Genomic DNA, 72,089 nt, shown 5'->3' on the forward strand with positions numbered 1-72,089 from the left:
AGGTATATGTGACAGAATCAATGCAATATAACACAATTCTTACATTTTTTTTTCATGGTTGTCAAAGAAGATAACATAAAGAAAACTGATGTAGTTATGCAGAAGCAAAAGCTGACAAAAGAGCATCTATGTTTTAAATCAAGGACAAGACAATTTATCTTTAAATTTAAATTCAAATTGGGATTATGTTTTGTACTAGGGGTGAAGCTCAGGGGCCCTCTACCACGGAGCCACTTCCTGGGTCCTTTTTATCTGTTATTTTGAAACAGGGTCTTGCTAAATTGCCCAGGCAGGTCTTGAAGCTGGAGATCAGCCTCCTGGGTAGATGGGATTATTGGTGCACACCACTATGCCCTGCTCAAATTAGGTCTAATCAACAAAAATATACAGGAATAAAGATATTTTCTTTAATGTCAGTCTGCTATTTTCTTTTTGATACATCTTGTAGATTGAAACAAAAATGTGAAACTAGCAGAATTAAACATCTTTATCTAACAAAAACACAGTTTTGGATATAGAGTAAGTTCATAAGTCTAAATTATATCAACAACCATTTAGTAGGATATGATAACATTTATGTAGTCTATAGCAATCATGAATTTTTGGTAGAGGACTTTTATATGTAAACTATATTCTTTGTTATTTCTCATCATTTTTTTAGTTAAAAGTGAAAAGAAATTCAATGGGATTTTTCTCTTTTGACTCAAAATAGTTCTAAAAAGGCACAAATATCTTGCTTTTGGTTGAATTTCAAAATAAAAATAGAGTCACCAACTACATTTAGCTGCATATATGTGTGCGTGTATATACACACAGACATTTTTGCAAAGAATAAAAATATATATGTACACATACATCTATACACATATCTGCAAAGAACAAATATGTAACAAATATAAATATATTCACATATTTATATAATTTATTTTATAAGTAATTACATACTTTCTAAAAATAAAATATCATTACCCATATTTATATCATCCGTTTCGGAAATTTTATAGTATGTGAACTGTGTTATTTGAAATAGAAGTCTGCAACTTCTGTCATAAGAAATAATAGCACTTTGAAAAATGGTTATTGTAATTGCAAGGTTGAATGTAAGGTATTTATTTCAACATTGCAAAATACATTTGTAAAAGGAAAAACTGTGCTCATGTTTACAAAGCTAACAGATAATGTCTCGGGTACCTTTGTACAACTCTACTTGGTTTGATTTCTCATTTTCACTTGAAATTTTACAGTTCATAGAGGTCACACTCATTCAATAACCATGTAGGGATATACAGAGATGCCATAAATTCATTTCATTTTGGTACCATTGTTCTTGTAAAAATTTCTCTATTACATGAATAATACAAAGAAAATAAATAGAAACAAAAGCCACAGTGATTACCACTATGGAAAGATGATCAATGTCAACACTTGGCAAAAGATTATTCATATGTGTACATGATTTTTGCTTCTTAAAGCAGAGAGTAAAATGTACATGACCTCTTCTAATTCTTCTTATATTCCTTTTTGGGAAAAACAGTCCTTTATTTTAGCATTTTCTTACCTGCTATGAGTCATGACCACAGGGCTCAAAGGCGTTCAGAGAAAATATATTAATATAAAAGTAACAGAGGTATTTGTGGATAGATTACATTTACTAAAGAGGAAGGATAAACTCTTCTCTATATTGTCAAGTCCTTCACCACATTGAAGTCTTCTCCTGTAATTACCTAACAAAATTAACACTGTATATAATAAATAAAGTTCTCACCAAGAAATAAAAATTGAGACCATTTTTGAGATTTCTAAAAATGATGTCTCATAGGAAACAAATTACAGAGTTCAAGCACATGGCATTTTAAGGCCAATAATCTGAATGGTACATGCATATCTCACAAGTTAATCTTAGGATTTGGAAAGAAAATATAACATCTCTTTTTAATTACTTAATTGTACACTTTTAAATTCTCTATTTTGATTTATATATTAGGTGATCCATGTCTTAAGTGAAAATGTTTCTACAATCTTGGTTGTTCATTCAAATTGTATAAATATGTTGCCACATATATGATAATACACATAATGGTGTTTCATGATATGAAATTCAAACTAAATCAAAATTAGAGATCACCAATGTTTTTACTTCATAGCTGCTTCTAACATGAAAAAATGCTAGGTAGGAACTCTGAACATACTTATCACATTGAAAAACTTCAACATGGTCTTTGTGTCTAAACATGTCTGCATCATGATGATATTAATCAGAGATTTCATAAATAATAGAGCTCTGGAAACACATATATGATAGACATATATGATAGACTAGTGTCATAGAAAGCAGATCAATATAAAGTGCTCAAACTAAAGCACCAAATAAAAGAATGATAAAAAAAGGGAGAGGGTATGAGTCAAAAGTAATAGTCATATGTATAATTGAAATTTCATGAAGAGAGAATAAGCCCAAAGGAATATTTGAATGGATGTGTCTGATAATTTTACAAAAAATATAACATGAGACATGATCTTATTGGTTCAAATATTGAGGTGAAATCTAAATTGGATAAATACAGAGAAAATCACTTCTAGGTATATTACACTTGTGCAGTAGAAACTCTCTATATAAAGAAAATATTTAAACAGAAGTTATCAACAACTTGAGAATAAAACATTGCCTTGAAAAGAGCAATAATGCGCTTGATCAATAAAGCCAGGAGAAAAGGTAATGGTATCTCCAAAGCCCCCAAACATTATACAAAATAAAAACAAAAATGAAAGCTGTTATCCTAAAAGTCTAAACCCAGTGATAAAATCCTTCATAAATGAAGGTGAAGTGAATTTTCAAAGAACAAATTGGGCATATTACAGATATAACTGTGTTAGAAAATATTAAAAGAAGATTTTTCTGACAAAAGGAAAATGATCCCAGGTGAAAACACAGAAATATGAGAAAAAATGAAAAGCATACCAAAGTTAAAGTAGAAGAAATTTATAAAAAGGTATAACCTGCAAACCTTAACCATGGAAATATTGATGCAGCTCTCCAAATATCAGGCAGTATTGCCTTTCAGACAGGGGACATTAGTAAAGAGCTGAATAACCTAAGGATAAAGGAGTTAAAATATTGGAATGATATCACATTTCCAATTCTGAATGCACCCAATAAGCTCATTTCAAAATACAACACAACTTTTTTCTCAGTGAAAAAGAGAAATTAAAAAAAAATCTTTGAATAGTTGTGTAGAATCATCCCATGTGTCTAAATAGATGATAAAATCAACAGAATCATTTTCTATAAGGGCTGATCAGCAAAATTTAAAAAATTTAACTGCATCTCACCATGACACAATTTATATTCTTTCATGTACATGTTACACATCCAAAGTGATCAAAAAGTCTTCATAACTTTATAATTAAAACTATTTCAAGAGTGTGTTCTCATAAGATATCTCACTTATTTAGTGGATCTCATGGAAGTAGAGAATAGAGCTGAGGTCACAAGGCTGTCTTGCATAAGCAGTAACGGATTAGGAGAGGAGTTCTGTGAAGCACAGATATCAGAGATAGTGACTCATGAAGGTGCCTATGCTCATTGCATGACCTAATTTCATACTTTCACAGCTGCTCAGGTGTGGTGTTGTGATGGCAGTCCAAGCATTGGGACGAAATTTGCAACAGTGATGACCCAGCAACCACTAGTCAGATTTTTGCAAAACCCCTTCCTCACCTGGTTGACATGGCTCAATTAATCATAAATGATTTATGAATAAGGGTATGTAGGGAACAAAAGAAAAGGGACATGGCTGATTTCCACTGACAAAGTAGACTGTTTTACTCATGGATTTCTCTCACCATCTGCATTTTCTAGGTCTTTCTTCTACAAGATTAACTGGGGTTCCCAGACCCTGGACATTCCTGCAGCAACTGAGAGATTTAATATTGTGAACCTTGTCACGCTGATCCATTTCTGACAGCATTTTCCCTTTTAGACCTTCTTTTTGGCTTCTGGCCTTGGTGAGGTTTGAATGTCCTGACAGATAAATGAAGCAATTTCAGCATTTTTGAGTCTGAGCTTTTGATCTGTTCACAAAAGGAGATAAAATGTCTTTCTGGCAAAATATCATGATGAAAGTCATGTTAGACAAAATCTTAAGAAAAGGCACATAGGATGCAGAAAGAGGACACCAACCCCAAACAAGCATTTTACCAAAGAATGACCAGGCCTTTATGCTAGTGGTAATGATATAAATCTAAATGCTGGTATCTAAAAGTGGATTTGACCTTGAGTAGGAGCATGTGTACTGTGCCACCCAGATGAGTGGATCTGTAGTCAGGCAGAGGAAGAGAGGAGAATTAAACCCAATAGAAAAATTAAATATTTTAGTGATGGAAATACAATAGTTATTATGATATAAAACCTCTACAGTAGTATTTTAATGTATATGCACATATACATACTTTAGTTATTACAACTACAGAATAAAAATATAAACTTGTCAATAAGATACTTTAACCAAATCTACTTTTTTGATAAAAAGTAAATCAAACTTCTTAATAATAGATGCTTCTTTTTAAATTCAGTATTCATCGATGTCTAAAATCATAAAAGCAGTTGAATAGTTTCACAGATATTTCCTTAAGATGAAGATGCTTTTAAATACACTGTGATATTCCAAAAGGATATCTGAAATTGATGTTGTTACTTGATTCTTCATTATAAAATTATGAAACTTTTTATACCTTGAAATATTTTAAAATAATTTTCCATTAGAATTTTATTTTTCAAACTTAGAAGCATAAAATTTTGTGAAATATTTTTCATTATAATGATTATATTTTAGTGTCATTATTCAGGGATAAAATATTGAGTGTTACAATTAAATATTTCCTCAGCAATAATTATATTTGAAAGAGTTAGGGGTCAAAAATTGACTCTCCATATCATATGCTCTGTTTGATGGAAAGTAGGTTTTATGGTGATTTTCAAAACTTTAGACATAATGAATTTGACTTTTTTTCTATCTCTCTGTACACTATTGCCAACGCAACAAGTGAACAGATACAAGAGGAACTTCCAGAATGCAAACAAGAGTGGAAAGATGATAGACATGGATATCACAGCAGCCTTGCGCTGAATCTGGGGATGTGGATATGTGTTGGTGTTTACATCACACATAAATGAACTGTGCAGCATTGCACCCTTGCAGATAATGCACTTGATGAACAGCCTGAGTCTTCATTTGAAGCAGAGTAGCAAGCTTGATAGCTAACAGCTATATTGATTTGAAAATAGGGGGAATTCTTTCTCATTACAAAACAGTTGTGATTAAAAAAAATACATCACTATGTGTTTGCATTTATCTATATAAAACTTTGTTTTCCTTTTAATAGGATGTTTTGTTTCATGCTGATTTAGATGTTTAACTTTGGTTGAATAGAGACTCTACTAGCTAGCACCTTTGGATTTAGATAGTTAAAATTAAGCAGTTTAAATAGACAAATACAGTAAGATTTATCTGATTATGCCTTGGTATCCTAGAGCAGATACTAATTTCTGAAATAATCTAAAAGTTCAAAAAATTCAAAGTGCACTCCTACAATGAGTTATCAGCCATTTTGTATCACAGCAACCTTATTGTTTTTATGCCAGGCAAGGTGGTGCACACCTGTAATTCCTGGCTCAGGAGGCTGAGACAGGAGGATCATGAGTTCAAAGTCAGCCTCAGCAAAAGGGAGGTGCTAAACAAGTTAGTGAGACCCTGTCTCTAAATAAAATACAAAACAGGGCCAGGGATGCGGCTCAGTGCCCCTGAGTTCAATCCACAGTACCAAAACCAACCAACCAACCAAACAACAACAACAAAAACCCCCTGATTGTATTTATGAAGAATAATTTCATAAAGACTTTAATACTTGAAAATAATCATTTTTTTAACAATTCTTCAAACCCATATAATTGAATAGTATAAAAACTGTTTGAAAAAGAGTATCCGAGATATGGTGGTGGTGTCTATAAAGATCAACATCCTGAGCCTGGACAGAATGAGGATGGGTAAGTGCCAGATGGAAGGATGATTCCAGCAAGGAATGGAGTACACACCATGGACAATGTCATTGGTGAGTAAATCAATGTGCTATCAATGGTTTAAGAAGCTGGTCTCAGTTTAGTATAAATAGTTTAATGGAAACCAAATTGAATATATTAAGAGAAAAAATAATCTTTAAGGAAACAATCACATGTGCAAAAGTTTTAATGCCCTGTTACTATATGTGAAGATGCACATGGCCAATTTATTAACTTTGGCATTCTTTGAAATGGATGAAAAGTCACTGAGCACACACTGTTCTTGGCTGATGATGTGAAGAAAGGTTATCATTTAGTGCAGATTGTGACTCTTCTTATGGCAGTGAAAGTGCATTTTCCAGAAAGCATTCCAATATCAAGGAAAAAAAATCACAAAAGTTAATAAACACTGAAAAGCATTATGGCTTTCATTATGATTGTCTATAAGAATATGTAAATGACAATGCCTGGAAGTATTTTATTGATCTATTTATTTTCTATTTTGGCTTCTCTCCACACATATATCCAATCAAGGTGCTGAACTAGATAAAAGCCCTTTGTTGTTTGCAAGATGATTTACACAAGGGCCCAATGTGGATCTGTGTGGTTGGATCTAGAAGGTGTTTCTTCTCATGGTGTTGGCTAAAACAAAGTGTTTGGACAAGATCTTTTCAAAACCTTCAATTATGGCAATGGTCTCATACTGGTTTCCCGTGCTCACTAACTTATGATAGATGCATACAAATAATGTCATGTTGACAACATGTTTAGCATTTCCAGTGCATCCAGTTATTGTCATTATGTCTGAAACCAGAATGTGATCATAGAGCTATGTTACACATTTAATATCAATTTCCTAACTTAGTTTTAATATATATGGAGATGTTCATGATTTTTTTTTCTTGATGTACTACAGACTACAGATGCTCCTTGACTTATGATGGGGTTACATCCTAATAAACTCAATGTATTTGTTACCCCTAAGCTTAGCTTAGCAACACAGGGATCATAGCTTAGCAACACAGTACATGCTTGGCTGGCTGGGGGCTGTGGCTGCCTGGCATTATGGGAAGTATTGTAGTGCATGTCGCTACCTGGGGGAAAAAAGCAAAATTCAAAGCGGAAGCACAGTTTCTATTGACTGTACTTGGCTTTCACATGATAAATAAATTTAAAAAATCTTTAGTTTAAATCATAGTACATCAGAAGCTTCTGTGCATCCTATAGGCATTTGTTGGAAAAATCACCTTTGCCTGTGGAAATTCAAATGTCCTTTAAATTACTATTAAAAACAGCATGATCTACATATTTCTGTAAAAATGTATATGTCTCTTGGTGTTAATATGTTATCATGGACTAAAATGTGCTATACTGATGATTAGAATTTAAAAAAAAAGAACTTGATTAGTTAAGGCCCCAAACTCTGTCCTGGATCTATCTGCCCAGTGGGCACTTTGCCAGCTTTATTTATAATAACTATTTTCTTCCCTAATATTCAAATAGAACAGCTAACCAATGTTTTCATTTATGATGGTGGCTTTGAAATTAATTGTAGTATTTACTGGCATGGGTTTAACAGTTGGATTTTATTTTTAATGAATATTTTTAGAAGATGTGTCAAGGCAGTGTTAAATATGTCTTAAGCAAATAGTAAAAAAAATAGACTTTTGTAAATTAAAATAAGCAAAACTATCACAGTTTGGGCTTAAAATACGCCTATTAAGATACCATTTAATTCACAAACATTATTTAATTCTTACAGCATTTGTAAAAGCAATTATTATTTTTCCCAGAGAACAGATTATTGTATCTGATAATTTATTCTTCATTCAGTTCAATTAAGCTAAACAATTTGGTGAAATATTTTTTGAATAGGATTTGAAACAAAGCTGGGAATAAATCAACACACATGTTATTAACTGTCTGTTATGCACAAGTCACTATGCTGGTGGACACAAGAGAGACAAGTGTTAGAGACACTCCTTTGAAGAATCTTACAACCTGACGGGAACCTATAAAATCAAACCGAGTCATATTGACATTGCTTTATATAATTATAAATAAAGGATACTGATTAAAACTATAAGTAAAGTTTGGTGTATATTTATTGAAAGGAGACATCAAAATTTAATCAGTAAGTAAGAAAAGATTTGATAAAGAAGGAACAATTTGTGATGGGTCTTAACGATGGGTAGGTTTGCATGAATAGAGATAGAAATTGATGAGGAATACATAGGAGCAAAAAAAAATTAATGCAGAATATTTGGAATATTTCTGGAGAGTAATGAATGACTGAGATGAAAATGGGCCATGAGGTGACAAAAATTAAATTAATAACTCTTAACAGTAGTTAAGTAGAAATAAAAGTATATCACATTCTAGAAGAGTTAATGTCCCAAAAATATATTTTGTTATTTAAATGTCTATACAAATATATAAATATATAATCATTTTAGATTCTAAAATATCATAAGTATTATTGACTATACTTTTGCAAGTTTGATAGTTTTTGCTCATTTAGTCTGTTGTACCTTGGTAAACTAATATTAAATGCATTAAGTTAGGTCTCATATAAACAACCGAGCATTACCCATTATAAACCCACCCTGATATTTAATTGTATTAATTCACTTGTGATTTATAATAAAAATCAACAAACATTGAATGTCCAGCATTAAATGTTTGTTGATTTTTATTATAAATCACAAGTGAATCTCACAGATTAAAATAAGTTCCTGGGTGACACTGGGCAACAAGAAAAGTCCCACCACTACATGCTGATAGCAGGTTGCTGATACAGGTTGCTGACAGCAGGCACAGTACCTGAAACTCCCATTTCTTGTTTATGTACAGTATGATAACAATAAAGTGTGTCTTTCTTTATTTAGGCCAACATGCCTGAAGTTGGAAGATAATTTTCAGCATAAAACTTTCTTGTCCAAAGTAATGATCTGTTCAACTTATTGTTAATAAAAAAAAGTAATGCAGATGAAAAATGAAGTTGAAATGGGTTATTTGGAATGATTGCTGCATGCAAAGGTTAAATATTCAATAAATGGTACTTTTCACATACCACATAAAAATTCATGTGTTTTTTCATCTAGTCCTCAATTTGTAGGTTTAACTGTCATGCAGATTAAATGATATCATCTAGAGTATGCTATTTAATCACAATTGCCATGGCTCTGAGAGACTACCAGTGCAGTTATAGGTTTATTGTGAGGCTCAAAAAATACATCTGGCATATTTGAAGATCTTTGAAATTTTAAATTAAAATATACTTCCAGTCATTCCTAAAACACATTAAAATATTTTGACTGTACTAAGATTGCTGACCTAGATGTATTGTGAGTGTGGAAATTGAGGAAAAGATCAATTAGAGGGTACACAAATGAGTCAAAGGAAGAATCCTGATTATTGGAGTATATAGTAATTGTAGTAGGAAACAAGCAGAAGGAATTGACATCTCCATGAAGATGCAAAACATCTCTTTAGCAAATTAGAACTGTAGGAGACAGAATTTGCAAGTAAGCATAACAACCCAGTTACATGGGCCAACTCTGCCTATCTCAAGGCTTAAGGACCTATATCTTCCATCCTACCACTAGCCAATCTAAACTATAGCATTTCTCAGTACCTAATGTTAGACTTTGGTTAGCATGCAGGTCTCTGCTCATTTGTTAAAAATCAGAGAAAAAAATACGACTCACATTTGACTATCCCTGTTTAGTCTGTCTGAAAAGTAGACACACTTTTTTTTGTCCTATTAAAACATACTATTCAACATTTCATCCTTTCTATGTCAGTAAGCTTTTAGTAGCTGTGAAAAATAAGACAAACCACCACCACCAACAACAAAACAATACTATCTGACATTAACAAGTTAGAGGAGGAAAAGTGTATTTTAACACTCAGTCCAGTACCGGGTCTGCTGATACCATTGCTCTTGGCTGGCGGTAAGCAGGACACTATGGAAAAAGGGAATGGGAGAGAAAAACTGTTTTGCCTCATGAACTTCTTGGGGGACACTCATATCTAAATCATTACGCATCCCAGTTGAAACATTTGTTAACTACTACAACCCACATCCTCAAATGGACTTTAGTACCTTTCTTCTCTCTGCCTATCAGGACCTTGAATATTACAAACACTGTGACATTTTATAGAATTTATGAAGTTAACGTTTTCTTCTATCTCTTAGATCATACACTTGAAAAATTCAGGAATGTTGTTTTAGAAATCTCTTAAACTCTGGACCTAGGACAAAAAAAAAGAGATAATTGAATGGATATAGAGTTAATATGCCTAGGTATGAATGATTATTTTTTCCAAATAGCTTTGGTTTCAAAACTTATAAATTATTATATTTCCATCTGTCAATTTGTCCCTTGTAATCCATATTTGGTTGATAATCTATGAGTACATGAGTGCAGATGTTTTATTTAACTTCTTGAGGCTATAGGTTGTGACTTTTACTGTTCCATACATACTTCATGATAATATAAAGACTTTAGATTATAGATGAAAAGTAAATATGTATTGATTATTTGCCATAAGATGTGATGGTATTAAATGAATGAAATGTTTTTCTTTCTATTTTCATTTATAAGAAGAGATTTCAAAACTACCCCCAGTGTAGTCTTTGTTGATAACACTTGTTGATACACTTATGATACAGATGCACCTCCTTTTACTGCCCATTATTGTGCTTCAAAGATACTGCATTGTTGGGAAATTGAAGGTTTGGGGAAATCCTGTGTCAAGCAAGTCTATTTGCATCATTTTCCCAATATCAATTATTCGTTCTGTATTTTTTCTCATTACATTTTTGTGATTCTCAACATATTTTAAATACTGTCATTATTATTACATCTGTTATGGTGATCTGTGAAAAGTAATATTTGATGTTAGTTACTATTGTAATTGTTTTGGGTACCAAAAATTGTGCCTGACAGTGAGAGCAAGATTAATTAATAACTGTGCATGTTCTAATTGCTCCTCTCACTGGTCATTCCCCCATCTCTCTTCCTCTCCTTATATCTCTTTATTCTCTGAGGCACAGTGATATTGAAATTAGGCCAGTTAATTGCCCTTCAATGACCTCTAAATGTTCAATGGAAAGGAAGAGTTTTGTGTCTCTCACTTTAAGAGTTAAAAACAAGTGAGCTTAGTGAGAAAGGCATGTTGAAAGCCAACATAAGCCCAAAGCTGGGCCTCTTATGCAAAACCAATAGTGAATGTAAAGGAAACGTTATGGAAGAAAATGAAAAGTGCTGCTTCAGTGACCTCACAAATGATAAGAGAGTGAAACAGCCTTATTATTAACAGGGAGAAGGTTTGGTCCTGATAGAAGATCAAAACAGTCACAATGTTCCTTTTTAGCCAAGGCCAGAGCAAAGATGCAACTCTCTTTAAGGCTGAGAGAAGTGAAGAAGCTGCTGGGAAAATAAGTAAATAAATAAAAAGGCTAGCAGAGGTTGGTTCTTGAGGTTTGAGGGAAGAAGCCATCTCTATAACATAAAAATAGAGGGGTGTACACATTCAGAAAATCTGCCAATGGAAGATGGTGCACATTACTAAATAATGGATTTTTAATGTAGACAAAACAGAATATTGTTGGAAGAAGATACCATCTAAGACCTTCATAGCTAGAAAGGAGAAGTCAATTTCCAGTTCCCAAGCTTCAAAGGTCAGCCCAACTCTTCTTGGGAAGAGCTAATGCAGCTTACTTTAAGTCAAAGCCCGTGTTCACACACTGTTCTGAAAATCCCAGGGCTCTTCAGAGTTATACTAAATGTTTTCTGTCTGTGCTCTCCAAAAGGAGCAACACAGCCTCGAAGACAACAAATCTGTTTGCATCACAGTTTACTGAACAATTTAAAGCCCAATGTTAAAACCTACAGTCCAGGAAAAAAAATCCCTTTCAAAATATTCCTTTTAAAAAAAGATTCCTTTCAATATGCAAACCAATATTTGCATTTTGGTTTTGCTGATCATTGATAATACACCTGGTCACCCAAAAGCTCTGGTGGAGATTTACAGTGAGATACATGTCTTTCAACACGATGTCCATTCTTATAGCCCCTGGATGAAGGAGTAATTTTGACTTTCAAAACTTAATATATAAGAAATTATTTATTTCATAAGGTTATAGCTGTCATGGATAGTGATTCTGCTGATTGGTCTGGGCAAAGTAAATTAAAAACTTTCTAAATGAAAAGGTTCCATTCTAGATGTTGTTAAGGACATTCCTGATTCATAGGAGGTGGTTGAAATATCACCATTAAAAAATGCTTGAGGATGTGGGGAAAAAGGAACATGCATACATTGCTGGTGGGAATGCAAATTGGTACAACCACTATGGAAAACAGTATGGAGATTCCTCAGATTATTTGGAATGGAACCACCATTTGACCCAGCTATCTGACTCCTTGGTTTTATAACCAAAGGACTTAAAATCAACATACTACAGTGATGCAGCCACATCAATGTTTATGACAGATCAATTCACAATAGCTAAATTGTGGAATCAACCTATGTGTCCTTCAATAGATGAATGGATTAAGAAAATGTGGTATATATTTTCCATGGATTATTACTCAGCTTTAAAGAAGAATGAAATTAAAGCATTTGCCAGTAAATGGATGGAGTCGGAAAAATCATGCTAAGAGAAATAAGCCAATCCCCCCAAACCAAAGGCCAAATGTTTTCTCTAGTATGCAAATACTAATTCACAGTAAGGTGGGGGGCACTAGAGTAGAATAGAGTTACCTTAGATTAGGTAGAGAGAAGTAAAGGGAGGGAAGAAGTGGAAATATGGGGACAGGAAGGATAGAAGAATGAAACAGACATTATTGCCTTATATATATGTGTGTGTAACTGCATGACCAATATGATTCCACACATGTATAGTCAGAAAAATTAAATTATACCCCATCTATGTATGATATATCAAAGTGCATAAATGCAGTCTACTGTCATGTGTAACTAATTAAAATAAATAAAAATTTTAAAAAAGAACTTGGAAGAAGTTGATTGAAACCATCATGAATGACTTTGGTTCAAAATGTCAGCAGAAGTAACTAGCAGTTTGGTGAAAAGAGCAAGAGAACAAGAATTAGAGGTGGAGAAAGAATATGTGACTGAATTGCTGAAGCCTCATGATAAAATATGCTATCTTGAGATTGAATTTACTCCTGATAAAGATGCTGTGAATATAGCTGATGAGACAAAGTATTTAGAATGTTATGTCATTTAGCTGACACAGCAGCAGCAGGGTTTGATAGGCCTGAATCCATTGTCTCTTTTTTGTCTTTTGTGGTGCTAGAGATGGAATTTAGAGTCTTATGCATAGTAGGCAAGAACTCTAGCACTGAGCTACATGCCAGCCCTTGACTTCAACTTGGGAAGGACTTCTACCGTGGGTAATATGCTATTGAACAGCATTGTATACTATATGAAATCTTTTGTGAGATTGAGAGCTAATTGAGAAGAAGACATTATTTTTGTCTTATTTTGAGAAATGGCCATAGCATCCTAATTTTTGGTAACCACCATCCTGATTATCTTTAGGCAAGACCCTCCATAAGCAAAATGATTATGAATACTCTCTACAGGCTCAGATTGACCATTAGCATTTCTTAGCAGTAAAGCATTTTTAAATTCATATATATATATAAATAAATTCATATATATATATACATATATATTATATGTACGTAACATTCTTTCACACCAAATATACCAGAGTACAGTACAAACAGATTTTATGTTTACTGAGAAAACAACATATTTATCTGACTCATTTTATTGTTATGCTTGCTTTATTGCAGTGGTTGGAAACCACACATGCATATCTCCACATTTTGCTCATAATTTGTAGCACTGGGGTCACAATCTTTGTGAATTTATATTCTGAGACAACCACTGGGATGACAGAAATGGTGCTATTGTTTGGATACAATTCTAACATGAACTCAGCATTTCATGGGTTTGAAGCCTGGTCCTCATGGTGGCATTGCTAGTTGGTTTTGGAACGTTTAAAAGGTGGAGCTTAATGCAAAGTAGCTAAGTCATTGGGGGTGCTTTCCTTGTAAAGGTTTAACATAGTTTTCATGAGATTCTATTTTGTTCCTGCAGAAATTAGTTGTTATAAAAGAATGAGCCTAATTCCTCTGCACTCTCTGGCTTCCTGTTTCTTCATGTAATCTCTCCTCCCCAAACAATCTCCTGTCATGACATCATTCATCATGCTCTAACAGCCAGGGGAGGGACCCCATCAGAGCCAGTACCATGATGACTAAAATCCCTGTCCAAAATTGAAATAAATAAATCTCCTTTTGTTAATGTATTACCCAGTCTCAGTTATTCTATTATAGCAATGGGAAAATGAATTAATACAGATATCTTCTTCCTTTTTATAGTTAATTTTTAAATTTCTTTGCTGAATTTTCTCTTAAATTATTTGTATATGTGTATGTATGCATTTTAAAATAGTTTTTGTTTATAGCCTGATATTTTAGCACTGGTTATTAACTCACGTGGCATTATATCTTCCTGCTGGATGCAAAAATGGTTAAAAATCTCCAATGATAAATGTAACATTTTTCATATACTGAGATATTTATCAGACAGTTGCTATGAGTCCTGAAATCAAACCAGGCTTTATATGCTTCATTTATAATTCTTTTGAATATTTGCATTTATTGTTTCCTCCTTAATATGTTATTATGTAAGTTTTCTTGCATTTTTAACATTTGCCAGCAAAATTCTGCAAGAGAAGAGTGAATATTGCTTGTACTTTCATGTTTTCAGAAGAAAAAAATTCACAAATATATTCAAATATGTATTCATTCAGTAAACATCTGTGCTTCTTTTGCAATATATTGAAAATAGAAATCCAAGAAAAATTATGAGTCTTCTTTCTACGTTCTTAAACCCTATAGGTATTCATACAATTAAAAAACAAACAAACAAACAAATGGTCCAAGTGATGAGTGAGGAGTTAGTTTGCTTGAATGCTATAACAATTCCTCTCTGAATATTTCTTTATCCTCCCCCCACACACAGATGCAAGGCTACCCACATACAAAGGTAGTGAGGCAGGGAGAGACATACATATAGATACAAGGAAAAGCAAGTTGGAATTAGTTTGGTATCTGAAACAATGGAAGAACCAAGAACAATAACTGGAAGCAACTAACTAGGAAATTAAAAGTATTTAGAGGTGTTAGGGAATCTAGAATTTTAATGATTATTCAAGGAAATTATTTTATATTTACAGATCATACATAGAGGAGCTTAAAGTAGCATTTATGTGAGTTACAGGATGAGAGTCATGGAAAGAGTTAAGCCAAGTTTGTGGGTAGAATTACAATCACCAGCAACAAAGCTGGAACTCAGACGTGTCTGCACATATGTGCAGAGACAAACTATCCACACCATATGGAAATCTCAGAACAGAAAAATGACATTAAAATGATTCAAGGGCAATAAATTCTATAAGACTCCAGCAGAGCATACAAGAAGTTATCCATATGAATGTCTCCAAGACCTACATATTGGTTGGACTCAAAACATAATTTCTGCTAAGGATTAGTTCACAATCAAAATTAAATTAAAATATAAACCAATACAAAACTGTGTAGCAGTATACAAATCCCACAGTGAGATAATAAATATAATAAATCAAATTTAATGAAACTGAAATAATATGATATTGTTTAATACAGCATTTTCATAGTCCATAATGTTACAAATACAAAAAGCATGTGCCTAAGCACATTATTGGTAAACCACAAATCTTAAAGATCTATAAATAAGGTTATTTCTTTATGTATAAAATATAAAATATTTCATATATAAATATTTGCAGAAACTATTATCTAACAGAAACTATGTAGCTATTAAAAATACCAAGAATAATAAAATGTTAAAATAGAAAAACAATAAAAGCATTTTAAAATTTGTGGATTACAACTACAATGGTAACTAGAAGAAAAATATGTGGATATATATATATAAACACATGTACATATTCATGTACGTGTGTGCATATATATATGTATATTTGGAAAAACAAGTAAAATTATAAATTATTTACTGTGGATTAACTTCAAGAGTTTAGAAAACAGTTAAGATCTTTGAAATATAATATCCAAAATGAGAGAATAAATTAAATAAGGAAAGTATAGGTATAGATAAATCATTCAGAAAATGGAGGCAATTAATACAACCTAAAGCTTGCTTTAAAAAAAAAAATAAAGTAAAAGCAAAATCAAACTCCCCTTAGCAATTCTCAGCAAAATAATAGTAATAATAATAATAATAATAGTGATAACAATAACAACAAAATTTTGAGCATTATTAAATAATATTAGACACAAGTGAATAAAACCAGTAGAGAACTATATTTTATTCCTAGAGCACAATATAGATGAAAACATTTTTATAGAAAAATATGAAATCTGCAAGTTAAAGCAAGAAGAACTAGTCAAAACAAACACCCCAGACCAGTAATTAAAGCCCATTTTCTTCCCTATCTTATGCATACACACTTGTAGCAGAAATATTTGACTCAAATTTCATCAGATTACCGAGGAATTAGGAATTAGGTTATTATTATATTATTACAAAGATTAGAAAAAGATTAAATCAAAATGGGTCATTCCATTAGTTTGATATGGCTGCCATAACAAGGCTTAGTAGCTTAAAAAGATGAAATTTATTTCTCATAGTTCTGGAGGCTAGAAGTCCAAGATTAGGTGTACTCAAGATTGGCTTCTTCTGAGTACTCTGAATCTAGATTATAGATGACCACCCATCTTCTCCCTGTCTATCTTCTTTACATACAACAGTCATGTTAGATTAGGTCTAGCCTAATGACCTCCTTCTAACTTATTCAGGTATCCAAATAGAGTCACATTCTGAAGTATTGGGAATTAGAGCTTCAACATATCCTTTTGAGGATATATGGTTTTATAATAGGCATTATATATGTAATGCATGAAATACATTAGTGCAAATATCACTCAGTATCCATAGGACATTGGTTCCAGGATCCCCTGTGGATACCAAAATAAGAGGATTCTCAAGATTATATGGAATATAATCCTATTTAGATGTAACCTATGCACATCCTCCCATATACTTTAAGTCGTCTCTATATTATATATAATATCTAGCCTCAGCTTTCATATCACACTCTTTATATCACACTTTCAAATAAAAGTGAATATTTTTGGAGCTGTAGCACTTACAGAATTTAGAGATTAAGAGATTGAGTATAGCACACAATAAAACTAATACCTAAATTTATCTAAAGATTTGAGGTAGAAGGAGTAACTGTGAATTAGAATGATAGGAGATAATTGCCAGATGATAGATGATAAAGCAACCAGATGGAGGTATTATATTGTGTGGCTTATTAAAGTAACAAGTTTCCTTGTGGACCTGTGGCTTTCTTTTGGTCTCCATGAATGCTGAATATTCTGAGAAGGATACTGATGAATGAGAAAAATAGGAAATACACCTTTTATTCCTGGGTTCAGGGGTAAAACAGATTCCAGAGTCCTGAAGGTATAAAATAACCTGTTCTTCGGTAAGGTGTCTAATGATTATGAATATTAGCCTCAATATAATACGATTTATAATCTAATAATACCCATGAGGGACACCATAAATTTTAACTTGTAAATATATAGAAAATCTCATTTATGTAATAAACTAAGAGATTCCTCACCAGAGCAATTCCTGTAGCTTGTCTGCACACACACACACACACACACACACACACACACAGTAGGAGTGGGGGATGGGAGATCCTCATGACAAAATCTTGAAAAACAGTGCTCATTAAATATTAGAATGGCTTCATAAATCCTACTGGTTACTTTCTTTCTTAACACATTCCTAATGTCTGAATTCTAGCCAAATTCATGGGTATTATTTTCCCAGTGTACATTCCAATTTTTAAATAGACTGCCTTCCTTCATTTATTTCCACATTATTTATCCCTGGAAATGATTTTTGTCACATTCTCTGTTTTATAAATTTGTCCTATGGGAAGAAAATATATTTATGCTTGTTCTGAGATGTGATATTGTCTTCTCCAGTATTTACTTTTTTATTATAGTGAATTTTATAATGGTTATAGTGATGACGAAGATAATATATTTTAGAGTTAGATAAACCTTTAGGTCTGACATTTCTTATCTGTGGGATTTGTTCAACTTTTTTGACCACATTGAACTTCAGTTTCCTTATCTTTAAAATGGAGATTACAATAAATTGCACATTTTCAAGGATTAAATGTAATGACCATAAAAGGAGCCCATAACTGCACACAAAATAATGTAGTCAGTAAAAGCTTTTATATGTCATGTAGTTTTTAACATAAATTAAGATTGAAATGATTATTATTTTAATTAAATGCTATAATTTGCTCAAATATGTTTAGGTCTCCAATATTTGCTTGTTAATCATTCAAATTAAACCATCCCTTATAATATCTACATTGTCACATCTCCTTGCAGACTCAGTTGCTTACATGAATTCCAAGATTCTTAATAGGAAACATTCAATAACTTGTGTCAGAATTAATCAGCTCAATTTTTACTCCAAAGCCAGAACAGCATTTTGTAACTCATGTTGGAAAAGAGAAAACATGTGCAGTCTTAACCATTTTATTGGCTGAAGTGATTTAACATTTTAACTGTGAAAAGGCAATTGTCTGAAATATGAGCATATATTTCAGTAACAAAATTTGAAAGTGACAATTTAAAACAATGAGAAACATCCTCTATAAAAGAACTTTGGATTTGGGTTTTGTAAGTGTCCTTTGAATCTAACATCTTTCACTCCATGTCAGTGAAATTTCTCTGAGTATTGGTTTTGTACACTAAGTAGGTGCACATTGTAAACCTTGAGACTCTTAATTATAGGAAAAAAGATTTTATACCAAACTCATCTCTGAATGATGATGGTAGATTGATATTTAAAAAATAAAATAACATATATATGCTTATTATGATTATAAATAATGTAGACTATTAAAGAATGCTTACAAATCAATATATCTCCAAACCAAAATAAAATAAATTGTATGATTTTGTTTACATGTTTACAATTCATAAAGGTAATTGATAATATTTTATTCTATACATTATGTGCCTTTTTTCATTTATGAAAAATAAAATGGAATAATATGAATTTTGCATTCAATTTTTACTTTTTCCATTGCATTTTGCTATATTGATAGCTTTATTATGCCTATTTTGTTTATGATTCAGAAGGGTAAAGTTTTAAAAGTAAATATTAATCTATATTTGTTAAATTATCAAAGTTGAGATAATAGTTTGTTTTAAATAAGTTATCATAAAATAAGAAATGTATTGTATGACCATTTTTCTATCAACATAGTGTCTTCCTTTGATCCTCTAAATAAATTTTGGATTTTTATTTAGGTTAATATTAAATAAAGTAACACTATATTTCTTCTATTTAACCATAAATTTGATTTATGCATGATTAATGATTGAATAGGGGATAATTTTGATTTGGCTTCTTTTTTTTTAATTGTAGCAATTTTAACTTGCAAGACACATTGGACATATGGATATACCATAATCTAGCCACTTAAAACTTTTCACCTAACATACACTCTTCAAAAAGTTATTAAATAAAATAGTTAATGGAATAATGGGGGGGATAATAGAAAATAGAAAATAGGACAGACAGCAGAATACATCAGACACTAGAAAGGCAATATGTCAATCAATGGAAGGGTAACTGATGTGATTCAGCAATCTGTATACGGGGTAAAATTGGGAGTTCATAACCCACTTGAACCAAACCGTGTAATATGATGTATTAAGAACTATGTAATATTTTGAAAGACCAATAATAAAAAAATAAAAAATAAAAAAATGGAATAATGGATTATTTTAATCTAAGTATGTTTCTAGGTACCTTTTTTTTTAAATGAAGATTGAACCTAGAAGCACTTTTACCATTGAACTATTCTCAGTTTTTTTTTTTTTTTTTTTTTTTGAGACAAGGTCTGGCCAGAAGAAGTGCACTTCAAACTTGTAATCCTCCTTCTTCAGCCCCCCAGGTTGTGCATGCACAAGTCTCCTCTTACATTGACTTCCATTTTCAGAACCATTTTTAACCTCTGCATAAGTACACACACCATCTCCAAAGCCAAACTTCTTGTAACCCTTTGCATTTACAAAGTCTTTTTCTATAGAAACTTATTTCTTAAGTACTTTAATCTTTTCTATAAATGACAAATATTTCCAAACCGAATCTGACCAGAACCAGCGATGATTCTACCAACCACCTCATTCTGCACTCAAATCCTTACATATGCACAGGAATGGTTCCCCTTCTCTTTTCCAGGAACTTAAGTACAACTAATTTGAATGTAGAGGTGTGATGGAGAATGAGAAGAGAAATGGAGAGACAGTATTCTGCCTCAAAGAAATTTTCATGGTGTGCAGTATCTTTGACAATATTTTGTGCTATTTCTCTCTATAAAAAATATTAAGTATGCATTATAGGATTTATAAGTCAGCGTGTGTTTGGTGACTTCATGATTGGTACTTAGAATCATAGGTATATATCTTACAAATTTGCTTATTCTGCATTTAGTACATGTGAAGCAACTTTGTTGGTACTTCCTACAAAGCAAGGAACTCAACTCTTCCTGCTCAGGTGAAGGAACTCTCTCTATTCTTATTCTCTATTTGAAATGTGTTATTCCCAGTTAATTTTCTATCTTCCATTATGAGAACATGTACAAGGTAGTTATGCTGTTATATCTCATACTGTCATGGCTCTATACTGTATTGAAATGCCATAGATTTTCTTGCTCATCAGTTCCCTAATGCTACACATTTAATGTTGATTCTGTAATTACAAACAAAACTGCAACATTAATCATGCCAAAAGTGAATACTACCTTTCTCAAAGGTTGCTATTTTGCTTTGTTGATGATGATCACCAGTGCAAGTCATACCTAGTGTTTGAAGAAAAATGTGAACAACTGTTCATATTCTTCTTAAACTTACCACTCATCATTAAATATCATAAATGTATAATAACGCTTCTTTTAAGCAAGCATTTTTGGTGTTTTAAGTCGTGATGAACACATGAGTAGAATATGACTTCCTTTGATGCTGTCTGTACCCTAGGTGATGTGCACCATCAGTAGGGGAAGACAAGTAAAGGGTGTACTAGTGGAGAGAACAAGCAGTCTCATTAGATGTAATCTATCATATTTCTATTTGTCTCAAATTTTGACTGAACTGGGAGAATCTGACCTCACCATATTGACTGGATAGGAAAATGATATTGATAGGAAGGAACAATTAGCATTATGGAACAATAATCTCAAAAGCCCATGGAGCAGATGGATGTGGCCATCTCAGAGGACTGTTTGACATGTAGCTTGAAGTTGATGGAGAGAATTAATAATCAAGGTTGCCACTGTGGGAGCACAAATAGAACATCTGCCACTACCCTTGCCACCATCAGATGCTAATGAGCAGAGGTGGCACTATTATTGGAACACACACATGACTCAAGTTCAAGTCTCAGTGTTGGAGCATTTATTGTCCAGTATTTTGAATGCATCTTGTGTTCCACTTGAAGAAGTGTATCAGCACTTTTCTGGAGACCAATCTCAGATAACCTTGTAAGAATACTACCTCCTAAGAAAATTCAGGTTCAAGTTCTAGAGCTCCTTGGGGTATCTCCTCAATCTCACATATAGCTAGATGTCCAGAGAGTGCCTTAAATGACAGAACTGTAAACACTGACCTGAGGAGGCCCTAGTACGTTCCAGCATTGTAGCATAAAAGCACTGTAAAGTAGATAGAGGACAGAACTTGAGACTCAAGATCTAGAAATGGGATGTGCTTGCCCTGGATTAAAGTGATACTGTTCTACATTCTTTAAAAAAGAGCAACAGGGGGCTGCGGATGTGGCTCAAGCGCTAGCGCACTCACCTGGCATGCCTGCAGCCCGGGTTCCATCTTCAGCACCACATACAAACAAAGATGTTGTGTCCGACGAAAACTAAAAAATAAATCTTAAAAATTCTCTCTCTCTCTCTCTCTCTCTCAAAATAAATAAATAAATAAATAAATAAATAAATAAATAAATAAATAAATAAATAAATAAAAAGAGCAACAGGGATTTCTGGTTCTTGTATGGATGTGGAAGGAATTTATCTATGAATCATTGCTCTTCCTTGAAATATAATGTAGCAAAATGAGCTCAAATAATAAGCAAAACATTGAAAACTGAAAAAGTTAAAAATTCAGAGATGGAAAAATTCATAAAGTCCAAATGTTGCATAAGTGCTGCCCAAGACAGGCCCAGGCTGAAAGGTTGAATATAAAATAAGATAATTCCACTGGAAAATTTCAGGAGAGTGGAGATCTTTCTGGGCAGATCTCACAAATCTCCAGGAAAAAAAAACTCTCAAAAGGAAATAGTACCACTCAGAAAAAGAAAGAAAGAGAAAAATAAAAAGCTCCTGTGAGTGGAGCTAAGGTTGAACTAGAATCTCATGCTGGGGAAAATGGAAAGCGAATGTCATAGGAGGAATAAGGAGATGAGGGGACACAATAGCAGAACGTACTCATTTGTTTCAATAATTTCAAAAATTAATATGACATTTCTATTCAGAAAAAATTACATCAGGGAAAAACAAATCTATACACCTTAGCACTCAGAAAAAAAATAGTTTGAAAGGAAAATGGGATGAAGTGATGATAAAATGTTAATGTATGAGTGGTTTAGGATGAGGATTAATGGCCATGGTTTTGTGAATGTTACCTCCAGGATGAGCTATACAGATCCAGGAGAATGTAGGGAAAAGCTGATCTGAAACAGTAAAACCTCAACAAGGCAAATGCCTGCATTGTTTGTGTTCTAATGTAGCTCATAGCAAATTCTATGGCTCATAAAATTCTCTCTCTCTCTCTCTCTCTCTCTCTCTCTCTCTCTCTCTCTCTCCCTCACACACACACACACATACCACATATATTCCTAAAGTATGAAAATGTATACACAGCAGAAGGAAGACTAGTTCATTTGGTTTTGGTAGAGATTTTGCATATCATCAACATAAGACAGAGTCTAGAGGAAAAGGAAACCTTCTCATTCAGTTCTGTGCAACCAATATTATTCATGGACTAAGAATGGCTCCCTGTTCCCATTCTTTGTGCACATTCTAGGAATTTCTGCTGATTCAGTTTTTATTTTATTTTATTTTTTTCTGTTTTTGGTACTGGGGATTTAACCCAGTAGTGCTGTACCACTGAGTTACTTTTCCAACCCTTGATTTTTTATTTTGAGACAGGGTCTCACAAATTTGCTCAGGCCAGCTGCAAATTTGCATCTTCCTGCCTCAGCCTACCAATTCACTGGGATTGCAGGATGTGTACCACCCTGCCTACTTGCTTGCTGACTCTTATAATAGTTTTACCATCCTTATTTATGTTCATACAGGTATTTATTAGGGCAGGATAGAGGACTTGTATCGTAACCTGTGTTTCTGGTGCCATTTAACTCATGTTTGTCTTTCCAAATAAAGCATTTTCTCATTTATATATTTATCAGAATAACTGTACATTTGTAGTCATGAGTAAATGCAAAAGCACAAATAGAAACAAGGTAGACACTAAGGAAATAACATAGGAAAATATTTTATGATTCAGTCCTATGTATTCACTGGGTCAAATATTGATATTAATAGTAACATATTTTCTGTGCTTGACCATACAATTTTCATAGAAAATGATCCTGATGCAAAAAAATAGGAACCACAGATAAGTTACATAGTGATTATTCCAATTCAAACAACTATGGTTAGAAAGTTTTCTTTTTCTTTCTTCTAAGAGTGGAGATACAGACTAAAGAAAATTCTTCTCTAAGTGACTCAGTCTCTTATATGGCTGTTAATAGCTTTAGATGTTCATTTCTGTCAGAAGGGTTGTTGGGGAGTACGGTTTCTTTCATTTTTTCCTTATTTTTGTACCAAGGTTGAAAATGCAATTACATAAAAATATTGATCATTACTTTTAAGTTAGGACCCATAAAACCCATAGAAGGAGATGTTAATTTTCTCAAAGTACTTATTTCCTGAATTCTGTGTAATTGTGTTTTGAACAGTTATATAATTTTTCATCAATTTTCTAAATGAAACCACATGTATAATTTGTATTCATTTTGAAGTACACACATCCCTAATACCGAGTAAGTTTATTAAGATAGTTAGTCGAGGTTTACTCTTAAATATTTATTACACATAAATATTGACTTCATTAAATAAATAATTTGTGTTATTAAAGGTAACATAAAAATGAGAATAATTTAAAAAGTGAGAATAACTTAAAGTTCAATATAGCATGCATTTTGTCTGTATTTACACTGGTATATCCCTATATCAAGAACAGGTTCTAACACATAGTAAGCCCTCACTAAACACTATGCAAGGAAGGGAAGAAGGGTGAGTGGCATAGAGAGTAGAAAGAAGGTTTGGAGAAAATGACAGGAACTGAGTATCTGAATATTATATATATTTTTAATAAAATTTCCATGGGTCCTATGGTATATTTCTGTATGGATATGTAATTATGTTGCTTGATCCTATCTGTATGGAGCCCATGTAAGAAGGGTCACATATAGGTTTGACGAAGGGCGGTTTGGAGATAATGACTTGTGGCTGCAATAACGAGAGGTAATGTGCAATATACCCCTTGTGAAGTCTGGTGACAGGAATTAAATTAACTCATGTCACCACTGTGAAGCAAGGTTAACTTGAACTGAACTGTATCACATCCCTGCATCCACTTAATAATGGTCCTGCCACAGGATGGTTAGGAGATAAATTAACTGAATGGTGATATAAAGAAAGCTTGTAATGATGTCAAAAATTGAGACAACCCATATGATATTCATATTCTCAGAAACCCTCCTTAAATCTAAGTAGAAAATAATTGTGAATTAAACTTTATAGTCATGGTCTTACAAAATGTGTTTTAGGGATAAAAACTACTTTCTCTCCTCTCCCTCAACTCTTAATGGAAGTTACACAATTCAGGCTTCAGATTTTTTTTATGCAAACATGTTGACTGTGTCCAAATAATCAGTGTTTATATTTTTAGGAAGAATAAAGTTTAGGAACATTTGTAACTCCTGCTAGATGAATTTTGAAGTATATTGGCTAGGGTTTCTCTATAAAATACTTCATATCACTCTGTTAAATTTATTGGTGACATTTTACAAAACAATGTTTCTTTTTTAGGCATGATCAAATCAGGAGGAAACCATTTTCCAGAACATAAACAAAACACAGGAAAATGTGCCACAGTTGTTAATTTTTTTTTCCTGACACACTGTGTAGCAGTTTGATTGAATTTCTTACCCTTTTACATGATTACATTATAAAATTCAGTAGAAGAATTTGAGCCTTCTTCCCCCCACAAAGCTTGCTTAGGTAACTGGTGGCAGGGAGCTGTGGATGGGGCACCCCCCACAGACAGGGATCACCAATGAGGAATAAAAGAGAGAATCAGATCAGGTAATGATAATGCCACAGGCCACTGCCAAACATTCACTAATGATTTATTTATTCCACAGAGACTAATTTAAAGATCTTCTAGGTTCCAGGCATTATGCTTGTCTTTACAAATAAAAATATGGACAGTGCACTGTCCCACCTTTGAGGATCCCCACAGTCTGATAGGAAAGAAAACATGTCAACACACTAAAGAACTAGAGCACTACTGGAAATTGCAAATAAGAGGTAAAAATCGAGTCTCTTAAAGAACCCAGAAGAGAAGCTATTTGCTGAGAGAAGGTAGGAAAGACTTCCTTGAGGAGCAGATTCTGAGTTCAATTCAATACTGAAGAAGGAATTACTGGAAGTATAATATAGAAGAAGGTCATTCAAGGTAGAGGACAAAAAAAAGACTTTGTAAATTTTGAAAATGTGAAAGAGTGTGCAGCCTTGGAACAATGCAATCCTTGCAATTCAAATTGTCTAAGTAAGAGCTCCAGGTAGGGACAAAAAAACAAAAGAAAATAAACAAACAAAAATTCAGGACACTGGAGTGCCATGCTAGAGCTCACAATGGTTACCTAAAGAAACAACTCCACTGAAGGATTTCTAAAGTGAATCATGATGTGGGGATCATTGAGCACAAGGCTGGGAGTGACTCAAGAAGGAGAGACTGGATGTCGGCACAATGTTTGACAGGCAGATATGTTCTCTCCATAGACTCAGTTTGCTGCTATCATTTAGGATATTCCTACTAACTACGATCTTCAATGAATTGTTTGTGATGAAAAGTGTAGAAGAGTACTATTTCATAATTATTTTATTCAATCTTTATTCGAGTCTTTAAAATACACAATTTCCCAAAGAGGAAAGATGTGATATGTTTATTGTAAAAATTCCAGGGAAGTTTAATTCTATGTTAAGACTCAACACAAACTTCCTTATATATGCTTTTAGAATTATATTATGGCTTTCAGATCAAAACCTCAGATGATAGAAATTAGTGTAGAAATATGGAAAGATCTAGGTTCTACTCACTGATTTCCCTATAAAACTCAAAGTCAAATGCAGACTGGACATCTGGTAGACCTTGAATACACATGGCAAATTCCTAAGCATTCACAGACATCAATCTTTGAATAATTAGTATCCCTTTTGATTTATTATCCATTATAGGAGAAATCATCTGTTGAAAGAGATGCTCTAATAGGTGGTCTATTATGGTTATACAAAAATAAAGATTCAATAAAGCATTTTGATTTAGAAGAATAACTACCTTTGTGTTTTGATAATATGCCTTTGTTTTATGGCCTTTTCTATGTGAACACTTGTCCAAATGTACCCTAGTAAAATCTGTAAATCTTTCTCATGCAACATAGAGAATCTGCACACCTCTGGAGCATGCTGCCCCCCTGACTTTACTGTGGCTATCTGTCCCTTGGTCTGTTCCCTCTAACAGACTGTGAACTTTCAAGGGGAAATTTTTCTGTTGTTGTTGCCTTAGCACCTGGTTGAGATTTTCCCACAGAAAGTGTCACTAAATATTTGTTGGATGACTGCACAAATGGAATATATCCATTCTATTCATATATTCTGTTTACTTTCCATAATCCTTGGGCAATTAATTATCTACATTAAAATAAATCTAAAATGTTAATAATTCTCTGAATCACCAAAGAAAATGATCAGAACACCCATTTTAATTTGAAACTAAGGCCTTTTGGGCAGTGAAACAACAACAAAAAATAATCATGTGTGTGTGTGTGTGTGTGTGTGTGTGTGTGTATACACACACACATGTTGTATATTTCAAGGAAATGGACTACAATGTCATATCATGATTTGAGAAAGAGATCCATGATTGACTTGTTTTCTAAAACAATAATTGCTGCAAGTACCTTAAATTTCAAAGACTAAACTCCTCTAACTAGTCACAATTCTGTGGTACATCTTCTCCAATATGGGTCTCATTACATATTACTCAAGGTTCACAGACACATATGTACTTAAGTAACAGATTTAAGTACATCAACTAAATCAAATGCTAAAAGTTTTAAAAATTATATTTTCAAAGTTAAAATTAGTGAAAAATATAGTGACGTGAATGTCATATGATACAATTGTATAACATAATAAAGGGGACAGATTGTAATTGTATTTTAAACTTAACAAAAACAGCATAGTGAAGAATTTCTCAAAGCTCAAAAGAGGTAGTTTTTACACTAACTTGAAAAGGTTTACAAATTAGATTGAAAAAAAAAGTCTTATGGATGCAACAAAACTCCAAATGTAGTATAAGCTAACAAGTAGTATATGCTAACAGATGTTTGTGGATGATTTTGTCAGATTTTGAGAAACTGTTAAATGAAGGTAAATTCATTTAACACTGCATTTTTAACTTTTGGGTAGGAAAACTTCACCCAGTCTGCTCCCATAACATCCTCTGGTGCCACTGTATGAGATGAAACTGCATATGAAAGTCCATGGCTTTATCAATATACTATGTTTCATATATCTAGGCAGCAGTGTTCTGGAAATAATATAGCTCATAAGTTATGGTTCGTTTGAACTTTGGATGGACCAGAGGTGAACAATGATGCTCTCTGTTCAGCACTGCGCAAAGAGAATGTCAGTTTCAATTTCTGGGCTGTGTGCATCCACAAACACAATACCACCACACTCATCTTGCCATTCAAAGTAATTTTTCATCTTGTGTAGAGTAATGAAAAGCGACAGGGTAAGGTGTTCACAGGACTGACCATGCACAGCTGGTCCTCATTTCAGGGAGGGGCTCTGCTTTGATTTAATGTTGTTGGCCACAGCTATTCTCTAATGTCTGCAGAAGAAATGTTCATCACCCTTAAAGTACTGTCCCCTCATAACATCCAGTTTAAGCTAGGAAAGTATTTCTGGTCTCATAAACAATATTGAAACAGTGAAATAGAAAGGGGTAAATATTTTAGAAAAAACAAAGCCCACGTCTAATAGGCCTCCAGAATGCTACTTGCTTCCTAGGGATCATTCAGAGAAGGAGGTGTGAACACCATAAAGGAATACATATACACACACACACAAAACAAAACAAAACAAAATACACACACACATATGAAGAATAATTCCTAATTGTTTAGGGTTATAAACAATTGTTTTAATCAGCCTTTTCACTGCTGTGACTAAAAGACAAGAACAATCCTAGGGGAGGAAAAGTTTATTTAGAGGCTCACAGTTTCAGAAAGAAGTCTTAGTCCATAGAAGGCCAGCTCCATTCCTTGGGACTAGAGGTAAGGCAGAGCCACAGGGCGAAATTGTGTGGCAGAGGGAAGCAGCTGGCTTGATGATCAGGGAGCAAAGAGAGAGATTCCACTAGTCAAATACAAAATATATACCCCAAAGCCACACCCCCAGTGCCTACCTCTAGCCATACCCTAGTTTCCATTCAGTCCATGCCACCAATTAATTTGATGATTGGGTTAAGGTTCTTGTAATCCCATCCTCATTTCTCCTTTAAACCTTCTTGCATTGTCTCCCACATGAGCTTTTGGGGGCCACCTCACATCCACACTATCACAATAACAAAGTGATTTTCTTCATTGAAGGAAAAACTGTTTCTGGACTGAAAACTTCCAACCTTGAAAATCAGCCCCTATTCTAGCTCTTTGCACATTCATGGCGTGAGGCATTTAGCTGCACCTTGACAGTGGTTATTTTCTTGCATAGATTTAAGCAGAGGTTTCACATAGCAAGACCCTTAAATTGCTAAGCTATTGACTTGAATAAGGTAGTGCTGCCCTCACAAAATCTATTGTGTAAGAATGAGGCAAGTAAGAATTGTCTATTGTATTACTTCAAATACCCACATGATGGAAATATTGACCTGTGAGCCTGGGTGAATGTCACCATCCAAATAAGACTTACGTAAATAATTGTTTTTGTTTTGTTTTGTTTGCTCTCTCAAATGCTTTTTGTTTTATTTAATATAGCAACTTTATTACATCATTGTGACCATTTTATAGGTCTTTTTAAAAAAACTCACATGAAAATACTAAAGAATAAAGAGAAAACCAAGAAAACTGCTGAATTTATTTGTTTACAATTGTTTCTCTCATAATGGATTGTAAGAACTATGTTTCATGTATCTCTCAGCACATAGCTTAATTACTGGCACATACTTGGCATCAAATAAATGATTATTGAATATGTGCAAGAATATCTTGGATCTAGGATGATTTTCAAAACTATATAGAGCTTTATGAATAACAAACCTGGAAATAGAAGCAAGTGGCTAAGAGATGACAATACTTTCATTAGTTTGGTCCTTTGAAGTAATATCTGTGGTATTATAGATGCATGCAGGAATTTAAGATGTTTGTCAATTTGCAAGTGACAGTCTAGGAGGAAAATCAGAAGAGAGGCAAAGATTATTCAGTGGAAATAGAAATATACACAAAGACTACATGAAAACTAGGAAATAAATATGGTGCATTATGATTGCAGATAGGGAAAAGGGTTACTTATTCATTCTTTTATTTATCATTCTTTCAACAAGTATCCTGTGAAACATAGGGTATATTCTATGAACGATGGGAACATGAGAGGATGCTGTCATAGGGCTGAATGGGTACAAGAAAAGCCTAGTCAAAGAGCATCAAAGCTTGAGATTGATGATCATAGGAGAGGGTCCAGGGCAAAGAGAACAAGACAAATTAATACAAATGTGGCAATATCCAGAGGCAAGAGACAACATGCATTATCAAAGGACTAAAAGGATACTGACTTCCTCAATATGACTCCTACAGCACAAGAAATAAAATCAAGAATCAATAAATGGGATGGACTCCTTCTTCTCAGCAAAAGAAACAATCAGTGAGGTGAATAGAGAGCCTATAGAATGGGAGCAAAATTAATTTTACCACACTCACACAGAGCACTAATCTCTAGGAAGATATTCAGAACTCAAAAATCTTAACACACACACACACACACACAAATAAAAACCAACAAATAATCCAATCAATAAATGGGCCAAGGAACTGAACAGACCCTTCTCAGAAGATATTAATCAACAATCAATCAACAAATATATGAAAAAATGTTCAACACCTCTTAGCAATTAAAAATATGCAAATCAAAACTACTCTAAGATTTCATCTTAGGCCAGTCAGAATGGCAGCTATTAGGAATACAAACATCAATAAATATTGGCAAGTATGTGGGGGCAAAGGCATACTCATACATTGGTGTGGCTGCAAATTGGTGCAAACAATATGGAAAGCAGTATGGAGAGTCCTTGGAATACTTGGAATGGAACTACCATTTGACCCAGCTTTCCCACTCCTAAGTCAAAGGACTTAAAAACAGCATACTACAGGGTCACATCCACATCAATGTTTATAGCAGCAGAATTCATAATATCTAAATTGTGGAATACCTAGATGCCCTTGTAGATAAATAGATAAAGAAAATGTGATATATATGTGCAATGGAATATTACTCAGCATTAAAAGAGAATAAAATCATGGCATTTCAGATAAATGGATGGAATTGGAGAATATTATGCTAAGTGAAGTAAGCCAATCCCCAAAATTCAAATACCAAATTTTTTTCAATGATATGTGGATGCTGATCCATATGGAGATGGGAGGTAAAGCATGGGAGGAATGGAGGAACTTTATATAGGGCAAAGGGGAGAGAGTGGCAGGGAGGAGACATGGGGTAGGAAAGATGGTGGAATGAGATGGACATCATTACCCTACCTACATGTATGAAGACATGAATGGTGTGACTCTCCTTTGTGTAAAACCAGAGACATGAAAAATTGGGCTCTAAATGTGTACTATGAATTGAAATGCATTCTTCTGTCATTTATAACAAATTAGAATAAATAAATAAATTCTAAAAAAAAAGAATTAAAAGGAACTTAAATTCTCTTTAATAGCATGTAAAACCTTGTCCAGAAAAGAACATTTTCCAGAAATGTATGGGTACAAATCAAACTCAATAATCAATTAATTTCTCATTTTTTTAAAAAAAAAACATTTATTTATTTTTTAGTTGTAGATGGGCACAATATCTTTATTTTATTTATTTATTTTTATGTGGTACTGAGGATCGAACTCAGGGCCTCACACATGCTAGGCGAGTGCTCTACCGCTGAGCCACACCCCCAGCCCAATTAATTTCTCACTTTTAATAATTCTTGTTTCTCTTACCTTCCCTTTCTGTCCCCCTTTCTCTTTTCCATTCTACTTCTTACTCCTCTCTTTCCCTTCCCTTCCCTTTCCCTCTCTCCCTCCTTTCCTTCTTTCTTCTCTTTGCTCAAGCAATATCTGAGTTTTCTTACATCTTAGGCAATGATCACTGAGTAGAATGCTATATGGCTTTCAAGACCGGACTTATTACATACCTATTTTTTAACTTAAATGGGAAGGCATTCCTCTCATCTTGAATCCTGTCATTCATTTATATATATATGCCACATAATGTAATTGTTCTCTTAAGTATGTGGCAAAAGGGACATAAGCCATGCTCAATGTAGTAATACAAGAGGCTAATGTGACAATCATTGCCTGAGCTGCAGAGTCAGGCAGTGACAAGCTAAATTAGACTGTGTTATCACAGCTGTCAGAGGTATTAAAACTCTTCAGCCTGGTTCTATGGAGTTTGTGGTTCAAAGTCAGCATGCAGTGACCTACAATTTTTTCTGATGGTTCATCTTTAAATATGTGATGGACTGTGAGTGACTCAGTGCTATTGTAGGAACACAGGCTTTGTGTAACCCACCAATGACCTTGATTCCTTATACTTTTCTTTCAAACCTCTATTTTTATCCCATATGGTAAAAAGAGAAAAACCCAGAAACATGGGACAAACATGTGTCTTAAAATGATTTTTCTAGATCAATGTTTTTATAAATAAATATTAATTTATACTTTTGCAGATAATTTCAGGTTGGTTAAAAGAATGATTTCATTTAATAATTTATTTCAAAGGCTTTCACAAGTAAGGCATACATTCAGAGTCACTAAATGTTACACCCATTTCCTAAAGTAATTTACAAATGGATAATAGGGTCATCAAGGAAATATTTAATTTCAAAAGGATCCCAGATACCTCAACATGATATGTATGTTGTATGTCAAATGACTCAGAAAAAAATGGTATTCTCTCTCACAATTTGAATTTTGCTCCATAATGTACATTCTTTTACAAAAAATCATTTTATTTGTTCTTTTTCCATATACATGACCGTAGAGTATATTTTGACATATTTATACAACCATTCTGTTTGGGATCCCAGTCTTGTGGTTGTACATGGTGTTGAGATTCACTGTGGTATATTATGTACGTAGGAAGTGAGTGGGACAGGAATTGTAAAGACAGTGGAATAAATCTGACTTGACTTTCCCATAATGTGTATTCTAATATTCTTCTCTCTAGAAATATCCCTTAAAAGAAATGGTATAAAACATTAAGATACTAGAATCTTATTTATGATTGTGACAGGCACATTCTTCACCAAAGTTGATGGCAGTTTTCATCAGATTCCTTGAGGAACCCCTAAACCTCCAAGTGGTTAATACTATTTTTAAGTCACATTGAATCTTGAAGGTGTTTAATTTTGAACATCCATGTCATGCTTGCAGACAGACAGCAGGTGTGACATTAGAAGGCCATGTTAGGAGGAAATTGTCTCCTCTCTATGTATCATCATTATCTTCTGTGAAGCAAGTTACTAAAATGAAGAATCACAACTTGCTTCCTTCCTCTGCAGGTATCAAGATTTTGGTACCAATGACTCAACCAGATTTCCTCAGCAAAACTCCTCAGGAATAGACCACTTCTTGACTCACTCTATAAGCTTGTATTAGTTTTTCAATGCTGCTTCTGCAAGGTGGTAATGTGTCCATTTCTAGAAGGTTTGAGAGTCTGAGACAGGAACTTGAAAATGGCCCTTGGTACTTAAAGGATTCTCTGGTGGCCTGAAGATAATCAAAATATCAAACTCTTCAATTGATTAACCTATAGCTGAGGGAGCTACAACTTAAAGCCTAGGGATGGGGTTATAATTCAGAGGCAGAGCACTTAAGTGGCATGTATGAAGCCTTGGATTCAGTCCTCAGCAAGGCAAAAATGAAAAACAAAACAAGATATGCCAGGTAATTAATGAATATATGTTCTTTGTGCTTTCTTAGCTGAAATTTTGTCTTATTGGGGACAAATAAAATAACAAATATATGTTCTTAATTTATAAAACTGTTTTCCAAAAGGAATTAAATACTTATCCTTGATGAAAGTACTTTGATGTCTCTTGCTAAGGGTTAAATTATGCCCCTCATTACAGTTTAGATGTGAGGTGTCCCCCAAAAGTTCATGTGTGAGACAATGCAAGAAGGTTCAGAGTAGAAATGATGGGGTTGAGAGAGTCTTAACCCAATCAGTGAATTAATCCCCTATTGGCATTAACTGAGTGGAAACTGAAGTGGTGGGGTGTGGCTGGAGGAGGTGGGCATTGGGGTATGGTTTGGGGTATATATTTGTATCTGGAAAATGAAGACCATCTTTTTCTGCTTGATGATTGCCATGTAAGTCGCTTCCCTCTGCCAAAGTCTTCCACCATGATGTTCTGCCTCACCTCAAGCCCTGAGGAATGGAGCTGGCCTTCTATGGAAGACTTCAGAAAACGTAAGCCACCAAATAAACTTTTTCTCCTCTGCAATTGTTCTGTTCAGGTCATTTAGTCACAGCAGAGAAAGAGCTGACTAAAACCACCCCCACAAAACACATTGAAGTACTAACTCCCAAAAATGTATGAAGAAGGGTATTGAAGGTAAACCTCAGAATGCAGTTGTGTTTGCAGGTCTAATGAATTAAGATAAAGTTATAGTAGTCTAAAGTGGGCCTTTAATCTAAACTGACTGGTGGCCTTATAGGAAGAGGAAAAAAATAACACAGAATCACATGGATTTGGATGGACAAGTCCACTGGAGGATGGAGCTAGAGATTAAAGTACTGTAGCTGCTTTCTTGGGAAGCCACCAAAAGCCAGGAAGAGGATTGTCCTTTCCAAGTTTCAGAGAGAGCATGACCCTCTAACACCTCAATTTTGGACTTGTAGCTTGAAAAACTCTGAGGTAATAAAGTTTTGCTGTTTCTAAGCCAGGCAATTTGTGGGGCTTTGTTCCAGAAGCCTTAGGAAATAAATACAACTCCTAAGAACTTCCAGTTCAAATATCTCATGATTCTTTAATAATATTTGCTTATTATTGATTATTGCTGAGGGTATATTTAGGAGCTATACAAGTACAACATACATCTACCCTATTTTATTCCTAAAACTAGAACTATTAGTTAAATGACAATAGCATTAAAATTTATTAGGAGTCTTATAACTTATGAATCTAAGTTAAGAAAGTATGCATGTAGATAGTTTCATGACACTCAAAAATGATCAGGTGGGCAAAAATTCAAGCATTAAATGTCAGTTTGGGCTTGACTATGGAAATGTGAGTATGAAACTATTTGCATCATATCTTTACTAATTATGACTAAATGGTATTTAGCCTCTAATTGCAAATATTTACTCAAAATTTTACATGTAGCAGAAAACTACTATCAGAACATCTTCAGTGTAAAAAGTGCATCATAAACATCACAGAAAGTGTTCAGAAACTCTAAAAATCCAAACAGAATTTAATATAAAACTCTCTTGCTTTTCAGAGAGTTTGAATTAAGCTCACAAGTTTTCATTAACTGAAAATCTTAAGACTTGTAATTTTCGCACTGTACTTTGCTTTCAGCTATTTCAGAAAATGAGACCAAAAGAACACCACAAACTGAGCGTAGTTCTAGAGTAAGTGCTCTTTATTGTGACTGACTCTCGAGGAGAGGAAATAAATTGGTTCATAATAAATCATCCATCCAGGTTGGGCTCACCACTGAATAGGTCATGGAAACTGTAAACCTTCTTTTCTTTCTCTTTTCTTCTTTAAGCATTAAAGATCAAAGTGATTATCACTAGTAAAAACCGTTCTCCTACTACAAATATATTATCGATTCATAGTTTCCCACAAAGTTTTAAGGATAAAGAATCATTGAGACTAAGGTGCCTTTGCTGGCTTGAGTGCCTACCCTGTGACAATTATATGTGTGAAAGGGTATTGACAGGGAGCTTTGAGGCCGCTGATGAAATACAGCAGTCGGGGTGAAAAAACCATTTTTCATTTAATAAACACTTCTGAAAGGCTTGTCGCTGCACACTATATTTATAGGGCTGGCTCAGATAGTTCCATTTTCTTCTAGTTCTGCTTCTATAAAACTTCCTTAATCAGGCAGAATTGGATCTGTGACTCTAATGCCATAAATCTCATAAAGGGGTCAGTTAAATGAGCCTCATTTCAGGGACATCTATAGTATGCTTTCTAGATATTTTGGTGAGAGACATTGGAAGGCTTTCTATGTTTTCTGAACTAGGGTGCAAATACCTACCTTAGCTCAGCAAACTGAGACCAGGGGGTTACATTTTGTAAATATTTTAAAATATGAACCATGAGTTGTTTCAATTCTCCCCAGCAATGTCACTTAACATATACTGAATGCTCTTTTTCCATCCATCTCTCTTGACACTTTATTCACATGGTTTCTAATCTATATTAGTAAGTCCTGTGAAAGTCCTCCGGGGGATCAAAAACATTTTTTTTTTTAAGGAGGACTAGATATAATTTCTGTTGGCTTAGAGACTTGCTCTTCTGACTAACTTTATTCACTCTGAAATCTCATTTCTCTGGCTTTTGTTTTAATAGTGTAGCAACTCTAAGAAGGTATGGGAGAATTTTTTTTTTCTTTTACCAGAAACAAATAGTATTGTGAAATGTTGCCTCAGGACTATTTATTTGATATAATCTTTCTCTTCCGATAAATAAGGATGGTTTTTGGAATAAAATGACTCCACAGAATTTTTTTTTCCTGACTCAATTACAGAAGGCTGTCTTCTTTCAGGTTGGGTCAGCAAATACAGCAGCACTGGGCTGTGGTGTCAGAGAACAATGCTTTAACACAGTGAGGAACAAGGGCACACCATTTAGCACTTCCATCTTCTTCAACATGGGGACAGTGTCTTCTTCGTCAGAGATAGGAGATCATTTATATCTATGGTTCATAGTATGGAATGTTATATCTGGTGCAGCTAAAAACTTGTATGTAGGACTTGGTTTATAAACAATACTGCTACTGCTGCTATTATTAATTCACAGGATTATAATTACTTCGCAGTAAAAACATTGCATATGCAAGCTTCCAAGTGGTTTTAAATAAATTTTGTATTTATTACCAATAATAAGATAGAAAACAATTTATAATATTTATAATACCTAATTATTTTGTTTCTTTTGTGGTAGAAGAACTATATCTTGATCCATGTTTAAGGGTTATTTTCTTATGAAACATAAGGAAGATTCTGGAACCCTCATAGTTTACCATTGCGATAAAGCAGAAAATTCTGTGCTTTGTACAGTTCAGATAATAATTCATTATGTGTGCTTGTCTATTTTCAATACAAATGTCAAAACTTTAAAGGTATTTTTTGTGTATATATGACTCTGAATATGACTAAAATTTGGAAATGAAAGTGGATGATTCTATATCAGAAATAAATGATTTCACCAGGCACAGTGCCGCACACCTGTGATCCCATCAGCTCAGGAGCCTGAAGTAGGAGGATTGCAAGTTCAAAGCCAGCCTCAGCAACTTAGTGGGGCACTGAAGCAAATCAGGAAGACTGTGTCTCTAATTTAAATATTTTAAAAAGGCTGAGGATGTGGCTCAGCAATTAAGCCTACCTGGGTTCAGTGTCTGGTACCAAAAAAAAAAAAAAAAAAAACACACAAAAAACCAAAACCCACAAACTCTTAATTTCAGTCCTTAATTTATGGTTCTAGATTTACAAAAATATATTATTTATATAATTTTGGAAATTAAAAACATTTTACATTCAGACCCTGGTGAATTCATTGTTTATGTACCCTAATACAGAAGTTTTATAAGATTTAATATGTCATGATAGCTACAATTTTAATTTTCTCCCCCAATTTTTTTATACTTACCCTATTATTTTCTATCAAGATAATATCTTTAGAAGCCATTTTAAAACTCCTTTAGGGTTATTATTAGTCCACATGATAATTACACATATCTAAATAAATTTTAAATATTTAATTGATTTTAACAATGGTATCTTTATTACTAAGGAGTAATAGGGCACTTTCTGTGCCAACTTCTAAAAAGTTTTTCTGTGATTCATAGTAGGCAGATGACAATCATAAAACTCCTAAGGAAAAAAAAAATGTAGACATAAATATGATTTAAAAAAGGGTGGAATATGGCTTCATTAAACTGGTGATTGTTCTGTCATAAGAACCTACTCCTAGAAAATAAAATAGGCACAAAATCTTATTATACTTTTTCCTCTATTTTCATACTTGAATATGGAGAAAAAGGATTTGATTAATGATAGGCCTAGGGAGATTTCTATTACTAAATCTTTCACCATTAATTTTGTAAGGGAATACTACCCACAAGGTCAAGTCATGTCCCTAGACTGTGACCATTTGGGAAGTTCTCTATGATCTTAAGTCTCTGCTGCTTTATCATAAGGTAGAATTTCCTTGTTTGTGTTCCCCAAAGAGTGGATCTTTCAAATGTGACTTGTCCACAAGGCACTGGCATTGAGACGCCACATTTATCTCTTTCATGGCATAGAGGTATTTAGTAATTGATTTTCCTCTTGGATGGTTGGCAAACCTTTATTAGGGCATGAAGAATTGTTTCCACTGGTGGCAGTAAATTGTTTAGGGAAGCTGCAGCACAGGTGGAAATTTGGTTCTGCACAGCTCTTGCCTTGACAAACCATTCCTCTTACCTGGTTTGAGGTGGAGTCAGCCCAGCTTTCCCTAAGGGAGTGCTTTGGGTCTCAGAAAAGTCTGACATGAGAAGCAGGGGAGGAAGAAAGAGTACAATATTACAGAGGACTGGAATGAAACATTTGTTAGTCAGCAGTTTTCCTGATATCAAAATGTGCACTACTTGTGTCAAAGGTATGGATGGTCTCCAAGGAAGACACAGGAATCCAAAAAAGAAATAACAGAGTGGATAGAGAATTTAAACACTAACCCTGAATGATCATATTGATGTATATTTATATATCAATGCAAAAAGGATTAATAGTTTCCTCATTTAAAGTCTCATCGTATTCCATCTACCTTTTAATGATCAGTTTGGCAGGAAACTAGAAGGCTGTTTTTAAAAGAAAATTTAATAAAGGGGCTATTTACCGATATGTGGATATGTGACTAGAGTTCCTGAAACTGAAGGGGGAGACTGAAATCAGAATAGGAAGCTGTGACTAGCTCTAGGTCCGCATAGGCGGGGGTTGGGTGGGAGGCTGCACTCCTAGAACATAAGGAGAGGTGCCACCCAAGTCAAGAGCCATCTGAGAAAGCTTTGTTCACAGGAGGACACTCACTGCAAGAAATTCAGCTAACAGGGAGAAATGGGAACACAGGAAAAAAGTATTCTGCATTAACTTCTAAGTTCTGTCTTCCATGGGGCAAATCAAACAAACTGACACAGAGAGATGTGGTGAGCCTTCCTTTGCTTGGAGCAAAATAAGGATGTGTGGAGAATAGATCTGGGAGGAACAAGAGTGACTGAAAGTATCAGAGGGTGGGGACCTGCATACGGAGCTTGCATCTGATTTGTCATTGTGACCCAACTCCATTCTCAGCTCAGCACCCTGGTTGAATGAATGAATGGAGTTTTCAGTAAAAGGAGCTGAACACATTTTCCTTAACATAACATTGTATTTGCTTTCAGTTCATAGAGGAAACCAAGTTGACAAAAGAATCATTTCTCCTAAATCTAAAATTTGTGAAAAAAATGGTTGTCCTAATTTTTAATTAACTAATTTATTTTAATTAGGTATATATGACAGCAGAATGCATTCTGTTTCATTGTACAAAATTGCATCACAACTTTACATTTCTATGGTTGTACGCTATGTAGTGTCACACCATATGTGCAGTCATACAGGTACCTAGGGTAATGATTTCCATCTCACTCCATCTTTCCTGCCCACATGCACCCTCTCCCCCCTCCCTTTTGCCTAGTCAAGTTTCCTCAATTTTTCCCATGCCTCTCCCCTCTCTTTTATGGATCAACATCCACTTATCAGAGAGAACTTTTGGGCTTTGGATTTGGGGGATTGGTTTACTTCGCTTAGCATGATATTCTCCAACTCCATTCATTTACCTGAAAATGCCATAATTATATTCTCTTTTAATGCTGAGTAATATTCAATTCATCTATTAAAGGACATCTAGATTGCTTCCACAGTTTAGCTAGTGTGAACTGAGCTGCTATAGAACATTGATGTGGCTGCATTACTATAGTATGCTTCTTTTAAATACTTTGGGTATAGACTGAGGAGTGGGAAACCTGGGTCAAATGGCGGTTCTATTCCAAGTTTTCTAAGGAATCTCCATGCTGCTTCCCAGATTGGTTGCACTAATTTGCAGTCCCACCAGCAATGTATGAGTGTGCCTTTTCCCCCACATTCTCACCAACATTTATTGTTGTCTGTATTCTTGGTAACTGCCATTCTTACTGGCATGAGATGAAATCTTTGAGTAGTTATGATTTGTATTTCTCTAATTACTAGAGATGTTGACCATTTTTTTCATATATTTGTTGATCAAATGTATGTCTTTTCTCCACTGTATGTTTTTGGCGCCTTTGTCTAGTAGGAGATAACTATATTTATGTGGTTTGTCTCTGTGTCTTCTATTCTATACCATTGGTTGACATGTATATTTTGGTACCAATACCATGCCATTTTTGTTACTATAGTTTTGTAGTATAGATGAAGGTCTGATATTGGTTGGGATGCCTCCTGCTTCACTCTTCTTGCTAAAGATTGCTTTGGCTATTCTTTGTCTCTTATTTTTCCAAATAAATTTCATGATTTTTTTTATATTTCTATAAGAAATGACGGTGGGGTTTATTTGGAAATACATTGAATCTGTATAGTGCTTTTGGTAGTATGACCATTTTGACAATATTAATTTTGCCTATCCAAGATATAATATCTTTCCATCTTCTAAGGTCTTCTTCAATTTCTTTCTTTAGTGTTCTGTAGTTTTCACTGTAGAGGTCTTTTGCCTCCTTTGTTGATAAATTATATTTGCTTTCAGTTTGTAGAGAAAACTAAGTTGACAAAAGAATCATTTCTCCTAAATCTAAAATTTGTGACAAAGTATATTGTCCTCATTTTTAAAAAATTAAATGGATAAACTGGAGTCATTGAGTAAATTCAGTACATTTATGTATTATGTTGTATTTTGTTGGATCTTTGAGATTTCACTTTATCCTGAATTTCTTAGCAATACAGTACCAATGAAGAAATAATTGGTAAGCTAATTTCTTATGAATGATTAAGGAATTTAGTAATGTTTAGAGCACATTAGTTGTCTATTTAATTACCTAATCATTTAGAGATTTTAATTTAAATCCTAATTTAGACAATATAATTTTTTGAAAGATATACTATGCTTATGGTACAACGTTTTATGTAGAATCTTTTCCTCAATCCCTTCCCCTACTTTCCCCAATGAGGTTTACTTAAATGTCCAAATTTGACTTGTATTTTTAAAAATTTTGAAAATGGCCTTTAGTTTTTCTCTTAAATTATGATCTCATTGTAGAATAATATGTGTAATATAATACTGCTGTATATTCAAATATATTGAAGAAATATATTTGAATATACAGCTATTATATATATTATACAAAGTGAAGCAATATTCATTTTGTATAATATCAAGGATATTAAAAATACTTTCAAAAATATCTTATTAATCAATAGGAAAAATTTGATCGTTCTGTGACTCCACATTCATAAGTTGTAAAAGTATAAGGAAAGGAACTCAAAGGGGAAGTGTATAATTGAAAATGTAAGAAACATGGAGAACTCAAGTTTTTTTTTCTTTTTCAAAAACATATCATGGCTTGTTTGAACATTATTCACTTTTTGTGTAATATAAAATGTGGAGTGGACATTTTTCTATACTCTGGTAATGTGATAATTATTTTGAAACATAGATCAGCGTCCAACATTTATCCTTTAACCTTCCAAAGTCATGATCTATATCCAAGAGCTTCTTTAAGGTTCATGCTTTTGCTGTTGTCACTTCCTCTGTCTCATCTTCATTCTTTTTTTGAAAAAACCAATTCTTTATTCACTTTCACTAAATTTCTGTAGTGGCGTGTCTTTAGTCTTTCAAATAGCAGCAGTGTTGTTAATACAATCAGCTATTTCTCCTATAAGTTCACTTATTTTTAAGTGAATTTCACTTCCAGGATTAGCATGTTTTATTTCTTTTCCTGCAATTTCAGTTTCATTGTCCAATTCCCTCTTTAACCTAAATGTTAATCAAAGTATAGATGAATAAAGAAAATGTATGTAGAGAGTAGAATAATATTCACCTTTAAAAAGGAAGAAATTCGGTTATTTGTGATAAAATGGATGTAATTGGAGGACATAATTCAAGCATAGAAAGACAGATGCTGCATGTTCTCACTTACAGGTGGGCTGGTAACAATTGAACTTATAGAAGCAAAGAGTAGAATGACTGGTATCTGCTGCTGGGTTGACATGAATGGGGAGAGGATGATCAGAAGATGCAAACTCTTGGGAAGAGTGTTTTTAGTGAACTCAAATTATTCATTTTTGTAAAGTTCAGTTCCACATGTCTTGATCACTGGAAGACAAACTAGACAAATGTAGGCTTTGCTATTGGGTATAATGTTAATAACAGATGTGCAGTGACTGTTATATTGTAGATATGAGACATCTGAGACAATGCAAAAAGGTTCAGAGGTAAAAAGATTAGGAGAGTTTTAACATAATCAGTGGAATAATTCACTAATGGATTAAGTAGGTGGTAGCTTAGAAAGGTAGGTTATACCTGGAGGAAGTAGATCACTAGGGGTGTGCCTTTGGGGTTTGTATTTCCCTGTCTAGAAACAACCTCTCTTTCCTGGTTTCTGTGTCTTGAGCTGATTTTATCATCATAACTCTCCTCTATGATATTCTGCTTCACCTGGGGCCGAGGGCTATGGAATTGGTCTGGAAAAATGGAATGAACCTCTAAAATCATGAGCCAAAATACACTTTTCCTCCTCTGAATTGTTCTTGTCAGGTATTTTGGTTGCAGAAACAAAAAGCTAACTAAAACAAAAATTGTGAGTTGGGGATGTAGCTCAGTGATAGAATGCTTGCCTAGCATATGCAAGGTCCTCAGTGCCACCCCCCCACACCAAAAAAAAAAGTAAAAATTGGTACCAGAAGTGGAGTGGAGTTGTTTAGTACAAGAAGTGGAGTTGATTATTGTTTATGTGACTAAGTTGACTGCATGGTTCAGAAGCCTTTGGATTGTGTTTGTTGCGGGGACATACTTTGAAAAGTTAAAAGATGCAAGCTGGAAAACTTTTTAGAATGTTGCAAGCAGAGCTTAATGGGCAACTCTGGTTGGGCTCAGAAGATAGAATGCCAACAGGATTGTGGACAGTAAAGAATGGATTTTTGAGGTTTCAGAGGAGGAGAATTACATGGAAAATTGAAGGAGAGGCCATTTATGTTATGTTCTCCCAAAGAACTTCTCTAAATTTTCCCATGTCCTGAGATTTTCTGAGAGTCTGAATTTAAAGATGATGGACCAATTAATCTGGCTGAGAAAATTTCAAGGCACCAGAACATATAGGGGGTGGCATAGATATTTCTGGTGTCTTTTAAGCAAGTTTACTGTGATGATCAGGAACAGAAAGAAAAGCAAAAAAAAAAAAAAAAAAAAAAAAAAAAAAGATTTAAAAAGCTATCATTTTGGCCAGGAAAGTGCAAGTGAAACTGGGGCTGAGAAAGCTGTAGTCCTTAAAGTCATTACAGTCACTAAAGAGATGTTAAGTAGTTGCACAGAGACACAAGGAAAGGTGCCTGGAGGGCATCTCAAGAATTTGCAAGACCATACCCATATCAGTTTCAAGGTCATAAAAGTAAAACTTCTTTGAGGAGGGAGCTGAGCTCATTTTGTTTGCACAGGGTTGCCTAAGAAGTTTTTCCATCATGCTTAATTTCCTAGCAATTCAAAAACTACTGCAGCTATGGTACCAGCAGGTAGATGCTAATTGAGATGGCAACAGGCTCTAGTGTTAATTCTATGGTGAATGTTCTGCAGGATGTAGGATGCTGAAATTAGAGGGTCATGGAGGCTTCCAACAAGATTTCAAAAGAAAGTCTAGAGTCAGGGTACAGACAAAGCCTAGCAAGATCAGAGCTCCTTAGGTCATCCCCTAAGAGGGTGATGTATAAAGATATGAGATAGAAATCAAAGCTGCAATGGAGATGATAGAAGAGAGAGAGAAAGAGAGATAATACTAATAACAAGGAATGTCTGCTAAGGAAAGCTGCAGGAATGGAGCAGAAGAAGAGAGAAGCCATCTAGCCTGTAACTAGCAAGGCCATAGGAGAAAGCTACAAGAGCCCTTTAAAGAGAACATCACAAAGCCCTGTGCTTCAGATCGTGAACATGGGGCTACAGGACTTGTTTGCCCAGTTGAATTTCAGTCTTGCTTTGTTCCCATCCCATTTTTCTAAGCCCCCATTTCTCCGTTCTGGAATGGAAATCTTTGTATATTGGATATGTACAACTTGCTTTTGAGATTTTACAAGGGCTCATGCTGAGAGTTTGTCTTTGAGTTTCTGAGAAGACTATGAACTTGGACTCTTGGACAAAGCTGGAATGGTTGACTATGGGAACTCTTGGAAATGGACTAAATATATTTTTCATTGTGAGATGAGCATGAACTTTTGGGGATTAGGAGTGGAATATTCTGCTTTTTATGTAGAGTGCCCTTCAAAACCTCATGGGTAAAACAATGCAAGAAATTTTGGAGGTAAATGATAAAGTTAGAAGACTTTTAACCTAATCAGTGGATTGATAAACTGATATATTAACTGGAAGGTAACTATAGGAAGGTAAGGTATAGCTGGAGGAAGTAGGTCACTGGTGGTGTATCGTTGGTGGTTTATATTTTGTACCTGGTCATCTGAGCACTCTCTCAGTCTCGCTCTCTCTCTTCTCTTCTTTCTCTCTCTGCCTTTTGATTACCAGATCCTGAGCTGCTTTCCTCCACTATGCTCCTCCACCATGATGTTCTGCATTATCTTGGGCCCAGAGTTATGGAGTCAGCTGACCATGTACTGAACCTCTCAAATGGATACACTTTTCCTCCTATAAATTTTTTTGTAAGGTATTTTGGTCACAGCAATGAAAATCTGACTAACATAGTGGCTGGCCAATCACCAACAGAGTTTAAAAGAAATGAGGTAACCAGTCATTGATCAGATTGTGCCTCTGTTTATATACATAACAATTTGTGGATTGAACAGCAATAGTATAGTTTGTGCATTATGCAGTTATAGTTAATATAGTGTGGAAACTGAAATTTGATCCATGTTATTGGAAAATTTCTTTTGAATTGTGGTGGTTGATATTTATAAATGTTAGAACTGTGCAAATCAAGAACTGTCTGTAACAAAAGCTCATTTATTGTTTTGCAACCTAGAAAAGCTCCTGTTAAATTTTGTATTATATTCAACATGTTTTGGTGCCTTAGAACGTTTATTTAGATGTAATTTTCCTGTTTTTTATAAATTTATATTCTTTTTTTTCCTTTTCAAAAATATTAAGGTATAATAGATTCTAATTTTTAATGATACTGATTTTGAAAATCAGGCATAAAAGATAATTATTTTACATTGAATTCACTAATGCAAAGCTTTTAATGCAGAGATTTTTCAGTGATGAGAAGTCTCACAGATGGAAAAGAAAGGAAGAGAGAACATGAAAGAAGGGGAAAAAAACCTCCAAAAGAGAAATGGGGCTCTAAATCACAAAGTATCTAGCTTTATCTCTCTCTTCTAGTTTCTATAGAAGACAGTGATGAAGAAAAGGGTATCTTCATATGTGAATTTTTAGCAAGTATTGGTCCTACTAAAAACTTTGAAGCATATAATGCTTCTTTGGTAAGGAGTGCCTTGATTTAAACCTTATACCCTTATGAAGAAAACTTGGAAGTAGGGAAAAGAGGTAACCACCCACAACCTTTAAAAAAAAAAAAAAAACACAGTATTTCTCTACTTTATTGTTTTCTCAACCCAGTTGGCTTAATTCCCAGTATAAAGTGTTTGGTATAGTTTTTAGATGATTTGCAACAATTCCCAACACATTATTGAAGTAATATTTCCAGTTCTCCAGAATCTAAAGAGCAATACCATATTCAATTCATTCATATCCTTTGGGACTTTATAATACTTAAATTATTTTATCACATAGATACATTGTGACCAATTTACCTACTCAGGAATTGCTCTATATGGCATTTTTCACATGCTTATTTTTTTCCTAATAAAATAAATATTATTTATAATAAATTTACCTGCAATATAATCTTAATCTCTCTATAACGATAAATTAGAATCAATACTTTCCAAATTAATCTGTATTTATTCCTAAGTCAGTTTTTCCCAAGTTATATCTAAAATTTCAGAGCCTGTTTTATTTTAAAATTAGGTTATGGGGCTGGGGATGTGGCTCAAGCGGTAGCGTGCTCGCCTGGTATGCGTGCGGCCCGGGTTCAATCCTCAGCACCACATACCAACAAAGATGTTGTGTATGCCGAGAACTAAAAATATAAATATTAAAAATTCTCTCTCTCTCTCTCTCTCTCTCTCTCTCTCTCTCTCTCTCTCTCTCCTCTCTCACTCTCTCTTAAAAAAAATAGGTTATGATTTGAAGTTTCTTATCTACATTGAAGTTCATCTTCCATTTTCCATACCACAGTCAATACCAAGAATCCCCTGGAGTTTATCATTATCAGCTTGGTACTTTACCAGCTGGAAGAATATATTGCTGCTTTAAACATTCCTTTTTACTATTTACTCCCAAGCCTTTAAATTAAAAATTTAATAATAATGCAGTGATTCAACCATCAAGTTATTTAGACTAAAAGAATCCAAGGAATACTCTGATAAGAATACAAGTCTAGGGATGCAAATTATTTTTATAGATAAAAGTGGTTGTTTTTTTTTATCAGTAAGTAACTGAAGTCAAATAGAAGTACAGTGATCTAGCATTGTAACAAGTGTTTGTATTTGACCTTGTATCCTAGCTTACATGTACAGTTATGAGTACAAAGATATCACTACTAGATAATTGTCAAGTAAACAGGAATGTAGCTATCTGACCAATCAAACTTCTTTTAGAGTCATGAAGTATATTCAGTGGTAAGAATTTTTTTGTTCCTTTAAAAAATTAAATTTATCTTTAAATGATAACTGATACATTAAGCCATAACTTATTCACATTTTGGGATACTGTGTGATGTTTTGATACATGTGTATGTTGCATAATATTTAAATTAGGTTAAAAAATCTATCTCTTCACACATTTATTGTTTATTATAGTGAAACATTCAAACTGCTTTCTTCTAACTTTTTATAATATATAGTATGTTATTATTGTCTATTGTTCCACTATTGTGCAATAGCACATAAGAAGATTTTACCTCTATCTGTATCTAAATATCCATTGATCCGCCTCTCCACTTCTTCCCTTCCCTCAAAAAAACTCTCAAAGGCAAAAAATTCTCAATAGCAAAAGTCAAATTAACCAAGTAAAAACAAGCAGTAGAGCTAAATGGCATTTCTTAAAAAAAAAAAAAGACATGCAAATAGCCAATAAGTAAGAATGGCTTCCATTAAAATGACTAAAGATAACAAGTGCTAGTGAGGATGTGGAAAAAAGGGAACCTTGCACACTTTGGTGGGAATATAAATTAGTAGACATTACCATCATTTTCCATTTCCATAAAAATGGAAAACAAAAAAATTAAAAATTAAGCTACCAGGAAAGGAAACTCACTCTTTGGTATATATCTAATGTAAATAAAATCAGTATATTGAAGACACATGCACTGCTGTGTCCATTGCAACACTATTCAAACCAGCCAAGAAAAGGAAACACACTAAATGTTCATCAACTGATGAATAAAGAGTACATAGTATATATCTGTACACAATGGAATGGTATTTATTCATAAAAAGGAATCAAACTCTGTCATTGGTGACATTGTGAATGGAGTCAGAAATTGTAATGTTAAATGAAATAAGCCAAGCATAGAAAAATAATGTATTGCTTGATGTCTCTCCTTCATGGGATTTATGAAAGTTGATCTCATAGAACTTGAGAGTGGGGGGAAAGTAGCACATCAAATTGTAAATCTTAATTATGGCTTTAATCCCAAATTGTCTAAAGAACACATTCTCATTCACCTCATTAATATACAACTCTTTCAGGGTTTAGCAACAGAGAAGTAAATGAGCATAGGATCTGATGGTAATTTGTTCAGGAAAATATGGAGTAGTTTGAAGGTGGGGCTGGATCTCTCCAAGGGCAGAATCTAACATATTTGTGTTGGAGTACAGAATAGTGATTTTCTTAGTATGTTTTCTTTTTAGCCAAGGATACAATTGCTTTAGTAATTCTTTCAACTTGAGTTAATCATGATGATGATGATGACTATTTTGTTCTCAGAAGTGTCTCTTACCAAATGCATTATTTATCCCTCTGTTCATTTGACAGGGTGAATATTATGTTTCACAAATTATATTGTGAAAATCCTACTTTCAAAGAATAAACTAAAAATTAGCATTCTGTTTCACTACTCCACTTTAAGCTGACTTTCCACATTATATGCATTGATGTTATGGTTTGGAGTTGGTGTCCCTCAGAAGCTCATGTGTGAGACCATGCAAGAAAGTTTAGAGATGAAATGATTGGGTTATAAAAGGTCTAACCTAATCAGTAGATTAACCTCCTGATAAGCATTAAATTGGTGGTAACTGTATGCCTGTAAGGTGTGGCTGGAGGCGGAAGGTCTTTGGGAGCTGTGCTTCTGGAGTATATATTTTGTCTGTGGCAAGTGGAGTCTCTGCTTTTTGGTGGTCAGGTCTTAACCTGCTTTCCTTTGCTACATACTGGCTCACCTTAAGTCCTGAGGAAAGAGCTGGTTATCTATGGACTGAAGCCTCTGAAACAGTGAGCCCTCCTCCTCAAAAAATCTCTTCCTCCTTTAATTGTTTTTGTCAGGTCTTTTGGCCACAGCAGTAAAAACACTGACGAAAAACTATTGGTTAACTAAAATAACTTTGATGGAATATTCCAGATATTCTTCTCGGTTTCTGTTCACCTGGAATCACATTGAAAAACAAAACTGAGATCTTTTAGCAGCTCTGGTTTTTTCTTTATTGTTAGAATTTAGCCATAAATAAAATCATCTTTAGTTGTACTTTAGAAAGTTACTACCCTAAGCTAGGTGACTGTTCCTTTGATTCGGACAACGCAACAGCTCTCAAATCTGCAGTAGCTGCAACGTTGGAGAAGTTATCTAATTACTTTTCTTATGAAATGAATCCTACATATTGATTTACCTTGAATCTTTTGAAGTGCAAGGTGCTATATAAAATAAATATTGATTGTATATGAACCTAGTAAAGAGAAAATCTGGCTATAGATCCACAGTACATAAAACAGATCTGAAAGATGCCTAGAAAGGACATAGTTTAGACAACAGTAAAAATCAGAAGTCCCACTGTTTGACAGCACCTAAGGTAATTTTTCGGTAGCTTCTTTCACTTTATCCACCTGTAGGATGCAGATGTATGGTATCCCCTTCTAAAAATCTAAGAGTTATAATATAAGATTTGAAAAATCACTGTGAGCTCCTTGAGAAAAAGTGACAACTACATTTAAACAAAAATGACTAAGTGAATGAAACCATTTTTTGACTCTTTCCTTCTTCCTCTAAACTAGGAAAATGTGACCAAGCTCCTACCTTGTGATCAATGGAGAGAAAGGATCCTTCGCTGTGACTTAAAAGGACTGGAAGTAATGGTGGCTTTTCCATTAACAAATTCTGTGATCTTGCTTAATTGTCTTTCTCTGATGATTAATTTCTGCAGGGGTAAAAATAAGAATAAAAATTCCTATTACTGTATAAGATTATAAAAATTAAATGAGATAATGATAATATATGTAAAAGCTCTTTTGAGAAATGGTGCCAATTTGGGATAATAAAATAATGAGTGTCATAAAATACTATCTAATGAAACAATATCTAGGAGAGTTTTTTTTTTTAAATTGAGTTTTCTTTGAAGACTTCAAATGCTTTAGCTAGTAATTCTGAATTTATAGAATAAGAAAACCTTGACATTGTAATTGCTTAAGAAATATATAAAACAATGATAGTTCTGATCTTCATTTAAAATGATTATTTTAAACAATTATTTTCCAAAACCTAAAAGGTGGGTAGGACATTTTGTAAAGGAACCCCTGTAGAGGAATACCTGTGAGGAGGTGCATAAAGAACAGGCACAGACACAAAAGTACAAGCAGTCAGACAGGATGGAGTGGAGCGAGAGAGTGAAGGGAGTGGTGAAGAAGAAGTGCAGAAGTGAAGTGTACACTCCTTCCTGCCTGGGAGTTTACTGACTCAAAGAACACATACCTCCTGTTACCATGACTATATTCTAATTAGTACCACTTTACCCTAAGTCCTAGCTAACTGAGATAAGGTCCAGGTTAGAAGCAACACGGGGCTTCTACCTACCAAGGGCATATCATGGAGACCAGATAGTGCCTGCATAGTTGGCTCCATAGCTCAGAGGGAGGAGGCTGGGCATCCTAGTTCTGGGAAGCAGGGAAAACTAGTGAAGGACATGCTATGGCAGCCAGGCATCTTGTGCTTTTGCACAGGAATTTCCTAGCAGCCAGGCGTTCTGAGTCTTTGCACAGAAACTTCCTAGTCACCAAACATATCACAATCACAAAGTTTGTAGACACCAATTCCAAACACAGAATTCATACAAAATTTTGTCTGTTTTGGTAATTTGTTGCAACTGGTTTTCTCCTCTTCTAGCACTATCAAAGTCTACTTTGTATTTACTATAGGAAGTCTACTTTGTACTTTAAAATATGTAGTAAAATAATATGTCCATAGACCGTAAGTCTCCCTATCACCAGACCTTAGGCAGTAGTGAAATAAGATGTGTAAATGTTTGCTAAATGAATAAATAATGTAGTAAAGGAATGTGTCAAGAGACCATCAAGAGATCAAAGTATTCTAGATAGATGTGATCCTTAAAACAGGACCCACAGGGTACTTACCCCAAACCTCACTTTTCCCTCTCCCAGGAGAAGATGAAGATGTTTACAATGAAGGTCACAACTTGGGGTTCTAACAACAGGCATTCTTCTCTGGGTTACTATAGATTTTGAGTAGCCTCAGCATCTTAGGGCCAGTCTGGGATAATAAGGCTAATTTTTCTCTCCAAAAAGTTTTTTTCCCAGGTAATATTTTATGAGTGCTGAGTTGCAATTTGTAACATCAAATACATATGAAACTTTATTTTAATATCTGTCATAATTTATTTATTTTTCCTTCTTAGTGACTTCATAACAAGACCCCTTATAGTCAATAACATCTTAGATTTGATGAAGAAATGAATTCTAATTATACATTGCCTGCTAAGGCTTCTCACCTTTTATTTTCTTTTTTGATTTCTTGATGCTAGAGATGTTGGAAAACCTCAGATTCATTTATTCACTGATTTATTGATTCAACAAATCATAACTGAGCACTTATTTTGTAATAGATATTCATTTTGTAAGGGGTAAGATCTATAATAGGAAGGAAACAAGGACAATTCAGGAACTCATTGAGATTTCTGCTGCATATATTTCACTTACCAAAACTTTACATGATGGATATTATACTTATGCACATTTCAAATATTTTACAAATATTTTTAGTCAATTCTTCAAAATAAAACAATTTAAGTTTTCAATCAGAAAAGAGAAACTCAGAGGAGTAACTCACTTGCCCAAGGTCACAGAGCTACTTAAGGGATGCAACTGAGATTTGAATCCAAAATCTATTCTCCAGAATATACTCTGAGCAGACTTTGAGATCAAGATACAAATTTGGTGGAGATTAAGAATTGGTTTAAGGATTGGCCTCATCTAGTATGTCCAAAACTTTATGCTTTTAAAAACTTCGCAGGGGGTGGAGTACTCTTGGGATTTCAGAATTTGCCCTGTCATCAGAGTAGGAAATTCGTGCTGCTATATATTTCCCTACTGCCACTTTCTAGTCATTTTTGTAATATCAGGCAGACAGTAATGTTATCTGTAGTCTGTACAAGAAATGACTGGAGTCAAGACCTGCCACTAACTTATTGAGTTACTGTTCCAGAAGACAATAGATTCATTGGGAAGACATTTATTAGTGTCTGAAGACTCCAGGTTCTTCCCTACAGGCTGTGTATAGCACATGGCATGATGTCATGTGCCAGGAACACAAGCTTTTGTAAAACAAAAGACTGAGAAAAGGAAGAGGTGACAGAAAAATGTCAAAAAAAAAATTCAGGTGTTCCTTATCACCCTTCACAACTTTGATAAGGCTGTTCAGATCACAAAACAGCACATGATTGAATATTTTTGTGTATAATAACTTTCTGGAGAAGTGTGAAGAATTGCTCTTCTGGTGTTGGGAAGGTGACTGAGCAGATGACTTTAGATGACAGAGCAAAGGTTGAGAAGAATGAAGGATGCAAATTATTTGAGCGCAAGCTGTGAAACTAGACATCTGGAAGCTTACCTAAGTTTCCGTGAGTTAGGTAGTTTATGTTTATCTATGTATAATCTCTATGCTCTTTTGCTCCTCTCCTGCCGTTTATGTACCTGACCTTACCCACAGAGACTTTGAATATCTATTTTCTACACCTGTATCCGTTTGACTGGCATCATGTATACTCACATAAAAATTAAAAAATACGAAATAACTGAGATCAGACACTTTTACAAGGTGCAAACTCAAGTGGTGAATTTGACAGTAGTATCCTTGTGATCATCTCATTACATCATAGGCTCAACATATAAGGTTAAATCATGAAATCAAAATTTGCTGTGGTATCGGCACCTTAGATTTTCATATTTGTACACACACACACACATATACACACACACACACACATTTATTTAATTTTAAAATTCCAAGCAGAGAAGCATATTTCCAAGATAGAGCTAAAGTGGTGTATTAGGGTTCAATGGAATTGAATTCTTATAGATTACTAGGATGGACAGAGGTAGGAAATTAGCTGCAGCAGAGAGCCCATTATTACAGTCGGGAAATTGGAAGAGAAAAAGGAGGGTTCTCTTGAGCTGGTTCTCTTGCCAAAAAGTGAAAATGCTTCAGAAAATCCACATTACTGCACAAACAGTAATGCTGGTCATGGAGGTGAGTATTTTATGGTCAGGAGTCATATGTTCCCTTTTGCATCACCTGATACAGAGGGAAAACTCCAACTTCAAACAAGAGTAGTGCTGTACTCCATTTTCAATTTGTATTGACATTTGGGGAAAATATTACTTGACTTCCTGTCTCCTTATGGTAAATATTCCACCACAGAGGCATGTACAAGGGAGAATGTGTATGTGTGTGTATGTATGTGGAAGGATACTCTTGGGTGAAGGTGATAATTGACTTTCAGGGAGATTATACAGTGAGGCTCTTTCCTTTATCCCTAAATGCAGTTGGGATAAAAGAAAGGAAGTCTGGGAGTGAAAACATGACTATCAGGAAGCATACAGCTACAGGCTATGTCACAGGAGGGTAAAAGGAAGGTAGTTATCAGTATTCTCAACTGGTGGAATTAACTGATGGTGTATAATCTTGAATCACAAACCATTTTTAAACACCAGTTACCAGGACTGATTCCTTCTTTGATCATGCACTTCTCTTACTCTCACAGGCAGGGAATCTTCCCAAAATATATGTGAATAACATTGTAGGAATTAGTCAAGCTGAAACTACACAATGGTGCTCTGAACTTCATAAAATCTAACATAAATGAAATGATGCAATGAAAATATTGCTGATTTTTTACCACCAAAGCTCTACATACTTTTATAGATGTTTTCACTAATATGAATACAAAGTTTATCTTCTATTTCTATAATTGTTTGTCCTGGAAAAATTCTGTTCTTAATTGGAAGTGTGTGCCATCGGTATGATTCATTTTACTCTATAATACGAACTACTCTTCCAACCTATAATTTGCCAAGATTTTTATTCTGTCATTACCTTTGCACCACACTTTGATTCTAGAATTTTCTCCCAGAAGGGGAACTGTAATATTCTAAATGGAGCACTTATTTGGACAGCGTCCTGTATCTGAACCCTCCTACTAACATAGTCCACATACTCATATCTACTAATAGTTCAACTTGTTAGCTACTAAAATTTTCATCCATAAACTGTTAGTGGACACAGTGCTTCTAGTATTCTGAGAATGTCACTGTGTGAACAGAAGCCTTTGTAACCTAAATATTGCTATTAAGCAGAGGGACACTACTATGACTTTCCAAATCAAATGAAATTTACCTTGATGCTGTTGTAGATGGAAAAGGTGATGCCTTCCAATTTCTTTTTATGTTCAAAAATACAATTTGTTTTACCTGAGGAACAACTTTAAAGAACCTTTAGGATTTAAAGCATGGGTAACAGCGGTTGTCTCTAATTGCTTTTACGGTTTCTGCACTTTCCCAAATGTTTCCTTCAGAAATAAGCTGGAGACTCTTAACTAACACATTTATCCAAATCAAAGATATAATTAGCATTCTGAAAAACATGGTAATAGCACAGGTCTTTATTACACACTATGCTATTTAAGCCTGAGATATTTTTAACTATTCCCACTGGGACATGTTCCTATTTTGGTTTTCACGTTTTATTAGATCTTTACTGCATAAAATACTCTGAAAAATTGGAGATATTTATGCAAAGCACAACAGTTTTAATTGTGCTCATTTTACTCTCTTATATATTTATTGATTTTCTCCACACATATATTCATGGTTTAGATGCTGAAGATACAGTGATGCAGGAGATAGACAAGTTCTCTGCCTTCATGGAGTGATGCTTTGGTTGGGGGACAGAGAAAATAAACATATTAAATAAATAATACTAAAATTATCAGATGATAATACATTATATGCAGGACAAAAAAATGTAGGTATCTATGAGAGAGTGACACTTGGCTAGTTTAGGTTCAGAGGTCAGGGAAGATGTGTCTTGTGTTACAAAGCAACATTGAAGTTGAGATCTAGATTAAGAGGTAATATGTGTGCAAAGACAAGGAGACAAAGTATTCTAGAAAGAGGAAGTAACTGGAGCAAAGTTTCTAAAGAAGAAACAAAGAATGTACACTCCAAAACCAGCATGAAAACCAAAGCAATGAACATGTGATTTGTGAGCAAGAGATAGGTCCAAGATGGGATTTCCCAAATTAGTGAAGGCAACTGCATTTCAATCTGAATGTGAAAAAACAAACAAAAAAATAACAACAACACACATACACACAAAAAAAAAAACATGGAAGACTTTAAAAAGTGACAATAGAGCTGCTCTGTAAAGAAAAGAATAGAGAACAGATGATTAAGGAAAGGACAGAGACACAGTGGTATGAAGCTGTTGTGTTAGGAGATGATGTATTTTGTCAGTACCTATCCACTAATGATCAGGTGTAGGAAGCAACAGAAAGAAGTCAAGACTAAAACAAGATGTTTAGAAATAAGCAACATTTTGTGCAAAGCAATTTTGTGACATATAGCAATGAATCTGACACGAATCTTTTAAACCTTTCGATGGCATGGTGATATTTTTAGGGTCAACACTAAAAATTTAGACTTAGACTGATTCAGTATACATGGCTAATGAAATCTTATTTTATCATGAAAATATTTTTGTGTGTTAAATTAGAGCATTTTACAGTGACTCTTAGTCCAGACAGCACCATAATGAGACAAATTCAGGAAAATTGGTGATAAAGTTGAATAATAGATACAATACTTTAAAAATTGATTTCAAGGTTAGTCGTTCAGAGAAGCAGAATTCACAGTATTTATGCATGTTGTATCTAAGAAAATGGACATTTCTGCAAACTTTTAGTTTACGATAATGCGCTTTTGAAATGTTGAAAACAATATCTTAATTCATTTCTTACTTGGACAAAATATATAGCTGAACTTCTCAAAGTAAAAATAAACTTCCACATGAGAAACCAACAGGGTATAGTATTTAAGTGTAAAGTGCAAAGAAATCTATTTTAAGATAGCATAAAGTACTTTTCAACGTTTCTGCTTCTTTTACGAATATATGCACTTTCTTGTGTATGAAGAAAATAACCTAAACTGTAATGATAAAATAATAGGAAAGCAATATAACAGGGACACTGTTAGAGTTTGATGGAGGAATGATTTCTGGTTTTCTATGAAACAGCAGGGAGAATATAATTAACAATAATCAATTATATATCTCAAAATAGAGGATTTTGAATATATTCACCATGAAGAAAGATAACAGTTTAAGGTGATGAATATGCTAATTACCCTAATTGTTCACTATCTAATATATACATGAATCAAAGCATTGCATTGAAACTCACAAATATATACAAATATCATGTGACAAAAAATGAAATTCTAAACATTTAATGCAATTTTCAGAATAATAGAATAAAATTGTTTAAATTTACATTTCAATGACAGTTAAATGTTTTGATAAGCTTTTCACAAATAAAAATATTGTTTAATAAAATAAATATTCACATTCAACTAATCCAAAATTGAGAAGGAATTTTCTAAATTACATAAGAAAAACTTGGATACAAAAGACATATAACTCAGTCTAGCTATTTCAAATTTCAAAAGGAAATTTTCAAACTTTTGTTTATGAATTCATGTTACTATTAAGTCATGTTCTCTTTTAACAGGGCCACTTTAGTGCTGCCCAGAAATCATCTTATATTATGTTGCCCTGGGTTTTCCTCAGAAACCAATCATAAATAAGGATTGGAGCTCAAGAAATTAATTTGGAGTTGAAATAGGGAAGTGAAGAAAGTTGCAAATCTACCTTACAAAGAGCAACCACAGCTCAGTCTTCCTGGAAAACTTGGAGACTTGTGGAACCTGTCTCATAGTCATTGTTTTTACGTGCCCTCATGTGGCCCAACAGGGAGCTGGACAGTGGCAGATGATTTGGGAGAATACAATCATCTTTATGAGAAGAGATGTTTTTTCTTTTCTGTTCTTGATTATATCAGAATCAGTGTTTAGTATAAAACTATCAGCAAATGATGCCATGGGTTTTAAGGTCTGGAACACAGAGTTGACACTGACTGGCCTGGGCTTTAGGTCTGACTATGCATATGGGAAAGAATGTATGCAAGTTGGACACTGTGGCATGTCTGATGAGGACCAATGGCTAGTGTGTTTAAATAAAATTACATGATGAAGGTTTAATGAGGTGTCAAAAAAGAAAGAAATATACTTTGCATTCTAAAGCATAAATATACTTTGCATTCTAAAGCATTTATGCCTTTGATGTAAATTATATTATAAAATATAAAATTATAAATATATAAAATATAAAATTATTATAAAATTTTGTGAACTACTATCCCAATGTCTCTGTATCTTGTTCTTTTTGTGCACTCAAAAATATTTTCTGAATAGAGAAATAGTATCTCATTTTTCCCTAATACACCAAAGACCAATCATGTAATATTTTATAGCTATTATTTGTTGAGTGACTTAACTTTGGAAAGCATTAAAAATATTTAATATGTATTAAATAACCTGAAAGTAAACATTAACTCCATTTACCTGAGGAAATTAAGAAAATCAGCAGTTTTTGAATTCTCCATTTCAATATTCAAAGTGATGTCAGGACAAAGAGATAAGGAGAAATTTTTCTCCCAGAATGTATTGCCGAAAGTTCCAGCTAAAACACATGCCCCAATCTTGCAAAAATCAAGATTTTTTAAATGCAGCATTTTTCACCACTCTAATTCCAATTACAACTTATCTTCAGATTCCTTCTTTCCTAATACTTTCTCAATAGAGTCCTCCAGATTTTGCCCCAGGATGCAAATGAAATAAACATATCCCTACAATTCAAGATCACACAATCTAGTTTGAACATATTAACACCACATCGGAATGTTTCCATGTAATATAAACTAGCAAAATGATAACAAAACCATTCAGCTAAAAACTACCTAAAATTTCTAATTTCCAATTATATCTGCAATGCTAAAAGCATTGCCCATACCAAAAAAATAATAAATGTTTGCTAAATAAATAAATGTATGAATAGCGCATATTGGTACTATATGAAATAAAGGCAATCACATGAATGTTGATCAGCAAGTCTATCGTAGTCACAATTTTATGTAACATTATTTAATGGGGGAAAATAACATATATGTGTGACATAAGAGTGGTGGGCATGTGGGAAAGTTTGGTAAAGGTCAATGCATGGAGAGATCTCTAGATCTTATAAAGCATGGAGAGATCTCTAGATCTTATAAAGAAAAGGAGAGCTACAGCTGGGGTAGATAGTGATAATAGCAAAATAATATGCTTGGGAAAAGAATGTTTACAGAAACAATAGAGTTAAGGGAGAATTTTAAATATATTTTTAGAGATAGTAGAACATTTTTGAGAAAACAAGGTCATAGAAGCCTTAAAAATATTTATAAAAGATGACAGGAAAAACGTTCACTTAGAAAAATGCACACCTGACTCTCAAGAGTTTTTTCCCTATTAGTAATATAAAATGTGAAGTGACTTGAACAGATAGTGATGCTATTGATAGGATTTTGGGAGGGGTGATCAGTGGGTTCCACCAGTCACTCAGTGCAACATGACTTGTACTTACATTTCTGTTCTTACAATCACTCTTTCTCACATGTTAGGCCCTTATTTTCTTTTAATTGAAGAATAGGCCTGAATAACATGCTCATTAGTACTGATGAATAATGATTTTAATTGCTTTCTTATTTGCATCTAATCACATAAAGGTCTTTAGCACATCCAATATTTAAGATTGTCATTTTTGAGGAAATTAAAGTTTGTTTTTCTGGAGAATTCAATCATATTTATTATTTTTAAAGATTTTATGGTTAAAGAAAAAATAAATATTTCCTGATAATAAAGAGTACTAATAGTATAGTATGTATATGTATATACATTATATATATATATATAGAGAGAGAGAGAGAGAGAGACAGAGAGAGAGACAGAGAGAGAGAGATGGTGGTTTTACTTCCTTCAGGTACATTTCCAAAAGAGAGATTGCTGTGTCATGGTAGTTCTATATTTTTTCATTAATTTTTATGTATTTTAAACATTTATTTCCCTCAAGACTTTATTAGGTGGCTCTTGTTATCAATTAAACTTTTTAGAAATTAAAAAAGTTTAACTAGACTATTTCATGAATTAGTAATTGTTTTTTTTACAAAAACTGCAATTAAGCCAAACAACAAAAAATATAAATGTATGCATAATTTATACAAATAAAGCTACGTGGCCTGCACAGTGGCAACCACCTGTAATCCCAGTGGCTGGGGAGGCTGAGGCAGGAGGATCCTGGGTTCAAAGCCAGCCCCAGCAATGGTGAGACACTAAGCAATTTAGTGAGACCCTGTGTCTAAAAGAATACAAAATAGGGCTGAGGATGTGGCTCAGTGGTTGAGTGCCTCTGAGTTCAATCCCCAGTAACCTCCCACCTCCAGTAAAGAAAGCAAGAAAGCAAGCTCTGTGTGTATATAGTAATGCACCAGTTCTGCAGCAGGCCTAAGTCAGTTCGTTCTATCAGGAGATCCCTGGTTTTATGCTCTGGGCTCCCTCAGCAGCTTAATTTCCAGTGTGGCTATTCTCCTAGTAGCCACAGTGCATAAGCCATTTAGAAAAGAGAACATCTGTTCTGCTGCTATTTCAGGCAACAGAGAAAACACTTTTTCCCCCATTGTGTGTCACTCACCTAATGAAGACAGTGTGGATACATTCTTTCCATCAGTTAAGATGGTAGTGCTCTGGTAAATTAAAGGGGAATGAAATAGGACCAATTGAGAACTTAGGGTTCACCTGGAGTTAACAATGGAGTCCATCCCACCCAAAACCTGTGGCTGAGAATGGGAGAGGGAGGGATTCGGAAGGAAAGGAGCAGTTAATATTAACAAGATAAAGACAAATGGTTGGTGCAAGAGGAATAAATGTCCACAGCAAAACTACATAAAGACAATGGGCAATGGTGCATGTCTATAATCCCAACAGTTTGGGAGGCAGGAGGATCTCAAGTTCAAAGCCAGCCTCAGCAAAAAAATAAAAAAATAAAATAAAAATAAAAATAAAAATAAAAATCCAACAACAATAATGACCAAAATACATAGAGAACCTGAAGGGTGTTACTTTTAAGGTAAAATTCCTTAACAAGCTTTCTCAACTGTGGCAAGACCAGCCTTTTACAAAAGTTCTAATCCAAGTGTATTTTCTGTTGTGTACATAGGAAATGCTGTTATTTTAATAACATTGGGCTGCCTAAGAGGGCCCAACAGGAACTTTTACAAATAGATTCTTTTATTGACTAAGTGGAAATTTAGTAATGAAATTCAAGTACTCAAAGGTTCTAATTAGAAAGGCTGGTGGCCAACTGTTCTCAATCTCTGCAGAGGATGCAACCAGGGGACATGTGTTTTGTTCGGAGCATGAAGAGTTTATACATAACATAAGGAATCTAAGAAATTTTTTTTCTGTGAATGGGATTATTAAATCATGGGTGTGTTGTTAAGGGAAGCTCTGAAATTTATCTCAAGACCTATATAATTTTATTTTTTAAACTAAAGTGATTCAGGGAAATTCTGTTTAAAGGATGACTGGATAACTTTTTACTAAATATTTAATAAACATTGATCTTTTTTAAGGTTGATATTTTAAGATGGAAGACAACAACCATGAATAGACTAAAATAAGACAAATGTTTTTCTAAATAGAATTAAATCCCCAATTCCTTGTTTGGAATACTGAAACAGAAAAAAATGTAAACGATTACAAGTTATAGATACAACAAATGTGTGTTAAAGTCAGCTTAAAATTGTATATTAAAATAGTCACCTCTTAAAATGTATTCAGCATATAAGCATTTTGGATATAGGATTTTTAGAACACGGGAATAGTTCATTCTATGAAATTAAGACCAATAGTTTTTCTAGCAGCATAAAATCAACCATTTCTCAGTTCTCTGCAATTTAAATCATATTAGCATACATTAGTCATATTAGAAACCAAAATTCAATTTTGTTAGTCAGAGAACTTGTGTCAAGTCATTATCGGATGTAACATTACTGTTATTGCTCAGTTATGTGTGCGTCCTATTGAGAAAGGAATGCTTATATTAGAAGGAAATGTAAAGCAAGAATATTGAAAATGGCAATCAAAAATCCATTAGAACCAGGATATTTTTTTCGTTTAGCTTTGTAATAGTTCCCTGTTTCTCCCTTTATATTCTGACTGTGCATAAATGGCACCCTACAGATAACACTTTTATTTTTACTTTGTGATATTAAAGGCCCCCAATGGCAGTGAGTAAAAGATGCCGTTTTTAACATTAGAAGTTAGAGTATGAAAAGAAAATCCTTGAATTTATAGTTTATCAACTAAAAATATTAGAATATATTTTTAAATGTAGAAATTTGAGAATAGGCTGTTAGATATTCATGGTTCCTAAGATATATTGCCCCTCTTAAATGAATAATGAATTTTGTACCAGTGATATCAATCTCCTTTATGAAATTAATTCTGTTTTAAACAAAAAGTAAAATATCAGGTGTTGGATTTTTGACAATTAATGAAGGTTTTTTTTTTTTCTTTTGTGTGAGTGTGTATGTCTGCGCATGCATGTGTACTCGCGTGCATGCGTGGAAGATGGGAGTATTATAGCAAAATTGAATGAGAAAAGATGATGTTATTATCTTGGTAGAATACATCTATCAAGACACAGTTTTGATGCAAATACATGAAAATTCATAAAAATTTATTTCCCATAGATAGTTCATATAACTACCATCATACTTGTTAGATTACAAATGCATGACAAACTGCGATGGACTTCAAAAGACTTTCAGAACACTGAAAATTCTGACAGCAGTTATTTCTACTCAGAGAAAATGGAACCTTATAAGTGATACAAGATTACTAAATTATTATCATCTGTGAATTACAAACGTGTAGTTTTAAAATACTGACACAAAATGATCTAAACTGCACAAGCAAAAATATCTCTTATCTCCATTTCTGGGGATGATTTAAAAAATTGAAATGCATTCTTCTATCAGGTATAATAAATTAAAATAAATAAATTTTTTAAAATTGTGAAATAAAAAGAATTCTCTATACTTTGTTTTGTACTACCAGCTCTTCTTAAGTTGTATTTTATAATTTATTCACAAATAAATATAAGTTTACCAATTCACCCATTGGCACTTTGTTTTTATTTATTTATTTGCTCCATTATCACATTTATTTGTATTTTTAAATAGTACATCTTACAGAATTACTTTTAAAGTATTATTTTTAAGTAATTTGTATCTTTCTCCTATGCCACTAAATATTCCATTTTTTTGCCCTAAAAACTGTCACCTAACAACACGGCTCCCTGAAGAGAAGACTTAGGAACCACTATATGCAATATGGAGGTGAATGAAGCGTCATTCAGTAGAGAGCTCTAGGAAACACACATTTAACTTTGCAGCTATGAGGGGAGCATGTAATATGTGCATAATTTTTGTGAGAAATCTTAAACCATGAGTATTGTGCCAGCCTACTACTAAATCTTCAATCTTGCTACTAAAGAATAGTATTGTGCCTGCTCATCTAACAGGTTTCCAGTGGGGCAATGGACTATGAGGATAGTTTTGTTTAAAGAGGTTATGTAAAAGCCACAGAGCTCCTCTATAAAGCTGAACTTTAGCTGAGAAAAATATACATTTTGATCATCCTTCAAAAACTTATAGTGATAGTAGGGTTTCCCCATCATCTTGACTAAAGTAAAAGAACTCTTCTAAGGCAAGGACTGAAATTATTGGTGTGAATTATGAATGTTTGGTAGTATCATTTTGAGAGGGAATTTACTTATTGCTTTCATGGCTTATTGTAAAGTTTTTTATTAAAAATTTTGATATGTTTCAGAAAAGTAAATTCACCCTGGTCTTGCCAACTCCTTATTTTGTAAGTTAAATAGGTCTTATCTGACTTCATGTATAACTTATTTTATGCAAGGTTTCTCAGAGCCCTTGGTGTGTTAACACACGGCACAGAAATTGTAGAGGTTTATAGCATTCAGCACTTTCTGACATTTTTTTTGACTATGAACACTCTTACTTCTAGAACCTACACCATCTTGGAATAGCATTGATAAAATGCTATACAATAACTTCACAACAGCCACAGAGACCTTTTAATCTGGCAGTCTTTTAAAGGCATCTCATGTCCCACAAGTGAACAATAAATGCACTTTTTGCTTTTCTCAGCATCTGCATTCTCTATATTATCAAGGGTCTCTTTATCTTTTGGCTCAAGCATGAACCTTGGGAGTCACCATAGACCACTTCCTCCCTTTTGTTCTTCACAGAAAATTAATTATCTACTGAAGAATAATTAAAATGAATTGAGTTGCTGCCAAAAAATATCTGAATAAAATTAAAATGAGTCTCTGCCATGTTCTGAATGTTTGTACCCTTACAAAATTCATATATGTTAAAACTTAATGATCAATATGAAAGTATTAGGTGATGAGACCTTTGAGAAGTGATTGCATCATGAGAGTGAAGCCCAAGTGAATGGATTAGTGCCCTTTAAAAAAGGACCAAAAGAGCCATCTTGTCCCTTCAAGTTTATAAGAACATAGTAAGAAGGTATATAATTCTATAAACCAGCCACAGAATCTGCTGTCACTTTGGTTTCAAATTCCCAGCCTCTAGAACTGTGAGAAATTTTCCCAGGTTCTGCTATTTTGTTATAGGACCCAAAAGGACTGAGAAAGTCTTCACTATGACATTTAAGTCTATATAAGCAACAAACTTGGTTAATTTAAATTTTACTGTCTTTATACAAATTCTTAATTCTGTCTATTTTAATGTACTTTGAATTCATGTTTACCTAATTATTTTAAGAAGTTTTTGGTAATGTTCTTTCTGCAAACAGTATTGAAATCATTGCTAAGCATTTGTGAAGCTCAATGTCAACATGGTTTTTTTGGTAAGTATTAAAATTACTGAAATATCTTTTCTATCATAGTGCAATGTAAAAGGAAGTTTTAATTTTTTTCTCTATAATTTGCATATTATACTTTAGGGGGATATGACATTTTACCTCTTTCATTATTATTTTTGCTTATTCTATTTAGAAGTAACAAAATTACTATTTCTCAGGCACTATTTTAAGTTACTGGCAAATGTTACTTCATTTAGTCCTTCTGTGCACAACCATTTTATGTAGTTATTTTACAGGAGAAGAAACTGGGTTTGAACAGGTTAAATTCATTGATTACCAATGCTGCTTAAAAAAAAAATAAAGACATGGAGGTCAAACCTAGCAATTCTCTTCTGAATTTGTAATCTCGATCATTTTCCAGTTTTAGCCACATGTTTTAGCTTATCATCTACAAATCAGATGAGGTACAAATGATTCCAGGATTTAAATCTAGAACATGCTGTTCAGGAACAGTAGTTTGCTAGTGAATCTGTCAATTTGAAAATGTTCCTGAAATTGAAAGGTAGTGCCTGTGTCTGCCTCTTCATCCCCACCACCTCATTTCCTTAGTTTTGATTTGACTTCACCAATGCTTGATTTAATTGGGGAGACAATCATAAGCCATTACTTCATGAGAATAAGTAATTCAAAATCAGCAAAACGAAGCTTGGCATTTATAGAAGATGATTTTTCCTAAGTTCTTCTGATTTAGCTTCTAGGAAAATTTACATGTCTGGTCACCATTTTATATATTATACCTGTTCAAATTGTTGAGCACTTACATGGCATTGAGTAAATAATACCATGTAAGTAGAAGGTAAGATAAACTGGAAAATATGAACATTTTCTGTTCAAAATATTAACTACAAAAGACAAATGTTAGTCACTTGTAAACCATTGCATGAAACAGTCTGAGTTTAAACTTCAATTTAAGCTTTAATCCTGAGATAATTGAACACTACATTATGTTCTCAGTAGACATATAAGGTATAGCATGTAAATTCCCAAGTGTTACCACTTTTTATTAAATTCTTCACTTAGAAAATTCAGAAGAACATCTCAAATGACATTTTTTTTCTCTTCAGTTTCACAATATACTAATGATATTACTATTACTGGCTTATTCTAACTTGACTATTTTTTGCAAAGTATTCATACATTTGTGCTTGGTTGGGATATAACAGAAGCAGACCATGTGATAAAAACTGAATGAAGATATAGCTCATTTGGGAGCAAACATAAGTAAGCAAGTTAAAAGGAAAGAGAAGAAAGTCAATGTGTTTTACCAATCCTGTTACCACTGTTGGGAATGGGAGTTCAATCCCCCAGGAGAACTCTTGTAAAGAGCGTGGAAAACAATACAAAGTAATACAGCAGAGTGGTGAAGTGATATATTTATCCATGAAATCCCTGTCTGCCTTCCTTCAGGGCTGCTTCTGGTGCCATTAACTATCTGCTTGTCCTGTGCATGATTCAGATGTTCACCTATGTCTAGGAAGAGAGGAAGGAAAGAAGAAAGGAGATAAGGAAAGAAGGGAAGGAATGAGGAAGGGAGGGAGAAAGAGAGATGGGGAATGGTTCCAGATGTTTACTAGAAACACCCTTCTCTGTGTAGGAGCAAAGCTAAGAGGATCTGAGCAGGTTGTCGCAAGTGGCTATGAAGGAACCAAAAACCACACAGCAGATGGAGAGAAATTTGTACTTCCCTTAGAAGACTAAAGCAGGATCTTATGAGAGTGAGCAGCTTAACTCCTCACCTGGCCCCACACACTCACCCTACAGAGGTCTCCAGTAAGGAAAGTGATGCATCTTGGGCACCAGAACATGTCAAAATTTTTGTGCAAACAAACTTCATCAGCACCCTCCATTTTTTTAAGCCAAGAACCTCATGTTTTGTCAAAGCATTTTATAAAACTTGTCTATGGCAATTCCGTGAGTTATTCACTACTGAGTGTTTTCTATGGATGTGAAAAAACCTGTCTCTCTTTCCAGTTCATCTACTGTCAGTCAATTCACAGACCCATGGCAATAGAGATGGAGTTGAAGGAAAGCTTTTCCTAACAGCTAGTAAATGTATTGACTGTCAAAAAAATATTTAATACAACTATAGGCTGTTATTATTTGAAACATATATGCATATATGTCCTGTAACTTGTTCAAATGGAGTTGAGACTCTGTCATGGTAATTTATGCATAATGTCCTTTTCAATAAATAGAAGTGCTGATGCAGGCAATCCTGTAAATATCCTGTGTCTGTGGTGAGGCTTCGTAAGGGCAGAGGTGGAGAGATGAAGGTAACATTGTATAGAGTGCCTTGGAGCTTCCTAGAGTATCAAGTGCACAGCCCAGGTTACCTTTTTGCTATATAAAAACTGCATGAACAGGGAGTAATATAAACATAAGAAGTTTTGCAAATATTTAAAAATTCCGTATAAAGAAATTGTGAATTCTCCTCTTTAAGTTTTAGCATTTCTAATAGAGACTACAGGAATCCACTCCAAAAGAATAAAGTGAAAAGAAAACCTTGATCAACAAGGGTCCAATTATAGTCAGAAAACTCAGTCACAGACTAATTTTCATCCCATCTTTATTAAGACATGGAATAGTTTTAAAAGTATAGTTTAAAAAAAAAAGTAAATAGTTTTAAAAGTATAGTCTTTTAAAAATATAAAGCAGAGATCAGGGCATGGTGGCCAATGCCTCAAATTCCAGTGACTCCAGAGGTTGAAGAAGGTGAATCTGAAGTTCAAGGCCAGCCTTGGAAACTTAGAGATACCCTCTCAAAATAAAAAGGGCTGAGATGTAGCACAATGGTAGAACATCCCTAAGTTCAATCCCCAGTACTGCAAATAACTAATTGAAATAAATAAAGCAGAGAGATGTGTAATTAATACCTTGCTTTTAAATAATTTATTAATTGAAAATAAAAAGTATTTTGATAATATAATTTTGACTTTGTATAAAAAATCACTTAAAATCCTTATTATTAGGCTTTTGAGTTAAAATATTATCGAGTATAAAAAGCACAATTCTAAGATAAAGAATAAACAAGTTTGGAAATGTGTTACTACACAAAACTAAGATCTTGATATAAAACAATAACCCCCAATTTCCCTGGGACCCATTTTCAGGCACTCCTGAGCTTCAATGAGCAATTGCTCATTTGATTTCTATCATCAAATTTTCTATCAATAAATTTGTTCTTATACTTCACATTGATGAATTCATGAAGCGTGTGCTTTTTTATGTTGTTTCCTTCTGTTCACATATTTAAAAACTATTCCTTGTGTTATGCATATCAGTCATTGTATTTGTACAGTGCTGAGTAGTACTTAACTATAAGTATCTGACATGAATTTTAAAATCTATTCTTCTCTAATCATTCATTTGGTGGTTGTCCAGTTTGTTACTATTCTGAATAAAGTTGCAGTAAACATTTTTATGTTCTTTTGTGTACATATGTTTCCATTTTTCTAGGTCATGTGTTTGATGTATATATAACTTTCTAACAAAATGTCAAACTACTTTCCATAGGAACTGTACCATTTTACCTGCCCCATAGCGATATTTGAAAGTTCATATATTATCAGAGCCTTGTTCCCATTTGGCGCTGTTTGTCTTCCTTGTTGTAAATCACCACTATCTTTTTAATATGTCTTGATGGCTAAGGATATTGAGAATTTTTTGTTTATGCTTACTGCTTATTTGAAAAGAATCTAAGTCGCATGCCAATTTTAGTTTTTTATTTGATATTTTTTAAGGTTGATTTTACTGATTTATGTAAGCTGTTTTATATTCTGGGGGGAAAAAGAACTTTTCCAGGTAGAGGAATTACAAATGTTTCTTCCATTTTGTGACTGGTCTTTCAATAAATAAATAAATAAACAAGAAGACATGTTTTATGAACCAAAGTTAACACTTTGATAAAGATTAATCTCTCCATGTTTTGTCTTTATAGCCAATTATTTTCTATTATCGCTAAAAAAAACTTTGACAATGCTGGCATAGAATTATGCTCTTTTTACACATTTTTTGGTCTGCTATCTATCTCAAAAATGTTTTGTTAATATGAGGTGAGGCAGGAGTTCTCATGTTTGTTGTTTTGGTGTTTTCATTGTCCAAGAAATACTTGGTCTCAGATTCATTGTTGTTGTTGTTGGGCTGGTTGAGGGCAGCCAGGAGCTAGGGATTGAACCCAGGACCTTTCACATGCTAAGCAAACACTCTATCAGTGAGCTACATCCCCAACCTTCAAGAAATACTTGTTTAAAAGGCATTTATCTTCCTTCAAAATGCCTTGGTGATTTTATTGAAATTCAATTGACCACATGTGTATGAGCTTATTTAACTCATTATTCCATTCTGTCAATGTGTTTGTCCACATTTAACATCAATACACATTGTTTTAATTACCCAATAGTTATAGTAAGTCTTTAAGCCAGGTAATGAAAGTAATACAACATCACTCTTATTTCCCAAAATTCTGTGGCTATTACAGGTTTTCTGCATTTCCATATCAATTTTATCAGTATTCTATCACTTTCTACAAAAACAAACAAAAAAAAAAAAACAACTCTTGGGATTTTTATTAGAATAGCATTAATTCTATAGTCAGCTAAAATTAATAACTAATAGTTTATAGTTTTCTAGTTTATAATCACCTTTTTCTCTCCATTTGTTTGGATTTTCATTTCTCTCAACAATATTCTATAGTTTTCTATGTAGAATTATTGCACACATTTTGTTAAATATCATCATTTTTTGTGGTTTTGATGCTATATTCCATTTCATTTTTTCTTGATATTATATAGAATCACAGTTCAGTTTTTATATTGACATTATACCCAATAGCCTTGCCAAGCCCATGTACTTTTAGCTCTGCAAAATATTAATATATCTAATCTAAAAGTTATCAGTTCACTGCTTGCTTTCTAAAATATTTATCACAATGTTTACGCAGACTCTTGACTTGAAAAATGAACTCTTTCAACTCTATATGGTGATATCTGCACTTGTCCTTGTTAAGGTTTTCTTTTGTTTTGTTTTGTTTTGCTTAAATTATTAATATATCCAGATCTATGCATCTGCCCAGTCATCATGTAGAAAACATGGTAATACGTCTTCTCCAAGTTATGGGAAATATTTTAAGAAGTCTCCAAATTTGACATAACTGACACACACATAGATATATCACTAACATTTAAAAACATTTTAAATTGTATTTGCTTTTCCATCTATATTAAGCCATATAATTTTGGTATTCATTTATAAGGATTTGATTTGATTATTTCCAGTTTTTCTGCAGGCAGTATTTTTCTCTCAGTATTCATGTTATCATCATTTTTTTCAAATTTTTTCCCAATTTTGCTCTGTGATATATGATCTATTCAACCTCCGTAATCTTTGATTCTCAGCAAAATTTATGGTTTTTCAGTTGCTTCTGGGGTGAATCCTGCATATTCAGTTCCACTCAGCTGTGCATTCCAAAATGCAGCTCAAGTAGTTAACAGCTGGAGTGGGGAGGAAGCATTGCTAAAGAGCTGCTCATGCTCATGTGCTCCCCTCTTGCCCACTTTGTATGTATGGTCTGTGGTAATTTGAAAGTGAAGTATGAGTACATGCATCAGTACAGAGGAAGGCAGTGGAGACTGGAAATTCACTCTCAGTTGAGTCTTTTAACTAAGAACAAATTTCAGGAAATGATATGTATTCTTCTGTCTCTCTGCTTCTTCCAAATGAGAATTCCAACAAAGATTATTATTTTATAGCATTCCTGATTTTACATATAATAGTTTTAGTATTAGAAGGTTTATTGTTCTTCCGAACTAACTCAGTTGATAGAAAAATAAATAGTAGCTCTTATATCAGAGCGATGGATTCTTTTATGTTTTAACAAAGAAAACTAAATATTTTTTTTATTAAATTTCGAAATCCATTGAATAGAAGATCTTTATAAAGTGCATAAAGAACTGGGAGAAAAACAGAAGGTGGTAGAAAGGCTGTTACCATTTGCAACCTTTTATCTGTATAAATAAAGATTTTTCTCAGTTCTATGCAACTAAAGAAAAATATAAAATCAGGTCAGTTGTTGAGGCTGATGTCATAATCCAAGAAAAAGTTATAATTTTGAGGGTTATTTTTTTTTCCTTAGTATTTGTATGTTTAAGAACTCTCTCCAGCTTTCGACTTCCCATGGAGAAGCTAGAAGCCTTACTTCTTGATTTTTAAAGTTACCTATGTTGACAGAACTAATAAATTCTTGCTAATAAAATATAAACTTTTAATTCAATTTGTAGTCTGTGCTAGCTTGTGTGGTTTTATTTTTAAAATATAAGTGGCTTAGAATAGATGCTTTCTCTTATCAATTGTAGAGGGACTCAGAAAGGGTGAAAGCAGCCAAAGACCTAATTTTACCATAACAACAACAGCAACAACAATACAAGGTAAAATTAGAACCATTTTTAAGAGGAAATGATGAACAAGTTACTAAAAATGTGGACATAAATGTGCTTGTAATTATGCAAGGCTTACAAATACATAAGATATAAAGTGTTTTTGTTTTGTTGTTTTTAATACCTTATTTCCATGGCAACTTCTGCATCATGTTACATATGGTCCTTCAGAGATTTCAAAAAATATCTTTGTAGAAAACGTAAACTCTTTGCTGTTTTAAAATCCCATGGGGTGAAAATGTGCAGTCGCAGACTATCACAATTTAAAATTACATTTAACTTAATGTTTATAAATATTTAGTTCTATTGAAAGTAAGTTTTCTTTAGGAAAAATATGCAAATATTTATGTTTGGCAGTCCCTTTTCCTCATGGCATCTTCCATGACACTAAACAACATAAAATATGAGCAATTATGTAATTATAATAAATAAATAGTTTCATTGCAAGTGTTCTGTTCTTCTGAAAATGAATGGGTAGAGACACCACCTGGGACCTCAGCTAGCTGTGCATACTCTTTGAATCTCAGTTTGTTTGTGAAACGATCAGATAGTTCCAGCAATTTACCTTTAATGTATTTTCTACCCACCTGTCCTATCAACATAAGCAAATCATTAAACTCCCCCAAGTTGGTTACATTAAATATAAAATCAAGAAACAATGTGGGCATACAGTCCAGTACATTTTGTAAATTCAGTTGCTTTCTTCCAGATTATAGAGAGCATAGTTTCTACCTAGGTGAATATTAACACTGTTTTTCTTTCCAAAGAAACTCAAGTAAAAATTATTTTGGTATTAAATAAATCAATCCAAATAAATGAATGCCTTTATCCTTAGAAAGTGCTAAAACATTTTTGTAGTCAGATTCAGATTTTTAGCCTTTATTTTTCTGTCATTAATGTGAAGGTTACAATAGAATTATTTTGCTTTGCTAAACAGAAATTCAAAATACTATTACTTTTATATAGTAAAACACAAACATTTTGGTTTTAATTAGAATAATCTGACATAAACAACCGGAACATTATTGTTTCATTATTACTTTTATATGACATATGATTTCTTTTAAGAATAGTGTTGAAATTTACACAGAAGTTTTGCAACATGCTTTATGACTATTTTAATTCACTTTTATTTAAACTAATTGAATGTATGTTTCTAATCCATTTTCCTCTAAATTACATATGTTTGATTTCCTATTTACCATTGATCCATTGCCTGAATTGTCTTGTGTTTGCATTTATATGAAGAATTTTGTTTTAGCCAATTATAAAGCCAAGTTCCGAACACAAAGCTGTATTTGAAAATTACAGGCATCTCTATGTTGGACTTTTGTGATTCCACCACTGGTACTCTTTTTGTCCATCTTACTGCTGGATCTTTGCTACTGTTGTTGCTTTCACAAATAAAACAGAGTCTTATTAGACAGAGCCTTCTTGGGTTGTGACCCTAGCTCCTCGGGTCTGTGCCCTCTTCTCCCTCTGCCTCTGGCATCTGTGAGGAAATGAATGCATGGACCTTGCTTAGCTTCAGGGTCCTCACCTTTGAAACAGCCATGCACCAGCCTCACATGGGGTGATAATAGGTGTGGAACATTCTAACAGTAAAACACTGAGCACAAGCGCTGAGTGTGGAGGCTAAAAATATTACCCACCAAGGTAGGCTGCCTGAATGTGAAACTTGCCTACACTGATAAT

This window comes from Urocitellus parryii, chromosome 14, assembly GCF_045843805.1.
Source record: "Urocitellus parryii isolate mUroPar1 chromosome 14, mUroPar1.hap1, whole genome shotgun sequence".
NCBI lineage: Eukaryota > Metazoa > Chordata > Mammalia > Rodentia > Sciuridae > Urocitellus > Urocitellus parryii.